The sequence below is a fragment of the Phoca vitulina genome, unplaced genomic scaffold (assembly GCF_004348235.1).
Source record: "Phoca vitulina isolate PV1807 unplaced genomic scaffold, GSC_HSeal_1.0 scaffold41, whole genome shotgun sequence".
In the NCBI taxonomy this organism is placed as follows: domain Eukaryota; kingdom Metazoa; phylum Chordata; class Mammalia; order Carnivora; family Phocidae; genus Phoca; species Phoca vitulina.
This window is the reverse complement of record NW_022589744.1, coordinates 3,771,844-3,843,643: the sequence shown is the minus strand read 5'-3', so window position 1 is coordinate 3,843,643 and position 71,800 is coordinate 3,771,844. Positions and strand designations below refer to the sequence as shown.

At 42.8% G+C, this 71,800-nt stretch overlaps 2 protein-coding genes across 4 annotated transcripts in view; one reads left to right on the top strand and one right to left on the bottom strand.

Annotated features, from left to right (window-relative positions):
• Positions 1–13,858: 13,858 nt before the first annotated feature.
• On the bottom strand, positions 13,859–42,101 carry PSMD12 (proteasome 26S subunit, non-ATPase 12). The gene is made up of 11 exons (XM_032429659.1): positions 41,903–42,101; positions 33,524–33,583; positions 33,309–33,437; positions 27,744–27,851; positions 24,581–24,685; positions 21,049–21,198; positions 20,826–20,960; positions 19,720–19,832; positions 18,728–18,902; positions 16,009–16,086; positions 13,859–15,040 (listed from the first exon to the last, which is right to left on the bottom strand). Exons 1-11 carry the CDS (start codon positions 42,008–42,010, stop codon positions 14,831–14,833), a joined length of 1,371 nt encoding a protein of 456 aa, XP_032285550.1. The 5' UTR covers positions 42,011–42,101; the 3' UTR covers positions 13,859–14,830.
• Positions 42,102–53,210: 11,109 nt separating this feature from the next.
• The window catches only part of PITPNC1 (phosphatidylinositol transfer protein cytoplasmic 1), a 242,912-nt gene continuing 224,322 nt past the window's right edge, over positions 53,211–71,800 (top strand). Inside the window, exon 1 of one of the 3 annotated variants that reach the window (XM_032429618.1) lies at positions 53,211–54,194. In XM_032429618.1, coding sequence (XP_032285509.1) covers positions 54,147–54,194 — 48 coding nt within the window. In that variant the 5' untranslated portion in view covers positions 53,211–54,146. The remainder of the gene's footprint in view (positions 54,195–71,800) is intronic. The other 2 variants (XM_032429620.1, XM_032429621.1) reach the window with 2 other exon arrangements.

Genomic DNA, 71,800 nt, shown 5'->3' with positions numbered 1-71,800 from the left:
CGGCCACCACAGAAAGGAGACAGCATCAGTCTACTGCTGTCGTTTGAGAGACCTGAGAGTGTGCCCAGCACATGCCCTGCACGTCCTTGCCGGAGAACAGGAGTGGGAAGGGAGGGGAAGGGGTTTCAGACCTTACTTGCAGCTTTTACAACCCTGAGCTGGGCGAGCGGCCGGGACCCCTGAGCAGAGCTGCCCCCTAGTGGCTTCTAAGGGCCATGCAGGCTTTTCCAGGAAGTCCTATGTTGGGAATTAAGAGTTCCTTAAAAAAATAATAGGGGGGTTGGGGGGTGGGTTAGCCTGGTGATGGGTATTAAAAAGGGCACGTACTGAATGGTGCACTGGGTATTATATGCAAACAGTGAATCATGGAACACTACATCAAAAACTAACGATGGGGGCGCCTGGGTGGCTCAGATGGTTAATAAGCATCTGCCTTCGGCTCAGGTCATGATCCCAGTGTCCTGGGATCGAGCCCCACATCGGGCTCCTGGCTCAGCGGGGAGCCGGCTTCTCCCTCTCCCTCTGCTTCTCTCCCTGCTCATGCTCGGTCACTCTCTCTCTCTCTGTATCTTTGTGTCTCAAGTGAATAAATAAAATCTTTAAAAAAACCAAAAAACAAAAACTAATGATGTAATGTATGGTGATTAACATAACATAATAAAAAATAATAAAAATTAAAAAAAATTAAATGTTGGAAGGAGAGCTTATTTACCTCTTTCCCCCTATATCTCTGAGGAAGAGAGGAAGAGGACAGAAAAGGAGAGAAAGAAGCGAGGTGGGAGGGGTACAAGAAGGACTGAGGGAATTTTTAACCTGTTTAATAAATGTGAGGCAAAGTTAAATATTTTCCTAAAAGCACCATGAGGCCATTTGCTCTTTGCTGCCTCAAGCCTGGCTCCTTTTAGCAAACTAGCTCGGAATCCAGCCTGGTAATGGTGCCATATATTTTACTGGGATAGTTAAATTTATTTAATCCTTATACAAACCCTAGGAAGCATCATCATCATCATCATCATCCCCATACAAATAGGAAGACTAAAGTATAGAAGGGGTACGTGACCTACCCAGGGGTTACAGAGTTACTGAATAAGGAAGTCTGAAGCCTGGATCAGTGTCCAGGCTCCAGCGAGAGGACCAAATATTAACCCCTATGCTGAGCCAGACCAGCACCAAGGTCAAGGGTTCTCCGGACATTCCTGCATGCTGGACTCACCACACATTTGGTCCTTTGTGTCTCAAGTCCCTCCTCCAAGCTCTGACACTCTCCAAGCTCATGAGATATGGAGGGGAGGCACAGGATGATTCTTCCTTCTCATAGTCCAATAAGCTCTTCGGTGACCCTGCCCCTTTGAGCAAAAAAATAATTGTAGGAGCAACTGGCTGGCTCTGTAAGTTGAGCATGTGATTCTTCATCTTGGGGTCATGAGTTTGAGCCTCAGGTTGGGTGTAGATATAGCTTAAATAAATGAAACTTAAAAAAATAATAACTGTATGGGCGCCTGGGTGGCTCAGTTGTTAAGCAACTGCCTTCGGCTCAGGTCATGGTCCCAGGGTCCTGGGATCAAGCCCCACATTGGGCTCCCTGCTCAGCGGGAAGCCTGCTTCTCCCTCTCCCACTCCCCCCTGCTTGTGTTCCCTCTCTCACTGTGTCTCTCTCTGTCAAATAAATAAATAAAATCCTTAAAAAAAAAAAAAAAATAACTGTAAAGGTAATGAAAGAAAAACCAGGGAAATATATCTCTTAATGGGAAAAAAAAAATGCCAGTTATTTCCAAAAATTGCAAACCACCCTTCTGACCTCCTTTATTCTAAGTTTTATTTTTTTATTAATTAATTATTTAAAAGATTTTATTTATTTATTTGACAGAGAGAGAGAGAGCCCAAGTAGACAGAGTGGCAGGCAGAGGGAGAGGGAGAAGCAGGCTCCCCACTGAGCAGGGAGCCCGATGTGGGGCTCTATCCCAGGACCCTGGGATCATGACCCGAGCCGAAGGCAGATGCTTAACCAACTGAGCCACCCAGGTGCCCCATTCAGTCTTTTAAACAGGTTGCTGAAGGGAAATAATGACCAGAATGCTACCCCACACCATTCATTCATTCAACAAATATTTATTTCATATCCAAAAGTATGGGTTCCTATTGGGTTCTAGGCTAGGTTCTATTCTAAACTCCTGAGATATAGTAGGGAACAGGACAAGATCTACCATCCTGGGTTAAGTCGTCTAGGAGATGGAGACCATCAGTACTTATGCAAAGGAATAAGGAAGGAGGACAATAAATGACAAGATAATTTCAGGCAGTGATAACTGACATAAAGCTGGATAATGGGATAGGGAGGATCTCAGGGCCAGGCCCACTTTAACCAGGAAAGTCCTCTTGGAGAAATGACACTGGAGCTGAGACCCAAGTAATAAGAAAGAGCCTAAGAAGAGCCAACCATGTCAAGGTCTGGAGAAGAGTGTTTTGGGAACAGAGAGGTTAGCATGGGAAGGGGCACCTGGGTGGCTCAGTCATTAAGCATCTGCCTTTGGCTCGGGTTATGATCCCAGGGTTCTGGGATCGAGCCCTGCATCGGGCTTCCTGCTCAGCAGGGAGTCTGCTTCTCCCTCTCCCTCTGCCTCTCTCCCCAGCTTGTTCTCTCTCTCTCTCAAATAAATAAATAAAATCTTAAAAAAAGAGAGATAGAGAGATTAGCATGGCAAGATGCAGACCCAAGAAAAGTTCAACATGTTAGCATGTCAGAAAAGAAGAGGGAGAAGAGGATCCGGATAGGAGATCAGAGAGTTCAGCCAGGGACAGATCAGGTAGGGGCTGGTGGATCTTTATCCTCACAAGGGATGCTGTTGGAAGACTTTTTTTTTTTTTTTTTTGAGCAGGAATGACGTACAATCAGATTTAAGTTTTACAAAAATCACTCTGGTTGTATTTGGAGGTACTCCAGACTCGATACAACAGTGGCTTGGGTCAGGGTGGTAGCAGTGGGGGTGGTGACAAGTGGCTGGATTCAGGATGAATCGTGGAGATTCGGGACTTGCGGATGGATAGGATAAGGGGAGAGAACCAAAGGATGTGGTCTGAGTTTTTGACCTGAGCTCCTATATGGTGTTATTTCCTGAAATGTGGAAGAACAGAGAAGCACGTTGATGGAAGAAATCAGGAGTTTTGCTGTGACAATGTTAAATTTGAGTTGCCTTTTAGATACCCAAGTAGAAACAAGGTGATAGTTGGAGTCTGAGGTTCAAGAGGAAGGCAAGGGTAGAAAATACTGACTTGGGAAAAAAAAAAAGAAAGAAAACACTGACTTGGAAGACATCAGCCTAGAGAGACATCTAAAGCCATGGGATTGGCTGAGACTGTCTGGGGAGAGAACACGGTTGGAAAAGAGAAGGTGGAGGAGAGACCTTGGCCCCGTTTGATGGCCAGGGCTCTGGCAGTCCTGGGGGAGGATGAGCCCCATCGAGGTAGGGTGTGGTGGCAGCTGCATAAGGGAAGCCTAAAGAAGAAAATGTTTCAATAAGGCCGTGGTTAACGGAGCCAAACGCTGCTGAGGGGCCATGTAAGCTGAGAACAGAGTATCTGACCTTTGGCTGTGACACGGCTGACGAGAGACAGTAGACCCGGTGAATAAAGCTATAGAAAATGTTTATGTCAGAGTCTCTGCCGTTTCTTGGACTCCTTTATACTCTCACTCCTCTCCTATGCAGAAGAGCAAAGAGCAGTTTTGCATTTGTTATATACCGTATTCTACAACCCCAAGAACTCAGGATTCTACTTCAACACTGATCGCTAGAAAGATCTACAGATGGCTTAATTTAAAGTCAGGATAATCACGTGGAAAATGCCAACTGTCTTAGCCTGGATTCCCCAGGAAGCACAGCCTGAAGCAAAAGCTTCGGTGCTACTAATTTACTAGGGAATGCAATTTCAGAGGGCGGGAGAGAGGGGCCAGGGGACAGAGGCCGCGAAGGACAAGGAGGCACCACCACGAGGAAGATGCATTATTAAACTGGTCGCTGCTTAAACGTGGCTCACTGCGCCATCCTGGGGGACTTGTCTTCTAAGAAGTTATATAACCTGCGCTTAGGACAGTCCAACGGGGAGGAACAGGAAAGAAGCAACCCCCCAGCTCCCTTCTCCCTTTGGTCAAAGATTCACCTCATGGGATGTGACCCCCTGCTTTCTTTCAGGAGCGAGAGTTGGGGTCCCATTAATAGGGACGCCCTAGAGCAGAAGGAGATAAGGAGAGTGGGGCAGACCCAAGGCGAGACTTGGTAGGGCTGGGCCAGCTTGAAATCATCTGTGTCTACGAAGGAGTGACCGCTGCATCGGTAGCTGGGAACGTGACAGCAGATGCTGAGAAGATCTGAAGTGATGCATAAGAGAGATCTGTCACCTGAGTAATAATCTGAACTCACTTTAAAGAATATAATAATCAGAAATGTCAGTAAGACTATATGTCTTTAGGAGAACTGAACCAAGATATGTCTTCAAGGATGTTTACAGCAGCATTTTTTTTTAAAGATTTTATTTTATTTATTTATTTATTTTTTAAAGATTTTATTTAATTGTCAGAGAGAGCACAAGCAGAGGGAGAAGCAGACTCCCTGCTGAGCAGGGCGCCTGATGTGGGGCTCGATCCCAGGACCCTGGGATCATGACCTGAGCTGAAGACAGATGCTTAACCGACTGAGCCACCCAGGCGTCCTTATTTTTTTTTTTTTTTTTTTTAAGATTTTTTTGAAGTAATCTCTACACCCAACATGGGGCTCGAACTTACAACTGCAAGATCAGGATACTGGCTGAGCCAGCCAAGCCTTCCATCATGTTGTACACTTTAAATATAATACAATGCTTATTGGTCAATCAGTCCTCAGTAAAGTTAGGGGGAAAAACGAAAAAGAAGAAAAAACTTAAAATTAAAAAACCTGAAAGCAACAATTCAGTCAATGGGGGAGTGGTTAATAAATGATGGTTTTTAATACATTTAAAATCCCTGCATCCACTAGAAAACAAGAAGGTAGACCTGTACCAGGAAATCTGGAACCATCCCCAAGATGGTTACATGAGAAAAAACAAAGTTCAGAGCAGTGTGTCTAGTATAGTTTCTTTTGTGTACATTTTTGGAAAGATGAGCAGAGGCAGGTCTGTTAGGATATTTTGGGTTCCTAAATAACAACAACAACAACAAAAAACACCCTAAGATTCTAAATGGCTTAAATAAGTAAAATTTTCTTTTCTCTTACACCAAAAGTGGCTTGGGTTTCCGGCCAGGTGTCTCAACCCTCTCCCCCTGCCAGCACCCCTCTGCCCACATGGGCCTCCCTGAATGAAGTGTTCATTCCTCAGATGAATCCAGGGACAGAGGAGAGAGCATGCCCTTATCTTCTCAGCCCACACCACAGGGCCCTTTAGGAAAGGGAGATGGGCCCTAGGAACACAAGGCTTCCTGGGGTGAAAGAGGGAGAAGTACCTCTTGTTTGTTTCTGAGTCTCCTCCGGCAGCAGTGAAAACGAAGAGCTCCACCTATCATCTCCAAGTTTGTGAATGGCGGAGGGGGTCCTGGGGACCCAGTTCTCCGTGCAGGTTCTTTCCTGGATGGATCAATGCACAGTTACCTCACCTTGGTCTGGTTTGCCTGTGTGGGACTCCAAATGTTTTCTTGCCCAAAAGGATGGGAAATACTGTAAGACATCAATTCTGAAAGCAACCAGTGACTCTGTGCTTCCAGGTGGCCCTGAGAAAAGGAAAGGAAAGGAGCTCTCGGCCGTTCTCCTCATACAAGTTCACTTGGAGTAGCAGACCTGGACGATGCTGTTACAAACCCCAGGATTCCAAGGAAGCCGTTTTGGCAGTCAGTTTACCACTTCCCGGAAAAGAACACCTCAGCCTACTGTCTCAAAAGATGGCGCATCTAATGTAACTTTGCCAAGTTGTAGTATAACTACCATGACTAATAAGGGGTTTGAAAATGCTTTTCAGAGAAAGAGCACTTGAATGTAATACTGGTCAATGTTTTCCTCAACAGAAAACCTGTCGTGAACATTCACAAATAGTGTGGGAATTCAAACCCAGGAAGGAAATGAACGATAGTGATCTCATGGGAAGGAAGAGAACTTCCTTACAGAGACAGGAGCGTCCTACGTTCACTTGTATCCCGTGCAAGCCCTTCCTGACAACTGAGTATACTTAGAATGACTTCAGGGAGCGGATAATTTGCCTGAATCTATCAGCAGACATTCAATAGCAATTGGAGCTTTAGCAAACTTATTTTAACAATATGTTGTATCTCAAAAAACAGAGAAGTGCATAAATGATTAAACATTACATTTCAAGATGTGGGGGGAAAAAAAGGTCCAGGCCAGAAGTGAAGTTGTTAAATTTTCAAATAAGAAAAGGACTCTTGGGGTGCCTGGGTGGCTCAGTCGGCTAAGTGTCTGCCTTCAGCTCAGGTCATGATCTCAGGGTCCTGGGATCGAGCCCTGAGTCAGGCTCCTGCTCAGCAGGGAGTCTGCTTCTCCCTCTCCCTCTGTCCCTCCCCGCGACTTGTGCTCTCTCTCTCAAATAAATAAAAAATTCTGTAGAAGCAGAGATTAATTTATAGATTTTTGTCCACCAAAGATGCAAGTAATACCCATCTGGTAAAAAGAGCCTCAACACATTACAGTTCATGGTCCTGTTAGACATGAACCAATTTTGTATCGCTCACAATTTTATTTTATTTTTTTAAAGAGAGAGCATGCCTGGGTCGGGGAGGGCCAGAGGGAGAAGGAGAGAGAGAATCTTTTCTCTGGAGCTTGGCAAAGGGCTCAATCTCATGACCCTGAGATCATGACCTGAGCAAAAATCAAGAATCGGCGCCCCTACATGTGATCTTTTGTGTCTCACTTTTCACTTGGCATGTTTCAAGGTCCATCCTCACTGTAACAGGTATCAGCACTATTTTTCATGGCTAAATAATATTCTATGGTACAGATACGCCACCATTTACTTATCCATTCATTCTCTGATGGCCATTTGGGTCGTTTCCGCCTTGTGACTATTGCAAATAGCACTGCTGTGAACATTCCCTTGCAAATATTTGAATACTGTTTTCAGTTCTCTCTGGTATAGACCTGGGAGTGGAATTGCTGGGTCATATGTTAATTCTGTGTTTAAGTTTTTGAGGACCCACTGAATTATGTTCCACCTGACTGAACCATTTTACATTCGATTTTACCTTTTTGAAAATAGTACTTGGTAAGTTTCCAAATAACACTTGGTAAGTGATCGTGAACTTAATGATAAGTTAAATCATCATCAGAAGTTTGCTTATTGGGGCACCTGGGTGGCTCAGTCAGTTAAGCATCTGTCTTCAGCTCAGGTTACGATCCCAGGGTTCTGGGATCGAGCCCCGCATCAGGCTTCCTGCTCAGCGGGGAACATGCTTCTCCCTCTCCCTCTGCCTGCTGCAACCCCTGCTTGTGCTCTCTCTGTCAAATAAATAAATAAAATCTTAAAACAAAAACAAGAACATTGCATTTAAAAGAAAGAAGTTTGCTTATTGAGCATAGGGTCAGATCAAGGTGAGGTTCTTACATGATTTCTTTATTATTATTATTATTATTTTGAGAGAGAAGGAGAGAGAATGAGTCGGGGAGGGGCAAAGGGAGAGGGAACCTCAAGCAGACTCCCTGCTGAGCATGGAGCCTGATGCAGAGCCTGATCCTGATCCACTGACCCTGAGATCATAACCTGAGCGAGATCAAGAGTTGGACGCTTAACCGACTGAGCCACCCAGGAGCCCTGCTCCTTATATGATTTTAGGCCATTTTTCCATGCTGCCTCAATTTCCTAAGAGCAATGTTTCCAGCAAGGGGATCACAGGAGTTCGGATCCACTTCCTATATCCATTTCTGTGGTTAGAATGGCCTTGACGGTCAGTCCAGAACGCTTGGATTCAGTTTGCTAAGGATCCCTCTCCTCCTCACACCGCCCGTGTATGCTGTAGCTCCCATTTTCCTACCTTTCACAGCTAACTCTTTGATCAACACATTCTTTCTTCAGTTATATATCTCAAAGCTAGTCAAGTTAGTTATCTGGTCATTTTTCAAAGTCCATACATTTTGTAACTATATGCAGGGCACAAATTCCAGATGTTGGGAAATTTAGTTGTCAGCTAATTGTAAAAGTTGCCCGCCGGATGCTTACCTTCTAGCAGTCAGATTTGGGGAGCCAGGGAACCATTAAGTGTCTGCTTATCCACTCTAGCCCATAATATGCTATTATAATCTAAATCTTAGAGGAAGAATTTATTTTCAAACTCTTACTGTAATCCCTAAATACTGACAGCAGAAAAAAAGCACATTTTCCTTGTCTTTCAAGATTTGCATTCTAAAAGGTGAAGGAAATGTGGTTTCAAAGAGTGTTTCCATTAAGTGGGAACATTTTGAATAAAGTATCTGCCCTGCATTCCAGACACAATGGAAATCAATGTGGAAGCATCAGGAAACCAGCTGGTTAGTATTCTGTAGTGAGGCATTAAGCTGTGCATTCAGCAGTAGAAGACATGATACGCATCTTAAGAAACGTCTTATTTCTTTGCAGCATTATCCTTGCTCTTTCTTGAAGGTTAGCTCTTTTAAAGTTATCTAATTCAAATCCTAAAAACTTTTAAATGAATAGAATGCTAAAATCTTGATGAAGTAAAGTTAGTTTACATCATATTGCTTTTTACTTTCATAACCTTTTTACTTTCTGCACTTGCAAGAGAAACTTAGGCATAAAAAAAAGGTGTTATGGACCAGAAAGTATTCTTTCGCAGTTCAGGGAAAATGTCCCAAGTTCAAATTAAGGTATGAAATTGAACAGGGTACTAAATTTAGAATTATTAAACTTTTTTTTCCTTAAAGATTTTATTTATTTATTCAACAGAGAGATACAGCGAGAGAGGGAACACAAACAGGGGGAGTGGGAGAGGGAGAAGCAGGCTTCCAGCAGAGCAGGGAGCCCGATGTGAGGCTCGATCCCAGGACCCTGGGATCATGACCTGAGCCGAAGGCAGACGCTTAGCGGCTAAGCCACGCAGGCACCCCGAATTATTAAACTCTTGAAGATGATTTTTACTGCAGAAGCTGGTACTCATTACATATTAAATAATAAGGCTGCGTGTATGACAATACAGAAAAAATAAGAAAAAAAATGTGTGACACCTACCTTCTTCCTTTAGATAAAGCTACTCCTGTTGAGAATACTATTTCTACAGCCTAAGTCGTTTCTGAACACTTGGCCCAACTGTTTTTTGTGGATGCATTATAAATATGTATTTATTTAGCTACTTTTTTAAAAAAAGTAGGCACCGCGTCCAACGTGGGGCTTGAACTCATGACACTGAGATCAAGAGTCGGCTCACTCTACTGAGCTAGCCAGGCGCCTCTGTCGAGCCACTTTTGACTCATACTGAATAGTTCTCTTTTTATTTGTCCCAGTGATACCAAATGTTTAGACTTTTTGGTACTGAAACCTAAAAACTCCTTAAGGGTTTCAGATAAAAGAGCACCTATTATGGAGACAGGAGTGCCTTATTTAATGCTAATTGCTCTCCTGAGATATGCACACGATGCAGGCTCCAAATGGCTGAAACTTGGTCCGATAACTTGATCACAAGTGACTCCGGCCCCTCCTGACAGTAGGTGCAAGAGAACAAGAACTCTTGCAGAATTTGTCTTTATGGTGAGTGGGGTAAGATTTAACATAGCAACAGCTTTGCCAGGATTGGTTCCTCTCTGGGCTTCCACATCATTCCTTTGTACATAAATATTCTTTTGGTTTTAAAAGCTAATGTGCAGGGGCACCTGGGTGGCTCAGTCGTTAGGCGTCTGCCTTGGGTTCGGGGCGTGATCCCAGAGTCCTGGGATCGAGCCCTGCTGGGCTCCCTGCTCGGCGGGGGGCCTGCTTCTCCCTCTCCCACTCCCCCTGCTTGTGTTCCCTCTCTCGCTGTGTCTCTGTCAAATAAAAAAAATAAAAAAAAAAAAAAGCTAAGGTGCGGGGGCACCTGGCTCGCTCAGTCAGTGGAGTGTAAGACTCTTTTTTTTTTTTTTTTTTTTAAAGATTTTATTTATTTATTTGACAGAGAGAGAGATAGCGAGAGCAGGAACACAGCAGGGGGAGTGGGAGAGGGAGAAGCAGGCTTCCCGCAGAGCAGGGAGCTCGATGCGGGGCTTGATCCCAGGACCCTGGGATCATGACCTGAGCCGAAGGCAGACGCTTAACGACTGAGCCACCCAGGCACCCCGGAGTGTAAGACTCTTGATCTCAGGGTCGTGAGTTCAAGCCCCACGTTGGGTGTAGAGATTACTTAAAAATCTTTTGGGGCGCCTGGGTGGCTCTGTCAGCTGAGCATCTGACTCTTGATTTGGGCTCAGGTCATGATCTCAGGGTCCTGGGATGGAGTCCTGTCTTGGGCTCCGTGCCCAGCGGGGAGTCTGCTTGAGGATTCTCTCTCCCTCTCCCTCTTCCCCCACTCACACACTCTCTAAAATAAATAATTGAAAAATATATATATAATAAAAATTAAAAAATAAATAATCTTTGGGGTGCCGGGCTGGCTTAGTCAGAAGAGCATGCAACTCTTGGATCTCAGGGTTATGAGTTTGAGCACCACACTGGGTGTAGATTACTAAAAACAAACACTTCTAAAAAATAAATAAAAGAATGTGCAAGAGAGGGAACACAAGCAGGGGGAGTAGGAGAGGGAGAAGCAGGCTTCCCGCCGAGCAGGGAGCCTGATGCGGGGCTCGATCCCAGGACCCTGGGATCCTGACCTGAGCCGAAGGCAGACGCTTAATGACTGAGCCACCCAGGCGCCCCAAAATCTTTTTATTTTTTAAAAGCCAACATGCAGATATACCTAAAAGAATTGAAAACAGGACTTCAGACACTCGTACACCCATATTCATAGCAGTAATTAGTCACAAGAGGCAAAGGGTGGAAACCCAAGTCAGCATCGACAGATGAACCCACACAATGTGGTATATCCATACAGTGGAATGCTATTCAGCCATAAAAGAAAGTCCTGACACGTGCTACACGGATAAATCTTGAAAACATTGTGCTAAATGAAATAAGCCAGACAGAGGACAAATAATGTATGACTCCACTTGTGTGAAGTACCTCGTGCAGGCAAATTCATAGAAACAGAAAGTAGATTAGGAGCTACCAAGCGACTAGGGAAAGGGGGAGGGGTGGGGAATTCCTGCCTAATGGTTAACCGAGCTTCTGGCTGGGGTAACATTTTGAAAATAGGGGTGCCAGGTTGGCAGAGTCAGTAAAGCATGACTTTTTTTTTTTTAACCTGAGAGACAGAGAGAGAGAGTGAGAGAGAAGGAGCGATGGGAGAGGCAGAGGGAGAAGCAGGCTCCCCCCTGAGCAGGAAGCCCGATGCAGGGCTCGATCCCAGGACCCTGGGATCATGACCTGAGCTGAAGGCAAACGCTTAACCGACTGAGCCACCCAGGCACCCCAAGTGTGTGACTCTTGATCTTGCGGTTGTTTGAGTCCCACATTGGGTGTAGAACTTACGCAAAAAAATTTTTTTAATGATTGAAAAAAGTTTTGGAAATAGGGATTAGTGATGGTTGTACATTGTGAATGTAATTAATGCCACTGACTTGTACCTTTACAGGGCAATATAAAGTTGGACGTGAGGATCAAAACAAAATCCCAGGAAGGTATAAGGATTTAAAAAAATTAATTGGTTCAGAAACAATTTAACTCAATAAGCATTTAAATTTCTATGTAACAGAAAAGATGGATACCAAGATAAACATGGTTCCCAATCTCACAGAGAACAAGATAGCAAGATGATGATACTTTCCAAATCTTCAATTTTTTCAACGTGGTAAATATTGAGGGACATTGCTTTACATCCACTCAGAAAGCAAGAACCTTTCTCTACATGTCAGCAAGCAAGATAAAACCAGACCTCAGATCACTAGACTTGGAAACAACCCGCACAGAATAAGCATCTTGCTGGAGCATAATCCTCACTGATGTTCGTGTCCACTCGGTTCTTTCAGCATCTGCAACCCCTGAGGACTTGCTAGAAATGAAAATTCTTGGGCCCTACCCAGACCTCTTGGATCAGAAACTCTGGGGGTGGGGCCCAACCATCTGTCATAGTGTGCCCTGCCGGTGATTCTGACGGGCTACATCGGAGAACCATGGATCGGGAGCACAGGAAGGCACGGCTTGTCACCAAACCCAGATCAGAAAGAACCCAGTGGGAAAAAAGCCAACCAGTTGGCTTTTGAAACAAACATGCACAGTGTTTTCCCACCGCTTGAAAAACAGGTTTAAGGAGAGAAACTGATTTTGAAAGAATGAAAAACCTATGGCTTTTTTTTTTTTTTTTTTTAAAGATTTTACTTATTTATTCGGCAGATAGGTAGAGAGCACAAGCAGGCAGAGTGGCAGGCAGAGGGAGAGGGAGAAGCAGGCTCTCTGCTGAGCAGGGAGCCGGACGTGGGGCTTGATCCCAGGACCCTGGGATCACGACCCAAGCCGAAGGCAGTCGCTTAACCGACTGAGCCACCCAGGCGCCCCTGGCTCTTTGTTTTAAACAGCAAGAGAACTGAAAAAAGAAGTGATCTTTACAAGCATGAGTTTATTCTTTAGGTTTTTACACACCCACAAATAGTGCTTTTATGGCAGCTCTACCCAGGAGCCAAAAACAACGTAGAATATGTACTCGTATCACACATGTAACACTTAGAGGAGATAGAGGGAAACAGTATGAATTTTAAAGATTGGTTTTTCAATGATTCAGTGAGCATATGGAAATTGAGGATAATTACAGAAATAGCTATTGAACTCTAAAATAAAAACATAAATTATATAAAAATAAAAGGGTAAAAACCATCTCATTTAAAAAATGAAAACAAAAAACAGTGGCTTATCACGTCTCTGCTAGTTAGTAACCAAATGAAAATGAAAAGGAGTCAAGTATTATCTTTTCCATATTTAAAACAAAGTGGTTCTATCCTTTTCACAAATAGGCAGCTGTAGGTCCGAAATGGAAGCCGGGATTTGGGGTTCTGAACATCTCAAATATTTTACTGCCTTGTGTTAATGGATTCTTCTTTGTAACACTAAGAAATTTAAGTTTGCTTGGAGACGAAAAAAACAAGAACTGGATGAGCAGTTAAATCAAATGGGATTCAGTCACTGGGACAGTTACAAATAGCACCAAATGAGAACACACAAAGAGCTTAGTTTGAGGGCAAGCATGTTAAATAAAGACCAAAGAAGAGGACCGTTTGAGATCTTTACAACAACCAAGTATTTGGCCAAATAGCCTAGGTTTGGCAAGTACAAGGGTAATGAGTTAGTGAGTTAATGAGAAGCTAGACTCAAATTAGCTCCAACTTGATTTACAAATTAACAATACAAAATGATTTTTTTCTATCCTTTTCATTCAGAAGAAAATGTAAACCATATTCCTACCGCTAGTGTGAACTTCTGATGTTCCCTGCCATATTTTTGGTTAGATTTTTAAAGATAAGTGGTAGCAGATGTTTATGTTATTAATGTGACCAATACATTAAATTTCCAAAGAATAGAATTAGATTTAATACTAGGTTATTACTCACAATGACTCAGCATAAATAGCAGAGATCCCACAATTGTCCCCAGCCCTGGGATCACAGAGTAGGACAATTTAGTGACCATTAAATGAAAATGAATTATGAAAAATGCCATTTCCAGAATGTCTTTTTCCCCCACTACATTCATTTGGATTTTTAAAAAAGTAGACCTCAAACTTTCTCAAATTTTAAAAAACTTCCAAAATTTGCTATTAATTGATTTCAGATGTTTCTTTTGACAGTAAAACTACTTTTGTTAACTTCTGTAAAAAAAAAAAAAAAAGTCAATACTATGCCATTTGCTAAGAGGGTGGCTGAGTCTTTTTTGTTGTCATTTTTTAAAGCATTTTAGGTTGTAATCCAGTGTTCATATAATGGAACTAAAGTTCCTATAAGGAGATAATAAATTTGGAACATTAATGATGTAATTAGACCTTTAAGTGAAAGTCACAAAGAAATCTTATAAAAATGACTTTGTGTGTTAAACTATGTCAATATAATGTCACTTGATTTTGTTCAACAACTGGTCAAGTCAGAGAAAGGTAATGAAAATAATGAAGCTACTGTGACTGAAACCAGTTTGACTCAAGGGGGAAAAAAATTATGTGTATGTTAAGTCTTCAGCCTATCAGATCACTCTACATACACTCAATACTAAAATACAAATTCTTCACAAATCACAACTCTATCTCAAATGTTCTTATATGTCCTATGCTGTTTTTTCAATTCTATCAAATTGATAGCTTTACAACAGAATTTCTTTTATTTAAAAAATACTTAAATCACTATCCCACAAAATGTTCAGAAACACAGGTAACTATAGAAAGTCAATGTGCATATACTGCTTTTATTATTATAATTATGGTTGTTAGCTGAATGAGAACAAATAATAGCTAAAAAGTTTTCAAATGATAGAAAAACACATTTGGGTAAGTTATGACACAATTTTTTGAGTACATACACAATAGAAATGTTTTGTTTTTTTTTTTTTTTGCACCAACTGTAAAATGCAAAGTTAACGATAAAATCAGGGAGCTGAAAGGTCAAAAGGGGCCTTAAACATATTCACTATCTTTTAAATTTTAGACAAAGGAGCTGAGAATATAGAAAAAAAAAAAACAACCCAACATTTACACCATAACAGTCTTTTTTTTTTTTTTATGACTTCCAATTTTAACTCTTTTCTAAAAGCATTAGGGGCGTTGAGACCCTTATTGTAGATTATGTATCATCTCCTCTTTGGCTATGAGGTGTGTAGTTTTGTTAACTAGAGACATCAGTGAGTTCAGTTTCTGAGACCAGTCATTTAATAAATTATTTGGATCCTTGGGTCTCTGGAAGTTGATAATTCCTGCCAACCTGTCTACTTTAGCAAAGATGGTCTTGTTAACTACTAGATTCGAAAGAAAAGCTTCTGACTCCTGCAAGAGAGAAAGACAATTGGATTAAGACAGGATAATTACAGACAATAAAATTTAAGGAAAGCATTTTCTAAACTCTTTACCTAAGAAAATGCAGGACTAAAATTCACTATTCATAGTTAGCAACTGTTCACTTCCCGTAATAACATACTATTTTACTGTGAGTCTAGGAACGAACAGACTACGAGTCTACCCATGTCAGGGTGGAGTTTGAATCAGTCTCCCTGCAAACCCAACACTGCTGATAACTGCAGACAGCCAGCCTGCTGCCAACGGCAACTGGGTCCACACTCCTGGTCTACAATGCTTCCCCCTAACCATCATACAGATAATTTGTTTCCAGAAATGCTGGGTTACCATATACGCTCTGCCACTGATGACTCTGTAGTCAAGAACAAGACACTTTACTTCTAAGGACTCTGGTACCCTCGTCCAGAAACGTAAGCAGCTAACGCGCCAACCAAGGATCAAACCTTCGACCTCTAACATCCGTGATTCTTCTTTTTTAGCTAACCCGAAAAACTCTGTCTGGTGATAGAAATGGCCTCTGGATTACCTCACTTGACCCCTGCCTCTGTGGTGGTACACATGTCACCAACAGGAACCCATACCTGCTCCTCTAACAGGACCTGGGACCTCTCTCTGCAAGGGAAGTGCAGTCAAGTCTCCCTCCCATTTTCTATGGCTCATTTCTGGGAACCGAGACGTATTCATTATAGAAACATATACCCTGCACTGCAGATCAATCGGTGTAAAACTACCTTATTGAAGTGAAGACTTTAACTAGGACACATAATATTAATGTAACTATAAACTTGATATTTAAGCTATTTTTTGGTATTCAAGATAGCCTGGAGAAACTTTGTCACCTAAACTTAAATAATAAAACAAAATTGATTTTCTCATTCAATTTTTACAAGTCAGTTGATATTCAAAATGACTGGCTACAAACAACTCAAACTACTTACATCAACAGACAGATCGAGAAGCTGAGCCATCCTCTTCATTGTTATCCTCGTGTAATACTTGGCCATTATTCTAATATTCTGGGGAGAGGACAGAGGGCATGAAGGACACACAAGTCATCAGTAAGGCTAAAAACCCATTTGTTTTCATATCCAAATACGTCTATTTTATTTTTTTCATATCCAAATAGGTTTAGTTAAAATGTCAGATTCAGAGCTTTTCTCTATAGCCCACCACTGGAGTGAAACTGGTTCTAAACTTCAGTAACAAAGCAAAATTTAGATATTTTGGTTTCTGCAGTTATTTGTAAGTTATTCTGAATACTTTCCACAACTCTTTTAAATATATATAGTCAAGGGCGCCTGAGTGGCTCAGTCAGTTAAGCATCTGCCTTTGGCTAAGGTCATGATCCCAGGGGCCTGGGATCAGCCCTGCATCAGGTTCCCTGATCAGCGAAGAGTCCGCTTCTCCCTCTGCCCCTCCCCCCACTCATTCTCGCGCTCTTTCAGATAAATAGAATCTTGTGGAAAAAAATATATATAATCAAGACGTAGGCTTATCTTAACTAAAATAGTGGTTAAAAACTTTAACTGTACTGGGACGCCTGGTTGGCTCAGTGGGTTAAGCGTCTGCCTTTAAGCTCAGGTCAATTCTCCCTCTGCCCCTCCCCCTCTGCCTGTGTGCACTAGCTCTCTCTCTAATAAATAAATAAAACCTTAAAAAAAAAACTAACTGTACTAAAAGGTTTTTGCTAAACTTTAGAATCTAAAATTAAATTTTAATAATTACGACACAAAGGCTCAGATTCAAAATATGATTGAGAGCATCTTAAAACACCACATTATCATCATTATAACTACTTAAAGGTAAACTGAAATTAAATTTCCTTTTCACTGGGAACAGTTCCCTTTATTATTCTTTTTAAAAAAGGATTTATTAATTTATTTTAGAGAGAGAGTGCGGGGGTGGGGGTAGGGGTGGAGGGAGAGGGAGAATTTCAATCAGACTCCCTCCCTGTTGAGCTTGGAGCCCGAAGTGGCGCTCAAACCCACAACCCTGCGATCATGACCTGAGCCAAAATCAAGAGTGGGACGCTTAACTGACTGAGCCACTGTTCCTCCCTTTATTATTCTCTACGTTATTAACAAAACAACAGCATTCATAGGAAAAATGGGGAACAGTGGGGAGAGAAAATAAACTGATCTTTGAAGAAGCTGTCCCTCCTCCTGTCTCTATTAGGGTCCATGGCCACACCAACTTCTTAGGAAGAAGGACAATCATTCTAGACCCCTTTTCCTTCATCCCTTAAATGTAATCAGCGACCAAATTCTATTGATTTTCTTTCTTAAAATAATTCCACCCCATCTATTCTTCAATCCCTCAGCTACTGCCTTGACTGACACCCACAAGGGGCATTCACTCAGTCTTCTCAATTCTATTCCCGTCTCTCCCCAAAATCCATCCTCCATGCTTACTGCCAGAGGGGTCTTTGTAAGATACAAGCCTGGTCACTGTCCTCTCAGGTCAAGGTTTCCACTACTGCAGTATATAAATTTTGTTAAGCTCCAGACCCTTTCCCTATCTACGACTTTCTTCCTCACCGAGCCCTGTTCTTGGAGGCGCTTCCGTTCCCTGCTGGTGTATCTCCACGTCCCTGCCAGACTATCGAATCTGCCTGCTCACTGGGTACTCTTCTTACAAATCTTACCTCCTGTGTCAATTACTGTAGATCTAGCCTGACCTTTTTTTTTTTTTTTTTTAAGATTTTATTTTTAAGTAATCTCCACACCCAACATACGTAGGGCTTGGACTCACAACCCCGAGATGAAGAGTCGCATGCTCCAGCAACTGGGCCAGCCAGGTGCCCCCTTTTCAGGTAGAACCAATCAACTCTCTACTTATGCTCCACTCCACGTGATATCTATTTGTGCCCTAATATCTAGAATACTTTTATTTATAAATGCATCTTTCCCTATGACTTATTTTTAAGCTGTCTGAAGGTAGGGACCATGTCTTACTTTGCCACGTGTCCCAGGACTTTGCACACCGTCTGGCACATAGAAGGCTCACAATAAATGTCTGTTATGTGAGTGAATGCTGAGATAATTCAATTTATAGTGACGCCAAGAAGATCAAAGATCAGGTTTAAGACTTGTTACCCGTTCCCAAAACTATCAAGCAAGTATCAGAAAGAACTCCTTTCACCCACAACCATCCCCCACATTCTTAAGAAATTCCTTCTGGTTTATATGCTATAAAATTTTGGATTTTTTTTTTTAAGATTTTTAAGTAATCTCTATACCCAACGTGAGGCTCAAACTACAACCCCAAGATCAAGAGTCACATGCTTTACTGACTGAGCCAGCCAGGTGCCCCTAAAATTTTGAATTCTTGAGAGGTCCCCTCAAAATAAGCATGCTAAAACACAGGTGTTTTGTTTTGTTTTTCTGAAAAGCCAAAAATGGGGGGATAGGGCAGGGGGAAATAAGAGGGAGAAGATAAGCTGGATATGGTTTTGGAAATACACAATAAACATTCGAACGACAAATTTACATCATTACTACATTGGGCAGAGCAAAAAACAAAAACCCTAAAGTGAAGAATTAAAGACATAACCTCCAAAAAAACTATATTTGACTATCAAACTTGAAAAATAAAAGTTTATGCTCAAATTTGCCAGTTTACTTTCAGATTGGCATCTCTATCATGCCAGATTCTTACATGTTCAACAACTCTGTTCTTCAAGTCTTTCCACCTTCTTTCACCTTCCTCTGTAGAACCAAAAACATCAGTTGCCGGACTCTCAAGAGACCCTTTTCTTAATTCCATTCCATAGTCTTCAACAAGTGTGGACCAACGCATCAGCTCCATTGTGGTAAAAAGCTTTAAAAGATCCCTGTAAATTGTATAAAACTTAATATTCCAAATCTGTAAAAATTAAGTTTCATGTACTATAACAGCAAATGTTCAAATATCAACAAAGACTGTACTTATAAATTTTTATTTGTAGAACAAAACATAAGTTGATTATTATTTATTTTACCTACTTTACTACCATTTTTTCCACAGTAATTCTGAATGGAGCATTCCCCTGCTTAACATTCTGCTCCCTCCTGCAATGTATTTTCCAGCTTCTGGAATAATTAATGTAAACTTACCAATGAGACAGATAAAAGAAAAACAGCTTTTAATAAATAAAAGCCCACTCTGCTTAGGAAGTGTATACTTCCCACTCTGCTTAGGAAGTGTACACTTCTGAAAATCACAAAGCCCCAAACTAAGACTAAACTTTATCATATGGTTAATTAACCAAAAGCTGCTAAAGTGAGCTTGAAATGCAACTTCTATTTGATAAACGGCTTATTTATTTATTTTTTAAAGTAGGCTCCACACCCAGCATGGAGCCCGACATGAGGCCCAAACTTACAACCCCAAGATCAAGACCTGAGCTGAGACCAAGAGTTGGACGCTTAACTGACTGAGCCACCCAGGCGCCCCTTGATAAGTGGTTTGGAATGAAGTGTGTTATAACCTCATTAATTTCTAATGCAGCGTGAAAAAAACATTTCACTACTCTATGAACTCTAATTTTATTCACCAATACAATCTATCAGTAACCAAATTAAGCAGGTGGACACTTAGGTTAACCTATTTTCTTTCAAAATGGTGTTTCTGCTGAGATGTACACTACACTAGCTAAAAAAGTTACTTACTTGTATTTAGGAATTTCTTCTAACTTCTTGTCACCACTTATTCGGTGAACCAAATCTGACTGTTCGTTGTCAAAAGGAGCCAAAATCACATAGAGGACGACACTTTTCAGAGCCTAAAAATGTTGTATAACACAATGGATTACAAACAAGCTTAGAAACAAAGTGGAAACTGGCAGGAAAAAATCATGGGAGAATTGTCTATATTCATGTTTGATATTATACTCAAGTCTTAGGGACTAAGCATCCCACCAAGCTGCCCTTTACAGTGGCTTCCTGTCACATTAAGTTTCTCCAGAACAATTACAGTAAATCTTTGCTAACTTGAATTACGACCTGGGCTGACATTTTTTGGTGCCAGATGTATAAGGAAAAAGTTCTTGTAACAAGTTATTATAAACATGGAATATACATATAAACCATTTGAAACAGTTTTGTGAAATAATTTTCCAAAATAATGCTAGGTCTTTTACCTATAACCTTTGTTAGCAAGTGACCTGCTATACATATTTTATTTTAAAGATTTTATTTATTTATTTGTCAGAGCACAAGCAGGAGCAGCAGGCTCCCTGCTGGGCAAGGAGCCCGATGTGGGACTTGATCCCAGGACCCTGGGATCATGACCCGAGCCGAAGGCAGATGCTTAACCAACTGAGCCACCCAGGCGTCCCTATTTTTCAAAAGATTTTATTTATCTATTTATTTAGAGCATGCTCACCTGTGTGCAAGCACAAGAGTGGGGGGAGGGGAAGAGGGAGAGAAAGAATCTCAAGCAGATCCCAAGCTGAGTGCAGAGCCTGATTGTGGGGCTTGATCTCACGACCCTGAAATCATGACCTGAGCCGAAATCAAGAGTAGGACTGCTTACCCGACTGAGCTGCCCACGTGCCCCACTTTTAAACAGTAAGGCTACATTCTTCAAAAGTGATAATTTAGAATATTGTCACAATTCATTTCAATCAGTAAAGATAAACTGAATTATCAACACACTGAATAGAAAGCAGCACCACACCACTGCATATAATTACTGAAGTTAAAATAATTTCAAAATAAAAAATGCAAATTCTTGCTAGTAAGTATCAATGTCAAGTATAAGAATATATTCTCACCTGTTGCCACTTTTCACTTTCTGCCTGTATACAGGGAGTATCATATATTGCTCTGTAGTGCTTACAAATAGACAAATAAGATCCCTCATGTTGATCCAGCTGAATCATTAAGTTATAATATTTCAATTTTAATTTCTGAAAAAAAAGTTGATAAAATAAATTGGGGCTTATGGGTTTTTTCCAAACACTTCTAAAGTAAACTTGCAGTAAGAAACACGCTTACCTCTGTATTTTCTTCCTGGAAAAATTTGGTGTTAATTTTCTTGCTGATGATTTGTGTACGAATGTAATCCTTCACAGCTAGGCAGAGCCTCATTTGCTCCAAGATAAACTCCACTCTCTCCTTCTTTTCCATCGACCCGTAGGTTTCCACCTAGCAGAGTAAGACCCCAAATAAGTTTATACTTGGTAATTTCTAAAAACTGCAAAATTAAATGTCTGAAAATATTCACACTTGTCAAATAGTAAGAACCTTCTCGCACACTGGGAGAGTGCTCCTGATGATACAAAAAGGTAGTTTCCTCCAGGAAATTACAATTAAAAAATTATATAGGAAAATCGGTATTTTTTTCTTCTGGCATAAAAAGTTCTGTGAATTTTAGAGGTGCCTGGGTGGCTCAGATGGTTAAGCATCTGCCTTCGGCTCGGGTCATGATCCGGGGTCCTGGGATCGAGCCCCACATCGGGCTCCCTGCTCAGCGAGGAGCCTGCTTCTCCCTCTCCCTCTGCCTGCTGCTTCCCCTGCTTGTATACTCTGTCAAAAATAAATAAAATCTTAAAAAAAAAAAAGTTCTGTGTATTTTAACATATGTATAGACTTGTGTCATCACAATCAAGATAGTTCTATCACCCCAAAACAAACTCCCTCATGTGCCCCTTCATAGTCACATACCTCCCCCACTCAGAATGATCTGTTCCCCATCACTACAAACACGTCTTTTCAAGAATGTCAAACACAGAATGTAATCTCTTGAGACTATCTTTGTTCACTCAGTATAATGCTTTGAATACTAAGATTCATTTAAGTTGTTATGTATATCAATAGTTCATTTTTTTTTTAAGATTTTATTTATTTGAGAGAGAGAGAAAGAGAAATAGAGAGCACAAGCCGGTGAGAGAGGCAGAGGGAGAAGGAGAAGCAGACTCCCCCCTGAGCAGGGAGCCGACGCGGGGTGCAACCCCAGGACCCTGGGATCCTGACATGAGCCAGAGCAGACACTTAACTGACTGAGCCACCCAGGCGCCCCAGAAATTACAATTCTAAACACGAAAAAAGATGTCACTTGCAGGCTTTCTATTTATATTAACAAAAAATTATAGAAAAAAGAGGTGCTAGTCTTTTTAAAATTCAGATAACAAGGCTGGTATGACTTCTAACAGATGTAGAATGTAGATTTACAGTAAATATACAACAGATACAATATAGAAAATCAATTATGACAAATACTATGAAAAACTTTTTTTTTTTTTTTTGAAGATTTTATTTATTTATTTGACAGAGAGAGACACAGCGAGAGAGGGAACACAAGCAGAGGGAGTGGGAGAGGGAGAAGCAGGTTTCCTGCCGAGCAGGAGCCCAATGCGGGGCTCAATCCCAGGACCCTGGGATCATGAGCTGAGCAGACGCTTAACGACTGAGCCACCCAGGCGCCCCACTATGAAAAACATTTTTAATTTAATATTTGGCATACACATACTGCAAATGAATTTATAAAATGTAGAATGGTAAAGTGGACTGAAGGCTATTTCATTACTATTATTAGGTCTGAAAAAAGTTTTTATTTCATGATCTTTGTAATTTTTTGTTAAGGAAAATAAAAACTTATACAATGAGCCATCAATGTTTCATTTATGTATCTTCACCCACTCTCCATGTGTCAATTACTTTGAAGCAAATTTCAGACAACATGTCATATATTTCAGTATGTCTCTAAAAGATAAACTTTGAAAAGTTATCTAAAAATTCCTTATATCACCAAATATCTAGTCAGTCCCCAACATCTATCTTATTTAATTAGATCAGAACCCAAATAAGGCTCATACTTTGCAGCCAGTAGATAAGTTTCTTATGGCTCTTTTTTCCTTGCCATTTATTTGTTGACAAAATCAAGCCAATCCTCCTATAGTTTCCTAGAGTCTAAATTATGCTGATTGCATCCCTGTGGTATCATTTAATAGGCTCCTCTGTCCCTAGTATATCCTGTAAACTGGTAGTTAAACCTAGAAGCTTTATATAACTGAGGTGAATTTTTTTGGCAAGAATATTTCAGAGGATGTTGAATCATGAGGCACACAATCCTCCTGGTTGAAAACAGAGTTTGAAGGCAAAGCTATGGAGACAGTAGAAAGATCAGTGGTTGCCAGGGGTTGGGAAGGGCAGGAGGGATGAACAGGCAGACCACAGAGAATTTTTAGGGCAGTGACATTATTTTATATGATACTACGTTGATGAACACAGATCATTATGCGTTTGTCAAAATCTGCAGAACACACAATACGAAGAGTGAAACTTAATGCAAACTATAGACTTTTTTTTATTTATTTGACAGAGAGAGAGACAGCGAGAGGAAACACAAGCAGGGGGAGTGGGAGAGGGAGAAGCAGGCTTCCCGCTGAGCAGAGCCCGATGTGGGGCTCGATCCCAGGACCCTGGGATCATGACCTGAGCCGAAGGCAGACGCTTAACGACTGAGCCACCCAGGCGCCCCCAAACTATAGACTTTGGGATCACACGTCGATGTAGGTTCATCAACCCTAACTAATGTACCACTCTGGTAGGAGATGTTGGTAGAAGGGGAAGTTGTGCATGTACGTGCGTGTTGCAGGGGGAGGGCATCAGGGGGCACATGCGAACTCTTTCTGTACTTGCCACTCAACTTTGTTGTGAACCTAAAACTGCTCTAAAAAATAAAGTCTTTTAATTAAAAAGAAGAAAAGAAGTCTGAAGCCAAACAGAACTAGTATGAATCTGAACTCCACTTCTTGGCAATGACTTATTAGGCACATTACTTAATCCCTTTGAGTTTCAGTTTCCTTGGCAGAAAAATGGGGATAAAAATAGTATTGTATATGAACGGTGAAGAAGATAAAATGTATAGAGAACACAGGACATGGTTAAAAAAAACAACAAAAACAATGCATAGCACACAGGATCCCCTCAGTGTTATTTTTTCCCTTCCTTTAGCTAAAATGGCACATGACTGAAGCAATTTAATTTAATGTGGAAAACTTGATGGACCAAAATTATTAGGAAAATTTTGAGTGAGTGCGTCTATGGCTTTTCTCAGATTTCTTAGTTCATTGATGTCTCATTTTAAGATCTCTCTTAAATTTGTCCTGAAACATGGCAAATTATGAGGCAATTTTTCTTTGTGAAAACAATTTAGCCTAGAAATTGACCATCAATCAAATATTCATTTAGAAGGAAGCTAATGATTAACAGCAAATCCCTAAGGCATACATAGTACATGAATTACTAATTTTATTTACGTTCTAAAGAGAATGAAAATTTTCAAATAGCACAAAATCAAGACTAACGCATCAATTTTACCTTTTCTTCAAAACTTTTTTTAGCAGTTAGTCACGACCCTAATGACATAGTTTTCAGACACCTGAATATCAACCTTACGCTTCCCTGTACTCACTTTTAGTCTTGGTGTTTTTGAAAAAGTGATAAGGTGTCAAAATAAGCTACTTCCACAAGAAATACTGCTGACTAAATATAAAGATTTTCACTTCTAAACACAACTCCTTACCTGTAACTCCTGTAAAATGGAGGCAGCCTCTTTCACGTCACCGTTTTGCTCTTTTATAGTTGCTAATGTTTTAGTCAGTCGAGCACGCTCAATTTCAACATAAATCTACAAATATGAGAAATTTATATTATCAAAATTCCCATGGAAATGTGTTAACATTTTAAAGATAGAGTTGAACTATTATTCAAACTAAGCCTAACAGTACTTATCCTGCAGTTATTGTGCACTTTATCTAACTCCATGTACAAATATAGCTGTGTGACATTTTACATTTCACAATCACGAAATTTTTTTTAATTTATTCCTTTCAGAGAGAGAAAGAGAGTGTGCGTGCGAGCACACACATGCTCATGCATGCATGCCCAGGGAGGAGGGGGAGAGGGAGAGAGAGAATCTAGAGCAGACTCCCCGCTGAATGCAGAACCTGACTCAGGGCTCGATCTCATGACCCTGAGATCATGGCCTGAGCCAAAATCAAGAGTTGGACATGACCAACTGAGCCACCGAGGCACCCCACAATCACATAATTTTTAAGAAAAGGTCTCTATGAAATATAATCCATATTTTGTAGCTTTGCTTCAAGAGCCTAAATATGAAATCATTGTGTTTAATGAATAACAGAACCATAAGCTACATTAAATAGTACAGAAAATAGAACAGTGCCTTTAAAAGAATTATTTGAAGGGTGTCTGGCTGGCTCAGTTGGTAGAGCATGTGACTCTTGATCTTGGGGTCATAAGTTCAAGCCCCACATTGGGTGTAGAGCTTATTTTAAAAAAATAATAAAATAAAAATATTTGATCTTGTTAAAGTTATCAGCATTTTTTGCAGATATAAGTAATGTTAGTGGATTTATAATTTCCAACAAATTAAACATCAAAAATATAACTATAGCCTAATGGAGTCTAGGGAACTAATTTTCATGCTGCTTAGGCTTGCTTACCCCTTTAGCCTTTGTTCTGCAGCAACCCCTTTCCCCACTCCACCCCCAAAACCTTAACTTCTAAGAATAACAAACTACTTTCACTTTCCTAAATGTCCCATGTCTTTCTTTCCTTTTTTTTTAAGGATTTATTTATTTTAGAAAAAGAGAGCATGGGCACGAGTGGGGGTGGGGTGGGGGGAGGGACAGAGGGAAAGAGAGAGAATCTCAAGCAGACCCCTACTCAGCAGGGAGCCCAACATGGGGCTGGATCTCATGATCCTGAGACTGTGACCTGAGCCGAAATTAAGAGTCAAGACACAGCACAGTGACTCTTTTTATGATGGCTCTCTTTGAGGAGGCAAAGAACGGTGTTCTCAGGGTTGCAGGTTCAAGCCCCATGTTGGGTGTAGAGATTACTTAAAAAAATAAAATCTTGGGGCGCCTCGGTGGCTCAGCTGGGTGAGCATCTGACTCTTGATTTTGGCTCAGGTCATGATCTCAGGGTCATGAGACTGAGCCCCATGTTGAGCTCCACATTCGTGGGGAGTCTGCTCAAGATTCTCTCTTCCTCGCCACCCCCCCAACCCCGCACACTCTCTCTAAAATAAATAAACCTTTTTTTTTTTTTTTTAAGATTTTATTTATTTGACAGAGAGAGACACAGCGAGAGAGGGAACACAAGCAGGGGGAGTGGGAGAGGGAGAAGCAGGCTTCCCGCAGAACAGGGAGCCCGATGTGGGGCTCGATCCCAAGACCCTGGGATCATGACCGGAGCTGAAGGCAGACGCTTAACGACTGAGCCACCCAGGCGCCCCTAAAATAAATAAATCTTATTTTTTTTTTTTTTTTTTTTTTTAAAGATTTTATTTTTTTTTTTGACAGAAAGAGAGCAAGAGAGGGAACACAAGCAGGGGGAGTGGGAGAGGGAGAAGCAGGCTTCCCGCTGAGCAGGGAGCCCGATGCGGGGCTCGATCCCAGGACCCTGGGATCATGACCTGAGCCGAAGGCAGACGCTTAACGACTGAGCCACCCAGGTGCCCCAAAATAAATAAATCTTAAAAAAATAAAATAAAATCTTTGAAAAAATTTTACTGAAGTGACAAAGACCTAATAAATATAAGCTAAGTTTTTATCCTCAGATGACAAAAATCTGTCTAGAAAAAAAATATATTTACCTCAGTCACCATTTCATACTTGTCCTTTTTAGAGAAACATAAAATTAGGAGAAAGAAGGGATCAAAAGAAATACAAATGGATTCTGGCAAGACAGTGAAATTTTGAAAATTAAACTTACACTGTGACTATGCTATTAATCTTTTTTTTTTTTTTTTTTTAAAGTAAGCTGTACACCCAACACGGGGCTCAAACTCAAACTCCAAGATCAAGAGTCAAGTTGCCCTACTAACTGAGCCAGCCAGGCAGTTAAAAATAATAATAAATAAATAATAATAATAATAATAATTAAATATAATAATTAAAATAATAGAACTATTATGTTAAATAGTAGAGTGAAACCTTAGCTATCCCAAGCATAGATTTCTCAAGCAGATCTAAGCTAGGGTGAAGAATTAGCTTTATCTTGGATTCATTGTTACCACATGTAAATTTGGGGTAAGATCACTAATTCCTAGAAAAATCTGTATATATCAAGACTGCCACTGGGGGCGCCTGGGTGGCTCAGTTGGTCAAGACTGCCACTGGGGCGCCTGGGTGGCTCAGTTGTTAAGCGTCTGCCTTTGGCTCAGGTCAGGATCCCAGGGTCCTGGGATTGAGCCCTACATCGGGCTCCCTGCTCAGCGGGAAGCTTGCTTCTGCCTCTCCCACTCCCCCGGCTTGTGTTCCCCCTCTCGCTGTGTCTCTCTCTGTCAAATAAGTAAAATCTTTAAAAAAAAAAAAAAAAAAAAAAACTGCCACTATTTAAATATATTCATTTGGGGGTGCCTGGCTGGCTCAGTCGGAAGAACATGTGACTCATGATCTCCAGGTCATTGGTTCGAGCCCCACGGTGGGTGCAGAGATTACTTAAAAATAAAATCTTTAATATATAAATAAATAAATTCGTTTATATATGCAAAGATACTAGAAGGAAATGTACAAAGATAATGGTTGAATGAAGGTGATAATCTATTTTGTCATCTTAAAAAATATATACATACCTATTGATACGTCTACGTAAGAATCTCTGAATACAGAAAAGACAGGACTTTCCACTGTGAGTTACGCCAATGGAAAACTTACCTTTCCTTCTGTAACCATTCGTAGGGTATCAATTAATCGAAGTTTGATTGGAAGGTCTGTGATTTCCTCAACGTAAGTACAGCACTGTTGAACCATTTTTGCAACAGCCTACAATAATAACCATTCGTAAGTAAGATTCATTCCTCATATAGTTAAAAAGGAAGTATTTCATTGATGGAAGAGCTATGTTCAAATCTAGTCTTCCCAAGCAATTCTAGAAATGGAAATGCCTATTAAAAAACATAAGGAGCAGGGCGCCTGGGTTGTTCAGTCTCGCTGTGTCGCTCTCTGTCAAAGTTATCTGACAGAGAGAGAGGCAGCGAGAGAGGGAATACAAGCAGGGGGAGTGGGAGAGGGAGAAGCAGGCTTCCTGCCAAGCAGGAAGTCCGATGTGGGGCTCAATCCCAGGACCCCAGGACCCCAGGATCATGACCTGAGCAGAAGGCAGATGCTTAACAACTGAGCCACCCAGGCGCCCCAATAAATAAAATCTTAAAACAAAACAAAACAAAAAAAACATAAGGAGTGCTTGGCTGACTTAGTTGGTAGAGCATGCAACTCTTGATCTCAGGGTTGTGAGTTTAAGCCCCAAGTTGGGTGTAGAGCTTGCTTAAAAAAAAAAAAAAAAATTCATAGGGCGCCTGGGTGGCTCAGCTCGTTAAGCAACTGACTTTGGCTCAGGTTGTGATCCCAGGGTCCTGGGATTGAGCTCCGTGTCGGGCTCCCTGCTCCGCGGGAAGCCTGCTTCTCCCTCTGCCTCTCCCCTTGCTTGTGCTCTCTGTCAAATAAATAAATAAAATCTTAAAAAGAATTTTTTTTTCCAAATGTCTCTGATAGGAGGCACCTGGGTGGCTCAGTCATTAAGCGTCTGCCTTCAGCTCAGGTCACGATCCCAGGGTCCTGGGATACAGCCCTGCACTGGGCTCCCTGCTGCTCATCGGGGAGCCTGCTTTTGCCCCTCCCCCCTGCTCATGCTCTGTCTCTTTCTCTCTCTCAAATAAATAAAATCTTTAAAAAAAAAGTCTCTGATAACTAAGAAGTACTGAACACCTAGTAATAAACTCAAAAAGGTTAGAAGAACCTCAGATGAAAGACTTTACCCTCTCCACTACAAACAGTGAACTGATTACACAAAAAGGGGTGTTTGAGAATGTCTACTAGAAGGCTTCCTAGATGGGGCACCTGGGTGGCTTAGTTGGTTCAGTGTCTGCCTTCAGCTCAGGTCATGATCTCAGGGTCCTGGGATCGAGCCCCGCATCAGGCTCCCTGCCCAGCAGGGAGTCTGCTTCTTTGTCTCTCCGCTTATGGTCTCTGTGTCCCTCAAATAAATGAATAAAATCATAACTACCTTTTTTTGGAGCCAAGCAAAAAAGCATAGAAGAAGTCGCAAAAGACAAAAGGGGGAAGGGAAGAGAAGAGAAGAGAAAAGCAGAGTTCAACAGCGGCTGTGAACACAAGAAAGCCACAGCCAGCGGATACTGTGACTGAAGAAAAGAGTCAGCGGCAGAGGCAGAGCTTAAGTAGTTCCATCGCCTGGGTGGGGAGGAGAAGCCACAGTCACCCATACTCCCCTCAATAAAGTATGACATTGATGGTCATGTATCCCCTGCCCAGGTTCCTCACCTCCAGCATTCTGTAACATTCTATTATCTAGGTCAGGGGTCAGCAAAACATTTTGGTAAATTTTGGTAAATATTTACATAGTAAATATTTTAAACTCTGTGGGCCACAGGGTCTCTGGGGCAAGAAGTCAACTCCGCCTTTGTAACTACAAAGCTGCCAGACAATGTATAACGAAAGGGTGGCTACGCACAAAAACTTTATTTACAAAGCCGGCAGGTGGGATTTGGTCGTGGCCTGTAGTCTGCAACCTCTAACACAGATTCTGAACAGCATTATCAATTATCATAATCATTGAGAATAATAATTAGGACTCTTTGTCATCAAGAAAATGCATATTTTGTTTAAGATAGCAGAAAAGTAAACAGAATACCTTCTGTCAATTATACCTCAATCAAGCTGGAAAAAAAAAATCCCATGGTATATCCTGCAAACATTTCCTTGAAAAACAGTATTCATATAGCTAAGGTTGAACTTCTAATTATCTGAAAAATTGGCTGTTCAGAGACACAGGAGTTCCAGAAAACGAAGGTTTTATTTTAAAATAGAACTCTTTTTAAAAAATAAATAAATTAATTAATTAATAAAATAAAATAAAATAGAACTCTTTTTTTTAAAATTATTTATTTTTTTAAAATATTTTATTTATTTATTCATAAGAGACAGAGAGAGAGAGAGGCAGAGGGAGAAGCAGGCTCCCCGCTGAACAGGGAGCCCGATGCGGGACTCGATCCCAGGACCCTGGGATCATGACCTGAGACGAAGGCAGACGCTTAACCATCTGAGCCACCCAGGTGCCCCAAATAGAACTCTTTCAATAAGTGCAAGGCTCTGGGACACCTTGTATCTCAAAAAATGATCCCTCTAACACTAATTATAACCATGATTTCTAGAAGGGCGTACAACTTAGTAATTCTAAAAGCTGTGCAAAAACTACATTAACAGAAATCAGATGGGGTACAAGAAAAACAAAACGAAACAATTACATCAATATTCTAATGGTAAGCGAACATCCTGCTGTTCCTTGAAAAAAATACAGGTCATTAGGTAAGTCATGGCTGGAGTGAGGCTTACCCCCTGGGCTCAAGTGACAGACAGTGAATTAGAAACCATTAATTTTAAGCACTCTAGAAAAGGTTATTTTAAGAAAATCATTACTTTCTAAGTCTGGTAGGGCAAAAAGAAAAGTTTTAGGTAAAAAGTAATTATGGGAAAAGGAGAGGCACATTTTGTGTCCTTAAGCACTTTCCAGAGCTAAGGAGACATGTCACAGCGAAAAGAGGAACCCCACTGCAGTCATGGTCCTGCCATTAGCCAGCTGCAAGACTGCCTCCAACTCTTCTTTCTCCAGCAAGCCTCCCTGACAAACCTAATCAAAACCCTCTCTTCCTCCTTTCATGTCTCCTAGGGCCACTCACTGTTCTATGTCATTCACTATATACTGCTGTGTAACTTTTTTTTTTTTTAAGATTTTATTTATTTATTTTTTAGAGAGAGAGCAGACTGGGGGAGGAGCAGAGGGAGAGGGACAAGCGACTCCACGCTGAGTGCAGAGTCTGACACAGGGTTCTATCCCACGACCCCGAGATCATGACCTGAGCCGAAATCCAGAGTCAGCCGTTCAACCGAATGCACCACCCAGGGGCCCCTATGTGTGTAACTTTTAAAAAAACAAATCACCTTGCTAAAGAGGTACTACCGTTACTTGTGATTTATACTGTGCACTGAACTAGAGGTTACCTGGCACATTTCTTCACATTCCAAGAGTCTTACATATAAATGTCAGTTTCTCAATCAGAAAAACAACAGAGGTGAACAGTCCCCTCCTACGAGCTCTAAAATGTTATGACTCTATTAATAAACTGTATTTTTGGATATGTGCTTTGAATGGTACCAGTACGATATAAAACACATATTTTTGTTTATAACCCAGGTTGCCTCAAGACAAATAAATAAGCAGCCCTTTCCAAATTGTCCTACAGAAAGCAAACCTCTTAGAAAATCAGAGGAAGGGGCGCCTGGATGGCTCAGTCGTTAAGCGTCTGCCTTCGGCTCAGGTCATGAACCCAGGGTCCTGGGATCGAGCCCCGTGTCGGGCTCCCTGCTCGGCGGGAAGCGTGCTTCTCCCTCTCCCACTCCCCCTGCTTGTGTTCCCTCTCTCGCTGTGTCTCTGTCAAATAAATAAATAAAATCTTAAAAAAAGAAAATCAGAGGAAGACAATGGTTCATCTATGCCAGTCTCTCAGCCGACTCTATGATGGTCTCTCGCACCACAGAACTGAGCAGTAAAAGGCATATTTAAACGAATTTCATTCATATATACTGGACTGCCTCAAATCTATTAATTTTTTTTTAGACTTTTTTTAGTATATGTGCTGCCGAAGCGAGCACTTTTTTAGATTTTTTTTTAAGATTTTATTTATTTATTTGACAGAGAGAGAGAGAGACAGTGAGAGAGGGAACACAAGCAGGGGGAGTGGGAGAGGGAGAAGCAGGCTTCCCGCTGAGTAGGGAAGCCCAACGTGGGGCTCGATCCCAGGACCCTGGGCTCGTGACCTGAGCCGAAGGCAGACGCTTAACGACTGAGCCACCCAGGCACCCCTTTTTTTAGATCTTATTTTTAAGTAATCTCTACACCCAACGTGGGGCTCAAACTCACAACCCCAAGAGAGAGGGAGGGAGATTTAGATAGCACGAATTATATGCATGTAAACTTATCTAAAAAAAAAAAAAGGAGAAAAACAATTTGTTTTTTGCAAAAAGTAATTTAACCCACTCTAACACTAGGTTCACTTCAGCAGTAAACTAATTAATAAGATGAGATTTCAACAAGAGCACCATATTTCTGTTTTTGGTTCCACTACTACCCTGTTTTATGTTAATACCTTTATTTGAAAGCAAAAAAGAAAAACCTGGAAACTACTCAGGGAACAGCATTTTAAAGATGAGATATAAATGACAAGTGGAATCTACTTGTACAGAGAATCATTTAAATACCTCAAATAGAATGGGGCGCCCAGCTGGCTCAGTCAGTGAGCATGTGACTCTTGATCATGGGGTCACAGGTTTGAGCCCCATGTTGGGCATAGAGTTTACTAAAAAACAACAACCACAACAACTCAAGCAAAAAACAGGGAAAACAGTAAAGAAAATCTAGTTTCCCCAAAACACCAAATGAGAACATAGTCTTTAAACAAAATTAGTCAAAATAATGTCTGAAAAATGGCCTCAGAATAAGTTAAATATTAAATATTTAATAAAAGACATAACTATATAAATTACAGATTATCAATTTGATGGATTGTACACAATCATTTAAAATAATAAACATGATGCACGCCTGGGTGGCTCAGTTGTTTAAGCAACTGCCTTCAGCTCAGGTCATGACCCTGGAGTCCCGGGATCGAGTCCCGCATCGGGCTCCCTGCTCAGCGGGGCATCTGCTTCTCCCTCTGACTCTCCCCACTCTCATGCTCTCTATCATTATCTCTCTCAATAAATAAATAAAAATCTTTAAAAAATAATTAATAATGATTTGGGCTCAGGTCATGATCTCAGGGTTGTGAGATCCACCAGGCTCTGCACTCAGCAGGAGTCTGCTTGAGATTCTCTCACTCCCTCTCCCTCCCCCATCCACCCCACATGCTAGGGCGTGTGCGCATGCTCTCTCTCTCTTAAATAAATCTTTTTAAAAAATAAACACGAAGACGTGGAGCCACATGGAAACAGAACAAAGCTGCACCAACACTCAGCACAATTTTGTAAAAATATTCAAATATATAAAAACTAGAAGAAAAAAACATAAAAACAGCTGACATGAAAATATGGACATAATTTTTAAAAACTGTCTGGAATGTAATGCTGATTTAACAGTAAATTTAAAACAAATTCATAGAACGGTTTTCTAAAGTCCTAATTTAAATGCAAATGTACTCATGAACTCACTTGTTTTAACTGACTCCGTCTTTTTGACAAAAGCATAATATTTTCATTAAGTAAATCCCATTCTTTAGCCTCATAGCACATCTTCACTACTGCAACTAAGATGCGGGATGTAGACACCATATCAGAAGCCTGTAAGAATGAAAATATACTGAAGTTAATGGAGCACAGTTAAATGAAATTAATGATAATTGAGGTTTTCACTATAATCTACTCACAGTGCGGGTCTGTTTCTCCAAAGAGAGAAGGGTTTCAATGACTTCTTGAAGTCTTCCTTCCTAAAACAAAAGATAAAAATGAAGAATGAAAACACTATCACCAACACAAAACCAAATAAACTAGTCTAAAATGAGATGTTTCTGACACAGAAAAGAAAAAAAAATCCATTTTAGAGGAAAAGGGCCACCCCCACTACTATTGTTTGGTTTTCTCCTCTTGGTAGTGCTTGCTTTTCCTGTGGACTCCCTAAGTCAGTGGTTCCTAAAGTAGGGCCCACAAGCTGTTTTTAACATTTCAAAATGCCTAAGAGAAACTGAATATAGAACAATGATTTAACACCTGAAAAAAAGTCATTTTGGATTCTAAATGATCAACTCAGTGTGGTAACCAGATTCTCTTGTTCTGAACTGAGACTCTAAGTGGCACTCACGTGTCTTTGAAGAATAAAAATGGAGAAAAAGAACGATTTTTTTATGACGTCACCATAACAAATACTTTAAAACATGAAGTTTCGAGGAAAAACGTAAAGGATATTTGGTGGTGAAAAGACAAGAAATTTTTCAATGACTTTTTTTTTTTTTTTAAAGTAAGCTCTATGCCCAGAGTGGGGCTTAAACCCACAACCCCGAGATCAAGAGTCGCATGCTCTGCCAACTGAGCCAGCCAGGAGCCCCTAATTCTTCAATGACTTTTAAAGTAAATTATAATTGTGCTTAAAGGAAATAAAGACCACCTGAGAATATCCATACACGGTATGCCAAAGGTCACACTTTTTTTTTTTTAAAGATTTTTATTTATTTATTTGACAGAGAAAGAGAGTGAGAGTTCACAAGCAGGGGGAGAGGCAGAGGAAGAGGGAGAAGCAGACTTGCCGCCAAGCAGGGAGCCCGATGTGGGGCTCGATCCCATGACCTGAGCTGAAGGCAGCCACTTAACCAACTGGGCCACCCAGGCACCCCAAAGGTCCCACTTTTAAGCAGATACTGATCCAAATGGAATACCCCTTTTTGTCAACTGACAACAGCCTCTATCTCTCATATGCAAAAATAAAATATTTTTTCTGGGGTGCACATTAGGAAATGGGAATAACAAAATCCAAATGATATAAACCTAAATGATAATATATCAGGACTAAAATAAGCTATCCTATTAAGAAGCACACATTGTGGGCGCCTGGGTGGCTCAGTTGGTTAAGCGACTGCCTTCGGCCCAGGTCATGATCCTGGAATTCCGGGATCGAGTCCCGCATCGGACTCACTGCTCAGCAGGGAGTCTGCTTCTCCCTCTGATCCTCCCCCCTCTCATGCTCTCTCTCTCTGTCTCATTCCCTCTCTCTCAAATAAATAAATAAAATCTTTAAAAAAAAAAAAGCACACATTGTGGGGCGCCTGGGTGGCTCAGTTGGTTGAGCGTCTGTCTGCCTTTGGCTTGGGTCATGATCTCGGGGTCCTGGGATCGTTCTCTCACTCTCAGTCTCTCTCAAAAAAATAAATAAAATCTAAGGGAAAAAAAACCCAAAACCAAAACAAACCACATTGTGATAAACACAAAACCAGCCCACAGCAAAAAAAAATTGAACGTACTTAAGATATTGGTATTAATAACAGTGAATGAATTAGAAGTGATGAGGAGGGTTTTATTTTGAAATTGGTTTTCTAACTATAAATGAAATTTATTACTATTTATATTTACTTTTTAAAAAAGATTTCATTGTTAAGTATCTCTACACCCAATGTGGGGCTCAAACTCACAACCCCAAGATCAAGAGCCACATGCACCACCAAGTGAGCCAGCCAGGTGCCCTGAAACTTATTTTAATGACATGTATGGATAGTATATGAGTACTACTCTTTTATTGATGAAAGAAACAGTTTTTGAATTAAGGATACAAATAATGTTTCGACTTTTCAAAATATTCTTTCCATATTTTCCAAGATAACGTTTAAACTGTGAATTTTCTATGGAGCAAAAAATATGTACTGTACAGCCATTATTTGAACTTTAACTCTGAAATCTATGATTACTATAATTAAATCTGAAACATATGATTACTAGCATTGTAACGATGTTTCCTATGCAAAGGGGGAGTATCAGTTCTGCAAATTCTATAGATTCATGTGTACCATGAATGCTGACTAAATGTCCATCAGAGGAAAAGAACAAAGAACAAATCCATAAATTCTTCAAAGTTAAAGGCTAATAAATCATAAAAGATCAAAGAATCTTAGAACTGTAAAGAGGAAGATTACTTAATCCGATCACCTCATTTTAGACTATAAAAAGACTAAGGACCAAACAGCTCAGCCACAAAACTTATCAGCAGAACCAGAACCCAGGGCTCTTGCCTCCTGGCCCAATGTTCCCTCCATGACACCAAAATGTAATTAGTTTAAATCACACCTTTGCTTCCATCAAAGTAATTTCCATTAGGGAAATGGTTACTATCTGGCAACAAATGTAGCGCAAAAAAAGTTAAAATGCAAAATACTGTTCATTAATGGTCACCTGTCATTTTTGCAATTACTATTAGTCATGTGACTATAATCAACAGAGTATAGTTTATGGTATTTTAATTCAGAAGTTTTTTTTTTTTAAGATTTTATTTATTTGAAAGACAAAGTAAGAGACCACAGGGAGAGGGAGAGCCCAATGCTGGGCTCGATCCCAGGACTCTGGGATCATGACCTGAGCGGAAGGCAGACGCTTCACCAACTGAGCCACCGGGGTGCCCCCAGAGTATGGGTTTTAAAGAATTGCACTCTATGTGTGAAGGAATCACATAGCACTCTAGAGCCATGGGCTCTAGGTATCAACAGAACATTAGTGGTCACCTTCTCAGGAAGGCATTCTTTTTTTTTTTTTTTAAGATTTTATTTATTTATTTGACACAGAGAGAGAGACACAGCGAGAGAGGGAACACAAGCAGGGGGAGTGGGAGAGGGAGAAGCAGGCTTCCTGCCAAGCAGGGAGCCCAATGCGGGGCTTGATCTCAGGACCCTGGGATCATGACCTGAGCCGAAGGCAGATGCTTAACGACTGAGCCATCCAGGCGCCCCTCAGGAACACATTCTTAATTTAACTCCCCATAGTCAGTGGTTAGTCAGCACTTCCTTCTTTAACTCACAAGCCCCCTGACTTTCTGCTTTGTAATGACTCCAAACTCTTTTCTATTTTAACACTGTCTTCATCTCACTACAGTGTAAATTCTTTAAGAAAAGGGACTGCATGCGTCTATATTGTTCACCACTGCAGCTCACTCTGCATCTGGCACCAGCTCACTCCGCACCTGGCAAAGCACATCATGTTGCTTCTGTAGATATGATGGTACATCCCTTTATACCTTGTACCAGTTATTAACATGCATGTCTTGCCTCCTAAGTGGTCTGTAAGTTCCTTCAGGGCTGGACCATGTTTGATCGTTTCCCATGCACCAACTTGTATATAGTATGCATTGACAATGACCAGAACTATCAGATGACCTTAAGGGCTCAGAATTCCTGATTCTCACTGTCACACTACGTAGGATGTGACAAATTACATGGCTGGCAATTCAGTGCGATTTGAGGGACGCTACCATCAACTTCATTAAATACAACTCCCAATTCTCTAAACATCCCACTTTTTTCTCCCATTCTTCCATGCTCAATGCTATGGCTAACCATCTTCCTCCTTTCTTTCCTATCTTCACACAGTTCTTGAAATTCCACCTCCTCGATCCTGCTTTTCAACTCAGAGGAACGAGATGGTCAGAGCTATCAAAACCAACTCGTCAGAACATGTGACTTTTGTGACTCATTTTTCTCATCAAAATAATCTTTGTAAATGAGGTAAACGACTAAGGAGTTTGTTCAACATCAATACATGTTGGGTATCTGCAAATTCCGTATGTTTGTGTCCTTTAACTCCTAAATGGATCCAATCTTTTAATCATTTGTTAAACAACCTAAATAAGAAAAAGGCCAACAGCTGAAATTTAATGCCAATCCAATGCTTTCACAGGACCTATTTCTTAAAGGGGGGGGGGTCTCTTTGTCCAAGCTGCTAACAGTCAATAAACTGTTTTACATTTCACCTCCTATTTTTGATATTAACCTTAAGAAGGGGCTGCAGCTAACCAAATGAAAAGACAAGAAGAACCACCAAAGGATATATTCAATTTAAGAATGTAAATAATCTCCAAATACCCACGTACCAAATATATCATAATCAAGAAAGGTGGTGGTGATCCTCTGTGTATTAGGAACTGCTCTGTACTACATAGTTACAGTTCAGAAAAGGCCCCAAGGGTGAAGCACTAATCATTACCAAGAACTAGTATCACTCTTACTATCTCACCAACCCCAAATACCAATCACAGAAGCGTCAGAATGTAATGGTTAAAAACAAAGGCTCTGCAAGCCAGACTGCTTGGGTCTAAATGCCAGGTCTTACCACTGTGTTACCTCGGGCAAGACACTTACCCTCTCTGACCCTTAATTTTCTCTTCAGTGAAATGAGCATAATAATAATTCCTGCCGCACAGGGTTGCTGTAAGGATTAAAGCAATACTGGGGCACCTGGGTGGCTCAGTCGTTAAGCGTCTGCCTTCGGCTCAGGTCATGATCCCAGGGTCCTGGGATCAAGCCCCACATCAGGTTCCCTGCTCAGTGGGGAGCCTGCTTCTCTCTCTCCCTCTGCTCCTACCCACCCCCCAACCGCTTGTGCTCTCTCAAATAAATTAATTAAATATTTTTTTAAAAGTACACAGCAATAAATATTAGTGACTGGTGTTATTTGTTGAATGTGACATGAGTGTTGGGATACAGAAACATAGGTCATTGTAGGAGATTCAAATGGCCTAGATTTGGCAATTTTACCACTCACATCTAGACTTCAGTTTGCCTTTTGAAGGTTTCTGCTATCTGTGCTTTTCTCACTGGGTACATTCTTATTAAGTTTCTATACACATAAATTTTGTCTTTCACATTAAAAATAAAAAATGACTGGGGTGCCTGGGTGGCTCAGTCGTTAAGCGTCTGCCTTCGGCTCAGGTCGAGCCCCACATCGGGCTCCCTGCTTGGCGGGAAGCCTGCTTCTCCGTCTCCCACTCCCCTTGCTTGTGTTCCCTCTCTCGCTATGTCTCTACCTGTCAAATAAATAAATAAAATCTTAAAAAATAAAATAAAATAAAAAATAAAAAATGACTTAAGTACAAAAGTAAGTCTCTTAAAGAGGTCGCAGGATATAGCAAAAAGAACACTACCTGCTGCCAGGAGACCTGAGCATGACCTGGCTTTGCTGAGACCTTGGATAAACCACTTAAGCTGCAAGAACCTTAGTTTTCTCACAAGTAAAGTAAAAACAATAAAGTTTTCTTTAGTTTTATTGATGGGCTCAAAGTAAAACACTGAAAAATGTATGCTAAAGTGTTCTATAGGGGCGCCTGGGTGGCTCAGTTGGTTAAGCGTCTGCCTTCAGCTCAGGTCATGATCCCAGAGTCCTGGGATCAAGTCCCGCATCGGGCTCCCTGCACAGCAGGGAGCCTGGTTCTCCTTCTCCCTCTGCTGCTCCCGCTGCTTGTGTGTGCATGCACACACACGCTCTCTCTCTGTCAAATAAATAAATAAAATCTTTTACAAAATAAAATAAAAGGCAAAACAAAGAAACAAATCTTAAAATTAACCAGATGGTAAGACAACCATCTAATCCAAAAGTTGAAAATTGTGGGTTTGCATTAAAGAACAAGAACGAAAGTGCTTATACGCTGCCATGCCCCAGCCCTCTACCTGCCTCCTTCACAAAAATAATCCATACCTGTGCCTTGTTTTGTTTCACTGGCTCACTGAATTTAAAAAAAAAAAATGCAAATGGCTTTAATTTTACCTAGTTTAACAGGCCCCAACATTCCCTGTTTGAAACATTTGTTACCAATTTGACACCTAAAAAGGCATTTGAGTTTGCAAGTCTTTTCAACCATCTTGAACTAACCACAATGTTCTAAATAAATGCCATATACATGATTACTACAACTGTAACAGTGAAATTTTTTTTTTCTTACTGGCCTATAAGCTATCTGAGGGCAAGAGCTTTGTCTAATAATAATCTTTATACTTCCCACAACGTCTAGCACTGACTACTGACAGTAGGCTATCAGAAGAAATCGGTAAAGGGAAGATTTTTTTCTCCCAGATCTCAGCTTTAGGAATACCTGACTTCTTTAAAGCAAATGGTTTCTTCCTTTGGACACTAGCAATCTATGACTTCCAAAGTGGTGGTTCAGGGGCTGACTTTGGGCCGTACATATGTTTTGTTTGATCTATGTGGTATTGGCTCAAATGTGTTTTAAAACAGATTTGCGTCCAGTTTCTAAATATTGAGGCAATTCATATAAAAAAAACCCTCCATATTCCTGGTTTCTCCCTCAAATTAGAAGAGTTGACAAGGCTTGGCCTTCATCCCCAACAGGCAAAGATTAACTGGAGGTGAAGAGTTACTGCCCCCTTTCCCTGGACAGGTGCTCAGAAGTTCAGGTTTTCATTACACTTGGCTCCCTAGGCAGGATACCATGGTGAGAGCACAAGCAGTCTGCTTGGTCTGCATCCTGGCTCCACCACTTTACTAGCTGTATGACCTTGGAGCACGTGACTTAACTTCTCTTAGACTGTTTTCATGTCTGTAAGATAAGAAGAACAATACCGGGGCGCCTGGGTGGCTCAGTCGTTAAGCGTCTGCCTTCGGCTCAGGTCATGATCCTAGGGTCCTGGGATCGAGCCCTGCATCGGGCTCCCTGCTCAGCGGGAAGCCTGCTTCTCTCTCTCCCACTCCCCCTGCTTGTGTTCCCTCTCTCGCTGTGTCTCTCTCTGTCAAATAAATAAAATCTTTAAAAAAAAAAAAAAAACAATACCTATCACATAGGGCTAAGGTGAGGACCAAATGAGCTAATGCACGCAAGCACCCAGAAGAGTGTCTGGCACTGTAGAAAGTACTCACTAAATGCCAGGAATTGTTATCTGCCTGGCACTATGGGTGTTTTCCAACCCTTATAGACATGATGTTTCTTTACGCTAGCTTCCAGTTAGTACAGAGATGAATGTATGGCTCCCCTCCATCAAGTACTGAAGTTAAGAAATTCAGGTGTATCAACTTCATCATCTTTCCCTATCCCTGTCTTTTGCAAAGCTCTATTAAATCCTTCATCAGAAAAAAGGGAAGTATTGAAAAGGTTTCTTTCTAAGAAATATTACTGTGAAGTAATATTTGACACTCCTCCTGTCCCTGAACTTATTACACTTAAATGTACTTATGCAGTAAGCTTCTTAAGGGACAAATACAACTCTATTAGTACATGCATCCCAGGTGAATAGCAGTAAGTGTTTGTGGCTGGATTGATCAAGGAATTTAATGAGGCCTGAGAGTAAGGATTCTTAGCAACAGCCCATGATGGGAGTTGATTTAACAACCATCCAAACCCACTACAGACAAAACCTAGTTTTGAATCCCCGGTTCTATTACTAACTGTTAACGTTCCACAAGAAACTCTCCAAGCCTTGGTTTCCTTATATAAAATGATACATAAAGTTGCCTGGCACATGGGGGGGGGGTATAAATGTTAGGATCAAGTTAAATTTCTACTCCAGGGGAGATAAGCAGTTGGGCTAAACCACTGTTCATGACCTCCCCTAAAGAGGTTATCCTGCAGTTATGTGAAATTTGTCTTTACTTCTGCAGTTCCCGCTCCAGGAACGATTCCTCCCCATCCCAATCTTCTTTAAGGCCCAATACAAACGTCAACTTCTCTGTAAAACCTTCCCTTATCCCGCCAGTAAGAACGAACAGCTTCCTTCTCTGTGTTCCAGCGGCACGTTTATACTTGTGTGAAACTCACCACCATGCCTGACTCGTCTAATTCGTGATGTATACGAACTCCTTAAGGGCAGGGATCCTGTGCTAACCACCTTCGCCCCTATCACTTTCCTAACCCTTCTCCTGGCTAAAGGCAGGGAACCTCCCATGATCCATAAACAACTACACAGACTGATTCAGCAAGGGCAACAGAACTCAACTCTCGGATCTAGCCTGAACGCTGAAGCGGCCTTAACCCCTGGGAAACTGCTAGAGTAAACGTTAAACAGTACCAAGAAACGGTAAAAAAATACTATGGGGCCCCAACTCCTCCGGGCAGTGGCCATCTGTCTTGGGGAGGGTTTGGGAACCTGCATACACTAGCATACTCCCGCCGAGGAGCGGACCTGGGACCTCCTACTCATGCAGGCCCAACTCGGGCTGGGCAGGCAGTGGGGGACGCGCCCTCCAGCCAGCAGGCCCCCTGAGGCCTAAGCAAGCTCCGCGCCGTGACTCAGCCCTTGGCGCCCGCCAACAGCCAGCCGGCCTCCCCTCACCTTGGCCAACTTCTCGCACTCGGGCAGTCGCTGATCCACCGTGGCGCTGTAGTCCACCTCCATCTTGACGATGCGCCCATCAGCCCGCTCCGAGCCGCCGTCCGCCATGGTCCCTGCCTGAACGTCCCTTGATGTCCCCCTGCTTCGGCCACCAGTCGTCACCCACACCGGAAGCCGCCTGCGCACCCGCTCAGGCAGTGCGTCGGGAGCCCGCGCGAAGGACCCCACGAGGCCCCCGTGCGCTGGCCGCCAGTCCGGCACTGCCGCGGACAGCCCTGGGGGGCGGGGTTGGGGGCGGGGTTGAGGGTGGGGTTCACCTCGCCCCTGCAGCTCACGTCCGGATTTGTCTCGGTGACAGACTTCTCATCCAAAATTTGCGGCGGTGAGAAAAACTAGTGTAACAGAATAGACCGCCCCATATATTCTTACATTCCTGCTTTGAAATATTATTTTTCAGAAATGTAGGCAAGTCGCTTAACTTTTGTTGGATCTCAGTGTTCTCATCTCTGCATGAACAGGCTGAAATAAACCCTAAAGAAAAAAGTTCTAAAGTTTCATCTGGTTGAGAATCTTGGTGGTTTAAATCTGTGGCATCTCTCAAAGCTCAAAGAGAAGGTATGACAGCGGTTCGGTGATAAAACAAGTTTTTTGTTTGTTTTCATTTTTACTATAATCTACTACGTGGATAAGAAGAATCTTTAGAAAGACATTTTATTGGCTTTCTCTGTAGGACTCTTGTGAGCATTAAGCGAGATCACGTATGCGAGGTTATTTCAATTTTTAAGGACCGTACAAGTTTTCATTATCCTTCGCACCATCTAGGTCCCTTTTAAAAAGTTTAGGATGCTTGAAAGTGAGAATGAGGTTGTGTGTGATGTGGTCAAAGTGTCAACATTAGCCTCCCAAGCAAATGGGAAATCTTGGAATGGTCTACCTGTTAGTGAATTTAATCAGCACCAGCATCCCTTTCTATATGCTGAATAGACCTTGTTTTGTTGTTGTTGTTTGTTTTTACTGTTCTGTACTCAAAATCATGGATAATATAAGCCATCTGCGCACATAATTTTTTTTAAGATTTTATTTATTTATTTAATTGACAGAGAGAGAGAGACAGCGAGAGAGGGAACACAAGCAGGGGGAGTGGGAGAGGGAGAAGCAGGCTTCCTGCCGAGCAGGGAGCCCGATGCAGGGCTCAATTCCAGGACCCTGGGATCATGACCTGAGCCGAAGGCAGTCGCTCAACCAACTGAGCCACCCAGGTGCCCCGTCTGCACACATAATTAAAAACAACAACAAAACATCCTAGCTGTAATGTAAAGGAGAAGCATTGCAAAATAGCAAAATAATATACATTATTCAAAATATAAAGGTTAAGAGTGCCTGGCTGGCTCAGTTGGAGAAGCATGCAACTCTTAATCTCTGGGTGGTGAGTTCCAGCCCCACCTTGTGTATAGAGATTACTTAAGTAAATAAATAAATAAACTTCAAAATATAAAGGCTAAATACGTCTATCATAAGAGATAAAAAAGAAGTCATTTACTTGTACACATATATAACAACTGTAAAAGCAAAATCTGCAATAGATATGTTTTCATTGGTTCCCCAGGCATCATAAGGGCTTACTGTGGGTGGTATGATTTTTCCAAAGTGGTGTACAACTTCTTGGTAAAGTTCTGTCTATATGAAAGTACAATCTTTCGGGGCCTGGGTGGCTCAGTCGTTAAGTGTCTGCCTTCGGCTCAAGTCATGATCCCAGGGTCCTGGGATCGAGCCCCGCATCCCTCTCCCACTCCCCCTGCTTGTGTTCCTGCTCTCGCTATGTCTCTCTGTCAAATAAATAAATAAAATATTTTTTAAAAAAAGAAAGTACAATCTTTCATTGTTTTTCACATAGAAGAATTCTTAGAAATTTTTTGTGCAGGGGTGCCTGGGTGGAACAGTTGGTTGAGCGTCCAACTTTTGATTTCTGCTCGGGTCATGATCTCAGGGTCATGGGATCCAGCTCAGCCAGGAGTCCTCCCTGCCTCTCCTCACACGCGTATGCTCGAGCACTCTCTCTGTCTCTTTCACATAAATCAATCTTAAAAAAAAAAATTAGTGTATATTAAAACTTCAAAAAATAGGGGCACCTGGGTGGCTCAGTCGTTAAGCGTCTGCCTTCGGCTCAGGTCATGATCTCAGGGTCCTGGGATCGAGCCCCGCATCGGGCTCCCTGCTCCGCGGGAAGCCTGCTTCTCCCTCTCCCACTCCCCCTGCTTGTGTTCCCTCTCTCGCTGTGTCTCTCTCTGTCAAATAAATAAATAAAATCTTTAAAAAAAAAAAAACTTCAAAAAATAGCTTAGCATATGTGAAATGGAGTTAGAGTCTAGGCCTCAGACACATAAGTAGGTGTCCGGCAGGACATTGAAAAGTCAGGTGGAATGTGGGACAGTATTTTACCACCCAGGTTTGTTACATTGTAGATGTCTGGCATCCCAATTACATGCTGATGCCTCCCTTTCCCCCCCCAGTGATCGTGACAACCTGAAATACCCACACAAATTTCTAGAACACACGCTAGGGGCCAGAATTGTTGAGGCACGCTAGGCTAAGATGTTTTCTGGCTCTTTATCCAATGTGCACTTGGTTTGACTACAGACAAAGTATTTGGAGGTTTACATTTTGTGTGAAGAGTGTGAAAGACAAAAAGTAACAAAGGTGTAATGGAGGAAATGGATTTATGGTTTCCAGGACTCAAAAAATAAGAGTGAGAAAGGGTCTAAGAAAGAGGTTAATAGGTGGAGAAAACTCTAGTTGGCTCTCAACACCAAACTGAAGCCCTTCCTCGCTAGGCTCAGAGATCATGGAAAACGAAAGCACATTGAAATCTAAGGAAAAGCTTGCAAAGGAAACAACAACAACAAAAAAAGAGAAGTAAAGAAGGAACTCAGTAAAAGTCTGAGCCAATGGTCAGAGAAAATAGGTAAAGTACTGTTATATAGATAGACTCTTTATAAATCCTTTATTTGGGGGAGTCTGACATTGTAAGTAAGAATTTAGTTTCAGGAGAGAAAATTAGCAAAGAATAAGGACTCAAAGGTAGAAATGAAACCGCTCTAGAAACGTAAAAATAGATGGAAATTAGGATAGACACACTAGTTGGGGCATCCTACTGGCTCGGTCCGCAGTCCACTGATCTTGGGGTCCTGAGTTCAAGCCCCATGTTGGGCTGAGAGATTTAAAAAAAAAAAAAGATTGGGGCCATGAGTTCGAGCATCACTTGGACAATAGAGATGACTTAAAAATAAATAACAATGCAATTAAAAAAAAAAAAAGATGGACACACTAGAGCCTCAGCAAGGCTTGACTTTAAACTGAACACATTTTTCTCTTCCTCATTCTTGAAGTCTCCCCTCCTCTTCCCCTTCATTTGTTTTTCTGTAGAATCCTTTGTTCCAGGAACTCCTTACCAGTATTGACATCCCGCTGACCTCAATGTATACTGAATAACGAGACTCATGACCAGTGCCACCGTTGGTCATGAGGCCACCTTGAAGACGTGAACCCGGCTGGCAGCACGGACCAGATTCCTATCGAAACCACCCAGATCCTGTATTTTCCTATAAAACCCCGCAGCCTTTTACCCTGGGCAGGCTTGCAGTCTTTGGAGCCATGAGCCTGCTGCAGCCTCCTTTGCCTGGTAAAGTCATAAGCTGTCTTCCTTCTATAAACCCAAACTCTGTCTTCGAGTTACTGCTCCAGGGCGCAGAGGTTGGTTTTCCACAACAGAGAGAAATTGATTGGAGAAACAGTGGTAAAGTATATCATGATACTAATTATTGAAACTCACGAGTCTATATTAACGACTATGTTCGTTTTCATATCTGGCATCTCTGGCACGTTCAGCTTATCGGCCGTGCACACATCGGGCCCAAAGTTCCCACCTTTGTGAAGTGAACATTCTAATGGGGGGGGGGGACAGAAAATAAACATGTAAATTTGGAGCAGGGGTGATAGGGAATGGGAGGTGGTCAAGGAAGGCCAGGCTTGTGAGCCAAGACCTGCAGTCAATAAGAGAGTCTTTTTTTTTTCCTATGTAATCTCTGCCCCCAACGTGGGGCTCGAACTCCCAACCCTGAGACCAAGAGTGGCATGCTCCACAGGCTGAGTGCCCCAGGAAAGGAGTCTTGGAGATAGTTGGGTGAAGAAGATTCCAGGCAGAGGCGAGAGCAAGAACCCTGAGGTGAGAGCAATCAGATCACTCCAGCTTGTCTGAAGACCAGAATGAGTGAGGGCAAGAGTTGCAAGAGATGAAGTTTCGACCATTATAAGGACTTGGTTTTTAATCTGAGTAAGATAGGAAGCCAGTGGGGGTTTTAGGCGGAGTGGCATGAGCCGACTTACATAGTGAAAGAACCTTCTGGCTGCTGTGTGGTGACTAGGTTGAGCAGAAGCTGGGAGACTAGCTGGGAAGTTATTGTAATAATTTGGGAGGAAAATGATCGTGGCTTGGACTAAGGTAGGAGAAAGGGCTAGATCCTGGGTATAACCTGAAGATAGAGCCAAGATCGGATTTGCTGTTGGCCGTGGGGGTAGAGAGGTCACATATGTCAGCAAGATTTTTGGCCTGAGTGTCTGGAAAGATGGAGTTGCCATTTACCGAGAAGGAGCAGGTTAGGGACAAGCAAGTCAGACAGAAAGGGACGAAGCCCAGTGTTGGATATGGTAAGTCTGAGGGCCCTACTGGGTATCCAGTGACAATGTTGAAAAGGCAAATGCATATACAAGGGTCAAATTAAGGCGAGTCCTTTGGGCTAGAGGTTTGAATTTAGGAGTCATTAACATATTGATTGCATCTAAAGCCAAGAGGCTTACATTACAGAAATGTTCCTGAAATGTGTGTGAAACATTTGTTTTTCTAAATTGCCTCTTTTAAAGGCAGTGAGAGGGGTGCCTGGCTGGCTCAGTGGGGAGAGCATTCGACTCTTGATCTCAGGGTCATGAGTTTGAGCCCCATGTTCAGTGTGGAGATTACTTAAATAAATAAAAACTTTTTTTAAAAAAAGATTTTATTTATTTATTTGACAGAGAAAGACAGCGAGAGAGGGAACACAAGCAGGGGGAGTACAAGGGGGAGAAGCAGGCCTCCCGCTGAGCAGGGAGCCAGACGTGGGGCTCTATCCCAGGACCCTGAGATCATGACCTGAGCTGAAGGAAGACACTTAAGGACTGAGCCACCCAGGCGCCCCAATAAATAAAAACTTAAAAAAAAAAAAAAAGGCAGTGGGAGAACTTGCTATTTTCAAGTCTGTTGTAAATCATTTTCAAAGAAAATTATACTATATTTTATCTTTTGAGTAAATCTCTTGGACTTGTGTTAGAATTATTTCATGTCAAGTACCATTATATCAAGTGAATAAAAAGAATCATTGTGTTCATTTTCTCTTGCTGCTGTCAAAAATAATCATGTATTTAGTGGCTCAAAACAACAGAAATTGATTCTTTCACAATCTGGAGTCCAGAAATCTGAAATCAGTATCAGTGGGCTGAAATCAAGATATGACAGGGCCATGCTCCCTCTGGGGGCTCTAGGGGACAACCCCTTTGTTGTCTCTTCCAGCTTCCAGTGGTTGTGGGCATTCCTTGGCTTGTGGCCTCATCAGGCCAATCTCTGCCTTCAAGGTCATGGTACTTTCTCCTCTTCTGTGTATCAGTCTCTCTTGCCTTTCTCTTATGTACACTTGTGATTGTATTTAGGGCCCATCCAGAGGATCAGATTAATCTTCTCAAAGTCTTTAACTTAATCACATCTCCAAAAACCCTTTTTCTTTCTTTTTCTTTTTTTAAGATTTTATTTTTTAAGGGGTGCCTGGGCGGCTCAGTTGGTTAAGCGTCTACCTTCCGCTCAGGTCACGATCCCAGGATCCCGGGATTGAGCCCCACATCAGGCTTGCTGCTCCTCAGAGGGTCTGCTTCTCCCTCTCCCTCTGATCCTTCCCCCTCTTGCGCTCACTCTCACTCTCTCTCTCAAATAAATAAATAAAATCTTAAAAAAAAAGATTTTATGTTTAAGTAATCTCTACACCCAACGTGAGGCTCAAACTCACAACCCCCACAAGATCAAGAGCCGCATGCCCTACTGACTGAGCCAGTCAAGCACCCCCCCCCCCCAAAGACCCTTTTTCTAAAAAGGTAACATTTTCAGTTTCCGGGGTTTGGGATCTGATATCTCTGGGGGCCATTATTTAGCCAAATTACAGTCACCCAACCAATTGTTAAACTCGGATTTTGATATAAATGACTACATACTCTTTTTTTTTTTGATCGACCTTAATGATTTATAGAAAACTAGAGACACACAAATCAGTTCTTCCCTTATTACTACATACTCTTAATAACAAACATAACTGCCTCTTTTTCCCTCTGGTAACACTTAAAATATTCCACAAAAAGTCAAATATCATGCTATCTCTATGGCACAACGTAGCTAAGAAATACTATTTCCAGGAGAACACGGCTGGCTCAGACAGGAGAGTGTGTGACTCTTGATCTCGGGGTTGTTAGTTCGAGCCCCACATTGAGGGTAGAGATTATTTAAAAATAAAATGTTAAAAAAAAAAAAGAAAAATACTATTTCCAGATCTGTGTTGAGATCATTTGGTGATACTAGGTCAAATATGCTTTGGCATTAAGTAGCTATAATTAGTTATATTTGCACAGGTGCCTCCTTTTATTTATTTTTAAAGATTTTATTTATTTATTTGTCAGAGAGAGAGAGAGAGAGAGCACAAGCAGGGGCAGTGGCAGGCAGAGGGAGAAGCAGGATGCGGGACTCGATCCCAGGACCTTGGGATCATGATCTGAGCCTAAGGCAGATGCTTAACCAACTGAGCCACCCAGGCATCCCTTTTTTTTTTTTTTTTTTTTTTAGGTGCCTCCTTTTAAAGGACACTCAGGATCAAGGACAGTGTCTTCTTTGATCACTAAAACTTGTTTCCAGTGAGTAGAGGTTACATATAGTCTCATAATTTATCTCAAAATATTCCAGTGTTTTGCCAATTTCTATAAAAACAGGGAATGCAATAAAACTTTGACAAATTTATTACTAGCTTATTTGTTAAAAGAAAAAGGCAAAACTATACCTTTGGCCACAGAACTTCCAGGTTTTTTTTTTCTGTGTGAAGCAATTTATACCACATCATTGTCAATTAATTTTTATTTTATGAGCTCACAGCTCCAAGCAATTATACATCAAAGGCATTCTCTGTATTTAATAGAGGCCTGATAAATGGGTCTACACATAAGAATTGCCTTGGGACTTGCTGTCTGTAGTTGTAGTAAGAATGAATTTATCATTTCATTAGTTTCTGACAAGGTCAGACACACAGGTGTTTAAAACACACACTGCTGGAATTAAATAATATTTAATAAAAATTAATTGCAAAGGATAACATTTGATTTTCAAAAATAACCCTTAAAAAGGGGGTATGTGACTTGGACACAGGGACCAACCCACAAAAGCTTCCAGTGTCCAAAGCTGGAATAATTTGAGCAACAAAACTAACATAGTATTGAATTGTTATTCAAAGTGTAATAAATATGCATGAGTCCAACTGATATAAATAAATAACTGAATGAATAAATAAATGAGGGAGAAGAGACAAATCTCACAGAATTCCATATTATATATGTAGATATTCTCTCCTCAGGAGGCAGGCTTAATTCCCCTCCCTCATGGACTGGACTTAATAACCCACTTCCAAAGAACAGAGAATGGAAAGGGAAAAATAGTAACTTTACAGTGGAAAACATTGGCAGACATGACCTTCACCAGGTGATCAAGGTTAAGGTCAAGCCCTTCATCAAGGGCTACTTTGGTAACATAAGGCAAATCATGGGAATGAGAAGGTACATCTTTATATTACTGTGATGTAACAGTTTTATCCTTCTCTCCTTAGACCTAATTTTGACACGTTGGAAGTCAGTGTCTCCAAAAGCTTCTTCTTGGAGTAGCTAAACATTTAGATAAGATTAATGAATGTTACATTAATACAGTGGTCTCCACTGTAGGACTTCCTCCCTCCCTCTGCACCCCCATATTTGGCAGTGTATGTGTGTGTGTGTGTGTGTGGGGGTGCTACTGATATTTAGAGGGTAGAGACCAGGGATGCTGCTAAACATCCTACAGTGACTACCACAACAAGAAATTATCTGGCACCAAGTATCAGTAGCTCTGAGACTGAGAACCCTGAACTAATTATAAATATACACCTAATAGATGTTTATTGGGTACCTACACTACCCCTTATACCAGGATACGTTTTCCAGATGATACAGAGAGGACATGGTCTCTGTCTTTTCTGGAAGCTTAAAATCATGTCTGCAATTAGAAAACAGGTGGAATCCTTTAGCACTGTATATGACATTTTCTATATAAAGGCCACACTTTCATGCAAACAAGAACCAGAATGAATAGTTCAGATAAGTGTTCCAGGTTGTCTAGAAAGGTCAAGAGTTGTCTAGAACGGCTCTGTGTAAGAGTTGGGACTTTCAATGGGCTTTGACAAACCCACAGACCTTACATACAATGAGTAGGAAAGAGGAAGATGGAAAGAACCATAATATTTTAGAGGTACCAGGGATATTCTAGGAATGAAACATGATTTGAAGTCACAAAGACTGTAGGTACACTCTTCTTTCAGATGCTACTTAGAGAGTGGGTCATAGTTTTTTCACACAAACCGAGAAGAGGTTTCAGTGTGGGGGATGGGTGCATCATCAGAATCCAGGTGAAGACAATGGATCGAAAAACTCCTTAGATGATTGATTTTGATGTGCACCTCCCCCATCTCGCCTTCCGAGAACCTCCACCTTCACAGATTGTCACTTATCCGAGGATATAGGCTGTCACAGATGTGTATAGACTAATACTCTTTTCCTTCTGCTCATATCATTCCTCACTGGTAACTTTACTTTTTCCTCTTTTTGTCCTGTGTGCCCCACCCCCATTTTTAAAATATATGATAATCAATAACTGTAGATTGTACCGTTGTTAATGGATCATTACTACTTATCTTAATGATGATAGCAGCACCTTCAAAGGTCTTTGGAAGTAGATGTTGCGGATTCCACTGGTTGAAAAGAAACAAAGAATTCTTGCCAGACTCTTGCTGACGAGGTGATTTAGAACACTTTAAACAATGCATCTGACCAGTAGATGGCGCTCTCCTCCCTTTGTGTGAATGAGTTATGAATGAATAAGCTCTCCCTTTGCCCTCCCCTCCCCCAAGCGCTGTTGTAGTGAAAACCAATCCGTCCTCAAGTCCTCACCGAATCTTTAAAATTCATCGTCTTTTCTTCCGGGGCAGTCTAATTAAGACCCTCCCCATCTGTCTCCTATAGTATTCTAATAATATTATAACCTCCTGCTTCTGGTATCCTTCTGTCCTCTCCCATCCAACACACTGCCATCAGAAATCACTTTTCCAAAACCAGATTGCTGAAAAATGGTGTCACAGGGGATGGAGTGGGGGAGGGATTCTCTGTGAAGGCAATGGCGGGAAGGGTCAAGGTAAAGTGCACGCCTTCTCTCGCCAACAAATTTGTCTCACCTGGCTGCAGGAGGGTGGGGAGGAAAGGTAACTGACTAGCAGGGGAAAGGTAGATTGAGAGTCTTCATCTCCCTGCCAAGGGATTTTAATTGGCTCAGTAGGCCACAGAGAATCAGTGAGAGGTTTGGAAGGTGGCAGGATTAGAGCTGTGCTTGAACAAGATTAATGTGACCAGGCATGCGGATGGACTGAATGAAAAGGAAGTTCAGGCAGCTTGGCAGAGTCAAGAGAGAAGCACATAGGGCGTGATTTGCAGTCTGGGAAATGCGGAGAGGTAGTTCCTCAACCATAATATTAACTTCAGTAAACACAGTTACAGCATCAACGTCAGGAAACGTCTAGGAAGCTAGGAATATGTCCACACACTCTGATGGCCTGTGTGGCTTAGCCAGCACATTGCCTAGCTGCCTTTGGGAAGACGATTAGGTGCCAGAAAGCGAAACCACTACACTTGTTTCCAAGTAAGAAGTAGGGGAAAAAAAGGAAAAACAGCTTGAGCTGCTTTCCGTATCACAGGCTTTCAATGTGTTATTATTCACCACTACAGTGTCAGATTTAGATTTTCCACCTCGAGGAATTCGGTTTAGCTTTAATTAGTTGCTGTGAATATTTTTGAGCCAACTCTGGGAAGCATTTATCTAGAGAATAGTTTTCCCTAAAATATAAGCTGGATATAGGGTGTTGTTTTTCTATGAGGCTTTGTATCATGTTCACAGTTATAAATTCTCTCCAGCCATCTGGGTGTTTTTCGCCACAGCCCACCATAGTTACACTGGTTATTTATTAATCATAATTTTAAATACTGTAATATCGAGACCATGTGCAGCACCATCCGAGCTCTATGAGGAGCTGCAGGGCGGTAGAGCACACATATTTTTCTGAGAAAAGATGATGCTTTCAGGTTATTCTGCATAGAGGCAAACGATGCATTTTTCATCCAGCAACTTCTCAGAAAAACAAGCTTAAAAATACCAGACAAATGAAAAACAGACTTCAGCAGTTACATGCAGCTTCCTGAGTAACTGAAGAATGTGCCTCTTGTGGTTAAAATGAGGGAGCTGTTTAATATGGATGAAGTACCACCACTCCAGGCATTTTCATTGACATTTCACTGTGACTTTTTGAACTTAGGAGTGCTGACAGGAAAACGTACTCTTGCTGCCCCGAGAAGCCTGCGGTCGGAGAGCAGAGCAGGCCAGGAGAGGTGAAAAGGCTACGTCCGCCTCCCGTTCCCTCTGGTCGGGTGCTTCATTTTCTTCCACGCTGTGACACCTCCCAGTTATCCAGGATTCCCTCTCCGAAACCAGTCAGGAAGCCAGGCAAGAGTTGGGTCTCATGCTCCCAAAGCCCATCGCCACTCCAGCGCTGGGCTTGCTCACCGGACCAAAGGGAAAACACTCGGGGTGGGCGTTTGTAAAGAGCTTCTCCAAAGGTCAAGAAACACTTCTGCACCTGGAAACCAGAAGCTAGCCGGGCGGGGGGGGTGGGGTGGGGGGCGGGCAGAGCACCCCTGGCACCCAGGGAACATCTTGAGAACAGATTCAAAGGGTAAAGGAGCCAGGGAAGAAGCTCCCTTTGCCGATCCTCCCCAGCGCCGGCCGGGCTCGGCTCCGGGGCAGCCCTGCCGTCTGGCAGGAGCCGGGGAGAGACATGCTGTTTTGTTTAAATCCTCCACATTCTTTGCCATTTCCCCATTGGCCGGATGGGGCTACCCTCCCCACCGCGGCCGCTGCTGATGTCAGCCTCGCTGGCGCTCGCTCCTCCCGCACCCACCTCCCGGGCCCGAGGCACACTGCAGCTCCGCGCGGACTCTCCGGCCCCGGCGCGGTGGCTGCAAACTCGCGGGCACGCACGGCGCTCGGGGAGCCGAGGGACTCGGGGGAGGGGACGTGCGCGGAAGGCGCCAGCTTCCTCTCGCCCGCCCCTCGCCGCCGCGAGCCCAGGTTGGAGGAACCCCGGGCCCCAGTCCGACAGAGCCGAGCGGCGGCGGCTTCCTTTTTCTCCCGCTGCGAGCCCTGGAGCGCCTCGGGGACCGGCCCTAAAAAGAGCAGGAAATCTTGTTTACCGCCCGGGGAGAGGAGCCGATCGAGCCTTTGTCTGGAAAAGTCAGCATCCCCAGCACCGGCTGCAATGTGTTCCTGGTGACATTAGCATTGGCAGACCCGCCGGGGAAGGGGGGTCACCACGTTCATGTCTGCTTTCGGAGGCGGATCGAGCGGGTGACTTTTGTGCATTCGTTTTAATTTTCGGAAATCTCTCTTTTTTCCTCCCTTGCCCGCCACCGGGCATGTCCTGATCCGGCGGCCGCTCCTACCGCCCGGGGCTGCCGATCTGAGCGGTTTCCAGCGGGTCTCCCTCCCTCTCTCCCTGATCCCTCCCTGATCCCTCCCTGACTTTGCAACACCGCGTTCCGGGAGGACCGACCTCGGCGAGAAAGAAGGCGGGGGAGCCCCGAACACCCGGACCCGAACCTTGACATGCTCTCCGGCGGAGAGGAGGAAGCTAGGAGCTGAGCGCACCGCCGCGGCTGCTTCGCCGGCCGGCTCCGAGCGCAGGGCTCCGGGCGCCCTATCCTGCGCCTGGGCGGCAGCTTTGTTGGTTTAGGGGGCGCCCCCCCCCGCTTCCCGCCCCGGGGGCGCGCGGCCGGCAGGACCATGCTGCTGAAGGAGTACCGGATCTGCATGCCGCTCACCGTGGACGAGGTAAGCGCCGCGCGGCACCGGGCCCGGCCTCTCCCGCTCCCGTCCCCCCCCCCCCCCAGGGCGCCGCGTTATCCCGCGGCCGCCTCCCGGTCGGCGGGTCTTCTGCGGGCGGTCAGGGAAACCCTGCTGGAGCATTACCTCCCAAGAAGGCTGGAGGGGAGGAGGAAAGGGAGTTGCTGTTTCCACTTGTCACCCCAGCGGGGGAGGGCGGCGTTGGGTGGGGCGGTAGACTCTAGGTGGAGTCTTGGGGGGCACCCAGAATCCTGATTGTTGGGGATCCGGATGCACCAGAGGGAATTGGTGCACTCCTCCCTCCAATTAATAAAATGAATAAAGCAAACCCAAGCGCCCCAAGCGCGTCCTGGTAGCTTGGGGGGGTGGGGGGGAGGCACCCCGTCCTGGCTTGGGCTCTGGCTCCGCTCCATGAGTTTTGCTGTAAGGTCTGGGTACGGGAGAAGCCTTTGCCCTCAGGATCTCCAGGCCCCGAGCCCCGCTGGGGGGCACCTCAGAGCCCTAGGGGAGTCCTCCTGGGCCCGGACTTCTCGCGGTCGCCGCCAGCCTGGGCGCCGCTCGCGCCACGCCCGCTCATAGAGGCTCGCAGACCTGGCTTCGACCTTTCGCAAACCCGCCTGGCTCGGAAACTTTCTGCGTCTCTTGTTTCTTTAGCGGCGGGGAGCGTGGTCTGCGGGCGAGCCGGGAGCGGCGGGGACTGCGGCGCGGCCACAGGAGGGCGCTCCAGCACGTGGGTGCGGGCTCGGCCGGGGCTCCGGGTCCTGCCGCTGCAGGGCGGGCGGGGGGCGGGGGCTCGTCCTCCACCCGCTGCTCCTGTTCCCTTCTTCAGATCCCCCCGAAGCAGCAAGTTCCATAATTAAGGAAATGATGACTCAGTGAGGATTATTCAGGCCCCGGCTTCCCTTTCTTCCCCGTTGCCTCCCCTACCTTTTTGGTGCTTTCACAATTGCTTAGCGCCTGTCCAGGGACATCAAGGAAGCGTGAAGCCAATCAGGGAAATTTGAAACTCACTAGGGTGATTTAGTGTGCCATAGAAACCGGCGAGCCAATCCGTATTTATACGTAAATACAGAGCATTTAATTTATCAGATATGTTATTGAGTCATTACCTTATGGAAGGGGATAGGTGCTTTCGGAAAGAAAAAGATGTTTAACCGATGAAGCGGTTGTGCTTCCGAGGGGCTATCTTAATCTGTCATCTGGATCAAGTGTTAAGGCAAGACCCAAGTACAATCCAAGGCAAGATCAAAGTAGTTCCGAGTTGACAAAACATACATCCCAGGAACACTGGCTCCCCAAGAGAAAGGTCAGCCCCCACCAGGATGATCAACCTAGCCTTCCTTCTTGTTTGGCGTTTGAGGAGGTAACATTGGAGTAGAGTCTTGAAGGATGGAATCCATGTGGGTAGGCAGAGTTTTGGGGGTGCATTCCGACCATGTAAATCCAGGAGAAGCACACAGCTGTGCGGGGAGTCGGGGAGGCAAATGAGTGACCCTGGCTAACCAGAGTATTTCTAGAAAACGTTGAGCTCTTCCCACTCCCTGGGCAGCTGATCTGGAGCAGTTGAGCCTGGAGGTGCGTGCGCTTCTTCATCTCTCCCCGGTGACTTTATTTATTGAGAGGAGTTTGGAATCTAGGGGTAATGTCGGTACTGCATGAAATATCCCCCAAACGGAGGTGATAGTCAAGAAAATAACCAGTTCTAGAATCTTCTTACTACCTACAGAATCTTTTTGTTCTCTTTATTCTGGTTGGTTTTCTTCACAAGCTTCCTGAACATTCAGGCACAGCTCTTAAGCAACTTATTTATTTATCTATGCTCCTAAAATACCCATCACTTCAGGATGAAGTAATCACTTTTGAATGTACAGGTGGAGGTCCTTTCTTTTTTTTCAGAGGCCCTTTCTTAATTGGCAAATGAAATCAGGCTCCACCTGTAATAGAATGTATAATTATGATTTAATGTGTAATTCATTTGGACTAAAGCATGATTCAGTTTCTTAAAAAGTTGTATTTTGTAGTTTTCCACTTGGTTAGAGAAGCGGGGGGACAGTTTAGATTGATAGAGATTTCAAACTGATAGGATTTCAGATTTTCCAAGCCAGATGATGGGTGAGGAAATAGGCCCAGTGCACCAGAGGTTGGATCCCTGGAGTCTGACTGGTAGTAAACCCCCAGTGTCCACCATCGCCCCCCCCCCCTTGCGCTGTGTCCTACTGTCCTTAACATTTTTTTAAATTTTTATTTACTTATTTTTTAAGATTTTATTTATTTATTTGACAGAGAGAGAGAGCACAATGGCAGGGGGAGCGGCAGGGAGGGAGAAGCAGACTCCCTGCTGAGCAAGGAGCCCGCTGCCGGACTCGATCCCAGGACCCTGGGATCATGACCTGAGCTGAAGGCAGCCACTTAACCGACTGAGCCACCCAGGCGCCCCAACATTTTTTTTTTTTTTTAAAGATTTTGTTTATTTATTTGAGAAACAGTGATTGAGAGAGAAAGAGAGAACACGCACACGAGCAGGGGGAGAGGGAGAAGCAGGCTCCCCACTGAGCAGGGAGCCTGACATGGGTCTCTATCCCAGGACCCTGGGATCATGACCTGAGCTGAAGGCAGACGCTTAACTGACTGAGCCACCCAGGAGCCCTGTCTTTAACATTAAAAACTGGGAAGGAACTTAACAGTGTCTTCAAAGAAGACAGTTACCATCGACTTAGGTAGACTCTTCAAAACCTAACTTTTGCTTCAAAGTCTTTATTTGCTTGGGCCTGATTCTGTCTACACGGTACTTCAGGAATTTATTTCTGTCTCACCCCTGTGGTTAATTAGGAGCGCCCATATTTTTGAAAATGTGGAGAGTCAGTGAGAGAACCAACACTGTGTCCATTCTTCTTGCCTGGCCTTATCCTGTTTAACCCCTGGTGGAGGGGAGCTTAGGGGGAACTCGTGTGCTATTATCCACGTTTTGCAGATGCATAAACTGAGAGCCAGAAAGGTTAAATAATGTGTGCCAGGTCACACAACTAGTTAATAGCCAAGCCACAACCAGAGCCATGGTAAAAACGCTTTGTTTTTCTTTATGCTGCTCTTTGCTTGTCACTGGTATTTAATGCAGAAAAAGGAAAAACCAGTTCTTGAAAATAGAGTCGACACTATCAACTTAATGAAAAATCAAAGACCTTTTCAATTGTTGTAGAGGGTACTGGATTCTACTATTTATCTAAGCCTTATTTTAATTCATAAAATGTTCCCTAGTTCCAGGAAAGAGGAGCAGCTTTGGGGCATAAAGAAAATAAAGCTCAACCACAGTCTAGATCAGTCTAGATCAGAGTCTTGGTGTTTTGTTTTGTTTTTTTAGACAATTTCAGGATGAAGAATTTTAAGAGGTAACATCCTATGGATTAATTTTAATAAGAAACTTCATTAGAATAGTTTCTTCATTTATGTTCAGTGTCATCTCTGAACTGAATATATGCCCATTCATTGGAAAGTTCTAAACAGTAAAGTTTCCTGGGGGCTAATAGTTGGCTCTAAAGAAACAGTTGTGGGTGCCTGGGTGGCTCAGTCATTAAGTGTCTGCCTTCGGCTCAGGTCATGATCCCAGGGTCCTGGGATCGAGCCCCGCATCAGGCTCCCTGCTCAGCGGGAAGCCTGCTTCTCCCTCTCCCACTCCCCCTGCTTGTGTTCCCTCTCTGGCTGTGTCCGTCTCTGTCAAATAAATAAATAAAATCTTTAAAAAAAAGAAAAGAAACAGTTGTGGGGCGCCTGGGTGGCTCAGTTGGTTGGGCACCTGCCTTCGGCGCTGGTCATGATCCCAGGGTCCTGGGATCGAGCCCCACATCGGGCCCCCTGCTCAGTGAGAAGCCTGCTTTTCCCTCTCCCATTCCCCCTGCTTGTGTTCCCTCTCTCACTGTCTCTCTCTCTGTCAAATAAATAAATAAAAATCTTTAAAAAGAAAAGAAAGAAACAGTTGTCACCGTCTTCATTTGGAACATTTGGTGGTGTAGATTCTTTAACTTTAGACTTGGAAGGGCTAGTAGAGATTTTCTGTAGTTGAGCCATTTCATTTTGTGGAGGAGATTGTGGTTATAGAAGATCCAGTTAGTTGCCCATCTTGTAGCCAAGGGCAGGGTCTAGGCCAGAACCTGGGTCTTCTGATTTCTGGTGCAGAGCTGTTTCATACTGTAGGCCAGGGGTTCTCCCACTTTTCTTCCTCTGGGAGGTTCCTTGTTGGGAGGAAATATTATTCTTAAACCCGCTATGCGAAGCAGGGACACTAAGTGTCCTCAGTAATCTCTAGTTGAAGGTGGCTTGGAGACAGACTCTGACCTTCTGTCTACTTAGGGGACATTTGGTCAGCTGACCAGAAGGAAGGCCAGGGGGCTTTATCTGAAGTTGCTCTTATATAACAAATCTACTGGTTTTCCTTAGATTAATGGGGTGGCTTCTTCTGGATGTGTGATTCCAAGGAGATTGTGGTGGAGTTCAAGGCCGCTTTGCCCCAAGCCTCTCCTTGGTGCTGCCAGCATCCCAAATTCTACCTTCGAGACTCCTTGGAGGAGTCTGAAGATCACCCGTCCCTGACAGGTTCTTATCAGTAAGATCAGCACCTTCAAGAACTAAGCACATCCTAATATTAAGGCAGGAATGCTTTTGTTTCCATTACTTGCTTTGGTGTTTTAACAGTTCCTATTCTGACTGCATTAACGTTAATGGGCACGCTTTTAGGGATTTATTTGTGGTCCTCAGGGATTCATTGCACAATGAAAAATAAAACACTTCCCTCCCCTTCAAGAAAAGAAGAGAGAGAAAGAAAGGAAAGGAAAGAAAAACAACTTTTTAATACAGATTATTATTTTGTTCTTTGCCCTGGCCGGGAGCCAGTGCACTTTATCCAGGCTCTCCTGGGTCCCCGGAGAATTTTCTTTTGCGCACATTTCTGAGAACATATTTGGGATTGGGGTGGTGCCGACTCTGGAATGACCTAAATGGAGATTCCAAAATGCCCAATAATGCTCCTTATTCCCTGTTTTGAACAATTCTCACGAAATGCGTCTGCAAGTGTTGGGGCAGAAATTCTTGCGGGAAAGATTGTTTAAGTTTGATATTGGCATCGACGCTGTTTTTTGTACAAAGTGATACTCCCGAAGATAAAGAGTAAAGGCTCCTTGGGTTAATCTCACATACCTCCCCCAGGGTTCCTCTTGAACATAATTTTGAAAATGTTTTTTAAGAACAAGCACTATTTTGACTTTTTTTTTTTTCCTGACTCTTAGCCTAGATGGGAGGGACCGAGGCCAGGGTCATGAGTTTGATTTCTGGGTGATCCTGGTAGCTCCTCGTGCCTGTCCCACAGTCAGGGAATGACGTCCTCATGCCGCTCAGCTATCTTGCACAGCTCCCTTGCTGGTCGGGAGGGGCACGTGGGCGGGTTAATGGGTAAGTGCAAACCTTTCACCACTAATGGAACAGACAACAAGGAGCAGATGCTGTTCTCCCGGGCTGGTCAGTGAAATTGACTTTGTGCAAAGGACACTGCATACCCCCTCCCCCCTCGTGATTTGAGTGTGAATGTCTGCCAGCCACATGAAACAGATTCTGGGCCTTGAAAAAAAACGGAGGTTATTGTTAAGGAAACCTTAGTTAAAAGTGGGTGGTAATTAACGTGTGCTGTTCATTACAAAAGGAACGAGTGAGTCCCTGAGGCTCTTAAAAACCGACTTAAAAACCTTGTGTCTGATTAAGTGAGTAATACTTCTTCATTTCAGAAAAGCTCTCATTTCGGGTGAAGGGAGAATACTGTTTTTTTTTTTGTAAGCAGTTTTTAAAAAGTTAATATAGTTTCATCACTCCATCTCTTTAAGATCCACCATGCTCCCCTCCCACCCCCTTGCCCCAGAGTGTCCATTAGGAAAGTGTGTGTTTGGGGGAAGGGTTCACAGTTCTTCTTCTTTTATTATTATTTTTTAAAGATTTTATTTATTTGACAGAGACACCGCGAGAGCAGGAACACAAGTAGGGGGAGTGGGAGAGGGAGAAGCAGGCTTCCTGGCGAGCAGGGAGCCCCATGCAGGGCTCGATCCCAGGACCCCGGGATCATGACCTCAACCGAAGGCAGAAGCTTAACTGACTGAGCCACCCAGGCGCCCTCTTCTTTTTTTAAATATAAAAGTGTGTGCACAGTGACAGGCAGTAAACGTGTTTTTCAGGGGCAGTGATTACTGGAAAAGTACGTCGAGGTTCATTGCTTCAGCCGCCTGAGTGAGGGCGCAGGTGCCCCTGGTTGGCCCGTGTGAGGTTTGGCCTGCTTTCTGTTGCCTGGAGGTTTATGTGGTCAAATAACTCGGGAAACTTTTTTGGAAACTAGCTAACACTTCTGCCCCTGTTTGGAGAAAAAGACCTATATAGACATCAGCTGATTTGTAGCAAGAAGTCAGGAAGGTTTTATATATCTTTTGTAAATTCAGCCTGCTGGGAGAGGAAAAGGAGAATTTCAGATTGTAAATTGCCAACTGCCCGCCCTCCCTGTCTCCTTCTGGCAATCGGGAATTTTGTGGTGTTCCCAAGTGGAGATTTTTTTTTTTTGATAGGCTCCATGGGCGATGAAGCGCAAGTGTGTTACCGATATTAAAACTGGAGAACAGATTGTATCTGGAAAATGTAAAGTCATTTGAAAGAAAAAATTATCTTGGATGCTTGACTTTTCATACTGTACGTCCTCCAACTTAAAAACAGTTCCTCCACACAGGATCTCGGGGCTGCACACCTCTAGTGGGCGCTGTTTCCCTGGAACCTAAGTGGGAATAGAACAATGTGATGGCCCTGCAACCAGCCAATGGCCTCGGTCAGCCCTCTTAAGCTTCCAGCCTCTGTTGCCATCATGTGTTAAAACTTGCACGTTTATAGCAAACTTGTGGGTTTATAAGTGGAAATGTCACCTCCTTAGTGACGTTGTTCCAGACCACTGCATCAAAAGTAGTTTTCTCCTCTTCTTTATCTCTGTACTTACTTATTTCCTTCGGAGCATTTCTCATAATCTGTACTTACTTATTTGCTTGTATGTCATTCATTCCCACTGTTATCTTTTCAACATGTAACCCACATAGGAAAATAGCGACAACATAGTTTCACTTATTTTTCTTTCATACTAAGTCTTTGACATCCAGTGTGTTATTTCCCATTTGCAGCGCATTTCAGTGCCCACTAGCTACTTTGTAGTGCTCAAGGGCCATGGGGGGCTGGTGGCTGCCATATTGGGTAGGCAGCTCTAATGCTTAAACCTCAAGTCTGGCACATAGTAGATGCTTAATGAACGGATTGGCAGAAGCTGGGAAAAATAGGACCATTTCTGGAAAGCTGAGCCCAGTTGTCTTCCTTCACATTGTTTACATTTTTTTCACTTAGGTTTTATACCACCTGAAATTTTGCAAGCTAGAGATTCTTTTATATTATAAACACCTTCATTTATTTATTTATTTATTTTTTAAAAAGATTTTATTTATTATTTATTTGAGAGAGAGAATGAGATAGAGAAAGCATGAGAGGGGGGAGGGTCAGAGGGAGAAGCAGACTCCCCGCTGAGCAGGAAGCCCGACGCGGGACTCGATCCCGGGACTCCAGGATCATGACCTGAGCCGAAGGCAGTTGCTTAACCAACTGAGCCACCCAGGCACCCTAAACATCTTCATTTAAAAATTGCTCAGCAATGCCCCCTGAGAAGCTTGAGGCCCAGTCTTCCCTGGGAATTAATGTCATCATTCTGCTTTCCTGCTAACTTCTGGAGGAGTGTATTCGGTTTCTATTGCTCTGTAATAAATTATCACAAACTTAGTGGCTTAAAACAATACCCCTTTATTATTTCACAGTCTCTGTAGGCCAGAAGTTTGGGGATAGCATGGCTGATGGCATGGCTGCTCAGAGTCTCTCAAAGTTGAAATCAAGGGGTTAGTCGGGCTGGAGTCTCTTCAAAGCTTGTGTGCGTTATTGGCAGAATTCAGTTCCTCGTGGTTATAAAACTAAGATTCCCCCCTTTCTTGCCAGCCATCAACTAGGGGCCAACTCCTAGGGGCTACCTGCCATTTCCTGCAATGTGACCCTGTCCACAACATGGCAGTTTGCCCCTTCAAGTCCAATAGGAGAGCATCTGGTGCAACTTTGAATCTCTCTGATGTGTTATTTCTGACCTTCAGACTCTTTTTCAAAAAGACTGGCCTGATTAGGTCAGGCCCACCCACATTCAAGGGGTGGGAATTATAGATAAACAGGGTGTGCACACCAGGGAGCAGGAATCTTGGGGGCCTTTCTGCCTACCAGAGAGAGAACAGCTGGATTGACAGTTTCTCTTGAGATTATTATTTCTTGTATCTAGGTTGGCACTCGGGGGAGCATGAACGTGTTCATATCACAAGTATTTATTGGACTCCAACTATGTGCCAAGTGCCAGGCCAAGTGCTAGGGATGGAGCAGCGAACAAGGCAGACATGATTCCTGCCCTCCTAGAGCTTACAGTCCAGAGGCCACTGGAGAAGTTTCACTGCCATTTTATTTTATTTTATTTTTAAATTTTAAATTTTATTTTCTAAAGATTTTATTTATTTATTTGAGAGACAGAGAGAGCATGAGCTGGTGGAAGGGCAGAGGGAGAGGGAGAAGCAGACCCCATGCTGAGCAGGGAGCCCGATGCGGGACTCTGTCCCAGGACCCCGAGATCATGACCTGAGCTGAAGGCAGATGCTGAACTGACTGAGCCACCCACGCACCCCTCACTGCCATTTTAAAATGGATTATGACAGGGGCACCTGGGTGACTCAGTCGGTTAAAAGCATCCGATTCTTGATTTTTGGCTCAGGTCGAGATCTCAGGGTCATAATATTGAGCCCTGCCTCGGGTTCCATGTTCAGCACGGAGTCTGCTTTTGAGTTCCTCTCTCCCTCTCCCTCTGCCTCCCCCACCCCCACCCCACGCACATGCTCTCTTGCTCTCTCTAAAATAAATAACTCTTAAAAAAAAAATGTACATAAAATATACATCTCAAAAAAATTTTTTTAAAAATAGAGGTGGCTCTGGATAAACATAGACATCTATGTTTGGAGACAGAGCCATTGACAGAAAGTGCTGAATCTGAATTATGATCCACTGAAAAGATGTGGTCCCTGCCCTCAAGGAGATGGCTCTAGTTGTCCTGATTTTTAGACAGCTTTCCGAAGGAGGTTGTTCTCTTCTGCAGCAGTGTGGGAAGAAAATCTGCCAGATTTGGACCAGAACAGCCACAATTTAGGTCAGAACTTGATACTTAGGGGAAAGAAGCAATCACAGCTTGAACAGCTGCCCTGAGGCCCACTGTAGGGCTTTGGGGTGCTGGGGGACCATCACCCCTCCTTCCCACCCCGAGGGGACAGAGGCTGGTGGCCATGATGAGTGGAAGGAACAGTACCTGGGGACCTTTCTGGCTAAGGCTCCAAGCGCATGTCTCTGCTTTCTATGTGCATTGAATGGGAAATCGTGTGTTAGCCAAATGAGTCCTAGAAAACACATTCTGGAGGAGCTGGTTCTACATGGGAGTTGAACCTTCTGCCTGATTCATCCCAGACAGATGTCCTGAAGACTTTCCATCACTGGCTCTATTACAAAGGAGGCTGACTGGCTATTTAAACTCTGTCTCAACAGTCTCTGTCTAGGATGGCAAGATCGTACCACACTAGGCTGGGCAAATCTCCCCGATGACAGACCACTAGAAGGGAGCCCCACTGCATAGGACACACTGTCTTGGCCACCGGCTTCACCCGCATCACAGGAAGGAAGCTAGGGTCCCCCCGCCACTTTCTGGCAGACTGCCTGAACAGCATTATCCGATGCTGTTTGTTGATTTAGAAACACGAAAGCTGGCCCGCACCAAGATTTTGACATCAAGTATTAAAGTGACTCATTCTTTCATTTCCCAGCCCTCTGACAAAAGGGGCCTGCTCTTGAAGTTCCTTTTTAGCCTTTAGTGGAAGTCGACTCATAATCTAAACAAGTAGCTAACGTAGGTTCTTGATCAAGTTTATCTAATGACTATTCACTTTTTTTATGTCTTTTTTTGCTCCTTTTAAGTTTGGGTAAAGCATGACCTTCTAGATTCCTCTTGTTCCTGAGCAAAGAAAAAAAAAAATCACCCTTAAATCCTTTGGATTATATCTGACAATCTTTAGGGTGTTGTTTCTTTCCCAGAATGAATCACCTAAAGAAGTAAGATTGGCCCAACAAATTAATTTGATGACAGCCTGTAATAATGTTGTTTAAGCACCTAATCTAAGCAGCTATTCTCCAAAGACTGGTCCCCGCCCCACATCTACACACACACACACACCCCCACACACACCATTGAAGTCATCATATTTGCTGTATTAAGGCCAGATCCAGGTGTTTCTGGGCACTAATTTGTGTATTTTTACACCAAAAATAACTAATCTGTATATTAGAAGAAAACTTAGGGGCGTCTGGCTGGCTCAGTCGGTGGACCGTGCAACTCTTGGTCTCGGGGCTGTGAGTTTGAGCTCCGTGTTGGGTATAGAGATTACTTAAAAGGAAAAAAAGAAAAAGAAAATTTATCAAGTGGGGAATGAGAAGTCACTAACTTGGATATAATTAAGTTGTTGAAAACCTCAAATGCACTGGATCTTATTTGCTGGATTGTTTGTATTCTGCTAGTTTTCCCATATTTTATAGTTTTAACTATTGTAGTGGGATTTATTTATTCTTTTTTTTTTAAGATTTTATTTATTTGAGAGAGAGAGAGAGCGCACAAGTGGGGGGAGGGGCAGAGGGAGAAGCAGACTCCCCGCTGAGCAGGGAGCCCGATGTGGGGCTCGATCCCAGGACCCTGAGATCATGACCTGAGCCAAAGGCAGCCGCTTAATGGACTGAGCCACCCAGGCCCCCCTATTCTTTTTTGTGTTTTTTGGGGGGGAGGGATTTATTTATTGTTAAAATGGCAAAGTTTCACTTATCACTATGTCTGGCAAAATGTTTCCAACTTGTATGGACAGTTTATAGAGACAGTGATATCTGCTTATCTGAGCCATCTCCATCTTTGCGTCTTACATAAATTGTGGCAGTTCCTTGCCCTGCCTCTCCTGATCACAGCATCCATGAGCTAGGCAGTTACCCTGTATCACAAGGTCTTGGCTGACTGTGGCCTTGCAGTAACCTTGCTTTTATGTACATAATACAAGAGTCAGCACTTTATGCCTCAGCAATGCATCCCATGAAATGTTCTGTTTGGAAAGTAAGTGTTTTAAAAGGTGGTTTCTGGAGGCGCCTGGGTGGCTCAGTCGTTAAGCGTCTGCCTTCGGCTCAGGTCATGATCCCGGGATCCTGGGATCGAGCCCTGCATTGGGCTCCCCGCTCAGCGAGAAGCCTGCTTCTCCCTCTCCCGCTCCCCCTGCTTGTGTTCCCTCTCTCGCTGTGTCTCTCTCTGTCAAATAAATAAATAAAATCTTAAAAAAAAAATATGGTTTCTGGTTGTTGTTGTTTTTTAAAGATTTTATTTATTTGCGAGAGAGCGCACACGTGCGGCAGGGGGAGGGGCAGAGTGAGAAAGAATTTTCTTTTTTTTTTTAAGATTTTATTTATTCATTTGAGACACAGAGATACAGAGAGAGAGAGAGAGAGCAGGAGTAGGGAGAGAGGCAGAGGGAAAGGGAGAAGCAGGCCTCTCGCTGAGCAGGGAGCCCGATGCGGGGCTCGATCCCAGGACCCTGGGATCATGACCCTAGCCGAAGGCAGACGCCCAACCATCCGAGCCACCCAGGCGCCCTGAGAAAGAATTTTCAAGCAGACTTGTGCTGAGCTCAGAGCCCAATATGGGGCTCCGTCTCTTGACCCCGGGATCATGACCTGAACTGAAATCAAGAGTCAGACGCTTAACGGACTGAGCCACCCAGGCACCCCTGGTTTCTCTTTTTATAGCTTGGACTAATAGCAGTTACGTTTCACACGGAAAGGAGGGAGAGAAATTTTATCTGTTGAGTGCCTTTTGGTTTAGTCCTCAGAACGTTCCTGTGAGTTGGATATTATCCCCCTTTCTTGATGTGGATCATCATTGCTTGCATGGCTAGTCATTGGTAGTCCTACATCCATCCACCTAAGCTGCTCAGACTGCAGAGCCCATGCTCTTTGCTCTACCCTGCTCTGCCTTCCCTCGAATCCAAAAGCTGGAAGGAATGATGGAAGGTGATCCAGATCTATCACATGCCTACACAAATGAATAAAAATCTTCAAGATCAGAGAACTCGTTCAGGGTTATCAAAGGAAATAATTGGGGGAAAGTAGTTCCTCCATTCCAGTTAAGCTAAGAGAGTGGTCCATTAGTTTTATCTTCCATTGAACCATCCATTTTACCCAAGTATTAAGCCAAGTGACATTCCTCTGCTTTAACTTTGATAAGTGAATCATGTTCCTTTGAAAATAACTTTAGTAGCTCATGCTCTAAAAAGAGAACCACCCCTACACTTTTGGAAATTATTCCTTGTAATGGCAGTAAAAACCTTTGGCTTTTATAGACATGAGCAGCAGAGAGGTTCGCTGATGAGCACCTGTGACTTTCTCAAAATTAGTATCAGGAATAACAATGGGAACAGACAAGTGACGCCATGTTTTTGGCACATTTAGTTGAAAATTTAAAAGACTCTTCACATGCAGGTAAGCAAATTGGAGCGTATGAAAATCATCAAAATGTACTATTCAAAGGTGTATATTTATTCTTCCTGCAGAGTTAGCTGCTCCTTGGAAACTTCTGGCTCTCCTCTATTAGCATCGCCTCCAAAGCAGTTTACAACCCACACTCACAAATTAATATTGTTCTCTTAGAGTCACACCTCACACGGACTAAAACATTTTTAACTTGATAATTATTTCAGAAATGGAGCCGTCAGATTTTTTTTTCTAAATTAAAAATGAAAAAAATTTTTTTTTCTAAATTAGAAAGGATCCTCAAGAGACATGTACCGTGATCGAAAATGGTAAAGATAATGAAAAAACCCAAACACACCTGCCCCACTAAGTTCCACGGTGGAGATTCAGAGATGTTTTGCCGTGTCAGCACTATTGAACTACACAGGTACATAATCTCCTAAAATGAACTATTTGAAGGGGACCACACATAGCTGGATGTGTACGTTCTGGTCAGTTTTTAAAAAATAATTTTTTAAAAAAATTGTGGTATAACACATACAACATTTGCCATCTTAACCATTTTTAAGTATACGGTTCAGTGGCATTGAGTACTTTTATGTTGTTGGGCAACCATGACCACCATCAAGCCACAGAACTCTCTTTGTTTTGCAAAACTGAAACTCTATACCCATTGAAGAAGAAATCCCCACTCCACCTGCCTGCATCCACTGGCAACCACCATTTCACTTTCTGTCCCTATGCATTTACTAATCTAGGTGTCTGGTCAGTTGTGTTTTGTTTTGTTTTTGAGGTGTTGCTTTCATTACTTTCTCATACACCACTTCCCGAAACCTAATACAACTGAAATTCATGGGATCTGAGTTTCTCCCTGAGTTTTGCCTTCTCTCAAGGAAGGAAAATGACAAAATGGGTTCATATCCATACCTTGGGGGGCATTAAAGATTCAGTTACTAACCTATATCTTTGTAGCAACAGATGAAGTGCTTGGCAACTTTAACTCGGGAGTACTTCTGTTATCATTTAACAGAAAAAGTGCATTTTGTTCAGAATCCTTACTAAGGTAGGAAAAAGGACCAGTGCCATTCGGAAGCATTCCAGACAAACAGGATTGGCACAGACAAATGTTCTTCTGTTAAAGGAAAAGACAGAATATTTGATTAATGAGAATGCTTTATTCCTGTACTAGGTGGAAATCGACATTAATCGGACCCTTTTTCTGAAGAAGTACAGTTATAATGTTGGCTTTTTAAAATTTTTATAAATGTTTAATGCAGGAGAAAAAAATAATTTGTCAGTATGATGGCTTATTGATGAATAAACTGTGTAACATTTTCATTCTTGTCAGTTCTCTTAGTGATGTGTGCAGATAGTTTTCAACTGACCAGCCAGCAACTTGGATTTCATTAGATTTTATAGGACGATGGTTTTGCCACTCTCAAGAAGTCTGTTCTACACTATCCAGGAAAGTTGTGGGATCTAATAAAATGTTGGTCCTCAATTTCCATCCAGTCTGAGAAGCATGTGCCTGAACACTTTACAGGCGTGTTTAGCCTCTAATGCACCTGAACTAGGAAGCCTCAGAAGGGAACCAGTTAATCGTTAAACCAGTAATTGCCAATTAATATGGAGAAACAAGGCTGGATAGATGTTTGAGAGAGCTAAATCTGTAATTGCCTACTTGTCTGGACAGGTAGTTGTGAAGACAGGGGTTATCACTAACGACTTGAGCCCATGGTCAGGTCCTCTGAAATGTTGAGTTTCTTATGGTTAGCGCCCTGATGACACAGTCCTCCATCCGGAATATTCTGCAAGTTTGTTCTGATCTAAAATAATGACGATGCTGGTGCTGCTGAAAAAAAAAACAAACAAAAAACAAATATGACCCTTGATATCCCCGCATACGTATCATCATTCTGGAGTAGTTCAAGCCTCCATAAAAGCGATGCGGTGGGTAAAAGTGGTTTTCTTCATACTTAGAAAGTGCCATGAAAGTAGACCATTCTTTTGCTCAATGAGACAGGTTTAAAGATATGAAATGTAGTTATTTAATCCTCCCCCCTCCAAGTGCAAAGAGTTTGAGGACTAGAATTGCATTTAATCATTGGAGTACATGCATGCTGGAGACCCAAAGCATGTTCTGTGGAAGGCCATGATGAATGCTTGCTTTTTTATATGATGTTTTTGCGGCTCATAAAGAGGCGTCATGTCCAAAATGAAAAAAAAAAACCTTGAGAGTCAAGATTTAATAGCTCACCTTTTTTGGATTGTGGTTGACAGAAACTTGGACACAGCTGAGTGTAATTATGTTTTTCAGCGACGTGACTTATGGTGCTGCTGATAGGGGCGTACTTCGAGATTCCTTGCCAAGATCTGGCTGAAAAGGAGCTTGGTGGTGGTTTTTTAAAAAAAATAGTAATTAGGCTATTAGTTGTCCAAATGGAATAATCCCCTTAAGCCTTTTCAAGAAAAACATTTCCAAAAGGGTCAGGTGTATTTGAGATTAGCCGTTATTTACATAGGTGCTCAGCCTTTTACCCGGGCTTCTCTAGGAGTTGGTTCTTTTTTTAAAAGATGTTGGTTGTGTGTGTCAGAAACCATTTTATTTTTTAAAAGGGGTTCAGTACTCGTTCTCAGATCAAACGCAGCCAAGTCCCCGGTGTCCCAGAAGCTTCATTGTAGATTCATGCATTTTTCACCTGCGCTAACAGCTACTCTCCAGGTTGTTCTGGCCTTGTCTCTTCTGTGGACCTGGAGAAGGAACTGCCCAAGGGCCTTACTGGCCTCTGTTTTGGAGGAAAGTTAAGAACAAAGTAAAAAGAGGCAGTGGAGAGGTGGTGGCCAGGGCTAATGGACTGTGGTTTGGGGCCGGAGCCCAGGTCTCTGTTGCAGACCCCGGAGCTCAGGATCCACCACAGGCCAGAACCTGCTCACCCTGATGCGGACTCCCTGGCTTTGCCACCACCCCATCCTCCCTGTGGCACACCTTTTGGGTGTGTCTCCTCTTTAAGCAGCATGATCAGCTTTCTTTCTGCCTTTGTTGGAGCTTTTTGAATTGCAAATCAGCCACGCCTTACAATGTTCACGTTTTAAGTCCTGGTAATTGCTCCACCTCTCATAGGGATATCATCCCTGAAAAAAGCATAATTACTTTCAAATATGATTTTACTTTCATTTTTCTCTACCCTTTCATTTAATAAGACGCCTTGGCATTTTATCTCCTTGAATACCTAGGTTGCTCTATGTTGGGGTTTCTGATTTAGGGTGGTGCAAGTATATCGAGGAGCATGAACGTGAACTTAGAAGAAGGAGCTGAGTCCTTGCTGTGTGATAGCCATGAATTGATTTAGGAAGACTGGATTTTCTGGTGCCTCAGTTTCCCCAGCTGTTCAGTGCCTCTCTTTTTGGCTTCCATCAGGGGCTGATCCCAGGAGGTGGGGAGCTTACTTGGCAAATGTAAGGGGTGATAAGTGTCCATCCATGGATGCTGCATGAATGCTTGGTAATTGTGCGTTCCCTGAGCCATGCAGAAAATGATATTGTCTCGCATTTTAAATACCTTTGTATTAGGGAGACCAGCTAGTACAGTAGACATTTTGGAGTCTCCTTTCCGAATGGCCCATGGGAAGGGAATCCGAGGTATCCACTGGATCTGAGTTTGGCCAGTGGAAATGTTATGTCATAGTAACAAATGCTATAGGATTAGTTTTATTTCCAAGCCGGCAGCAGGGGCTATAAATTGCTTCTTAAAATTTTATTCTCCAACACCATGATGTTTATGTTGCTATGGTGGTGTGTCTCTTACTTGGGTGTCAAGATTGCCATTGAAAATAGATAGGCCAACATAACGGTTTAACAGGTGGCTGTGCTTTGCGATGTTGTTTGTAAAGCTATTTTGCAAAGAGGTCCAGTACAAGTAAATCACACAACTGTGCCCTTTTACCGTATTTTATATCTTAGCCGTGCTTTTTTTTATAACATATTGCTCCCCTTTCTATTTTATATATAGATTTTCCCTCTTTCCAGTAGTGCCATGCCAATTTCCTGTAGTAACACAAGGGAAGATTTCAGCTCATTTTATTTAGTGGTGGATGTCCTTTCCTTATTTGTGTAATTGGAGCCCTCCTTTTAAAAATAACCCTTCTTTTCTTAATGTGATTCTTTTTATAGCTGATGTACTCTTTATTTAAACGGAAGACCTCTTTTTAATGTGCCACTTACATACACACACATATGTATTATGTATTATATCCATATAAACCAATTATAGATCTATTTCCTTGTAGGGTATAATCCTTAGTGAATTTGGTAGTAGAAATTCTTTCTTTCTTTTTTTTTTAAAGATTTTATTTATTTATTTGAGAGAGAGAGAATGAGAGAGAGTGAGCACATGAGAGGGGGGGAGGGTCAGAGGGAGAAGCAGACTCCCCACGGAGCAGGGAGCCCGATGCGGGACTCAATCCAGGGACTCCAGGATCATGACCTGAGCCGAAGGCAGTCGCTTAACCAACTGAGCCACCCAGGCGCCCTAGAAATTGTTTCTGTTGACCTGCCATTAAGCTTTCACCTGCTGTTAAATGATCATTTTCTTTCTTTTGAGATAAAATCATAGAAAGAACGCCTCCGTTAAAATAGTTCAGCTTCCTGTCCACTGTAAGAATCCTTCCTAGAATAATCTTGCATGGTGATCATCGTGCCTTTTAGCTTAAATACCATCATGGCAGGATGCTCACTCTTTTGGGGGGTGGCCTCAGAAGCCATGATTGTCCTACGATTGTCCACCCCGATGTATTAGAAGGCCCTTTCTTATGTTTCATTGCTGTCTGCCTTCCTGAACTTTCATGGCTGTTACTCATTTCCCCCTCTATAGTGACACAAATACCAGCCACTTCCACATGCTGGCTCTTTATTTTATTTATTTA

Excerpts from the sequence above, each read along its gene's own strand:
- PSMD12 (XM_032429659.1), bottom strand. The coding sequence starts at position 42,010 with ATGGCGGACGGCGGCTCGGAGCGGGCTGATGGGCGCATCGTCAAGATG. Across the intron at positions 33,584-41,902 it reads AGTGCGAGAAGTTGGCCAAG|GAAGGAAGACTTCAAGAAGT; the intron begins GTGAGGGGAGGC and ends CTTTTGTTTTAG. Across the intron at positions 24,686-27,743 it reads GAATGGTTACAGAAGGAAAG|ATTTATGTTGAAATTGAGCG; the intron begins GTAAGTTTTCCA and ends TCATATTTGTAG.